The 72089-nt window shown below is 39.9% G+C and overlaps 1 protein-coding gene and 2 pseudogenes across 2 annotated transcripts; 2 read left to right on the forward strand and 1 right to left on the reverse strand.

The window, feature by feature from the left end:
- Positions 1-4434: 4434 nt before the first annotated feature.
- LOC145065006 (F-box protein At5g03100-like) lies at positions 4435-5911 on the forward strand. Its single transcript, XM_079012348.1, has 2 exons — positions 4435-5466; positions 5654-5911. The coding sequence occupies exons 1-2, from the start codon at positions 4462-4464 to the stop codon at positions 5786-5788; spliced, it is 1140 nt and encodes a 379-aa protein (XP_078868474.1). The 5' UTR covers positions 4435-4461; the 3' UTR covers positions 5789-5911.
- Positions 5912-27903: 21992 nt separating this feature from the next.
- Positions 27904-29064, forward strand: LOC145063859 (F-box protein At5g03100-like; annotated as a pseudogene).
- Positions 29065-33253: 4189 nt separating this feature from the next.
- Positions 33254-34777, reverse strand: LOC145064943 (F-box protein At5g03100-like; annotated as a pseudogene). The gene is made up of 2 exons (XR_013688155.1): positions 33786-34777; positions 33254-33608 (listed from the first exon to the last, which is right to left on the reverse strand). The product of XR_013688155.1 is annotated as an F-box protein At5g03100-like (transcript).
- Between the last annotated feature and the right edge of the window lie 37312 nt (positions 34778-72089).

Raw genomic sequence — 72089 nt, forward strand, 5'->3', positions numbered from 1 at the left:
GTACATGTTATTTTGGATCTTTCGAGTCAATAACCAAACCAAAACTCGTATTACCCGAACCAAACAGGTCCCGTATTCGTATAATTGGTCCGGATTTTAGTTCCAACTTTTCATCCGATTCAGGTGTTGGGTTATTTGTGTCTGGTTGGTTCCGGCCTGAAGCACATCCCAAGTGCGTTCCCAATTGTTTGCTTCTTGAAATCCTCTCTCGTTTACCCTCAACAAAGGACATTACTATAACATGTACACTCTCCAAGCAATGGGAACATCTTTAGACTTTGGTTCTTACTCTAATTTTCAAACACAACAATGATAAACATTCACAACCCGAGTTTGTGCATGGCATGAACTCGCCGAGTCCAAAGAGCAGACTCGGCGAGTAGGCTTAGGGTTTCCCGTAAATCACTCAGTGAACAGACTTGTCGAGTTAGAGAATTAACTCAGTGAGTCAAATGGGATTAGAGGACTGGAGTTCAAGGCGGAACTCGCCGAGTTGTTCTTGAGACTCGGCGAGTTGAGTTGGGGTGGCCCCGCGACTCATGCCAGGTGTGACTCGTCGAGTAAGGGGAGGAACCCGACGTGCCAAGCGGGACTAAAAGGTTAGTGGACATGTGTAGACTCGCCGAGTCGCCCAAGTGCACTCGACGAGTCGGGTCAAAGTTTGACCGTTGACTTTTGTTGACTTTTAGGGTTTGGTCAACAATGTGGCCTTTAAGCCAGAAGAGGGGTAAAATGGTCTTTTACCCTTCTGAGGGTGCTAAGAGAGGGTTGAGTATAGTTATGTTTATGAGAGCATTTACTTTATGTGATTAGGCGGAGGCTAGATCATATTTCTACCGAGTTAGAGATTTACCTAGACATCTGAGGTGAGTCTTCTCACTATATTTTACCTAGTGTGGTAACAGAATTATGTGACAGAGTATTTTAGAGTTATATTCCAGTGTATTTGCATGTTATTATGTGTTGTGATTTATTGAGATATGTGAGATGTATGATTCAGAGTATACAGAGTTAGGACCAATGCGTCCACAGAGTTATGGGACCAGAGGGTCCCACAGAGATATTTGACCAGAGGGTCAACAGAGTTACGGCCTTGAGTGGCTGATATGTGTTTATGTGGTATTTTGGGGAACTCACTAAGCATTTATGCTTACAGTGTTTTGTGTTATGTGTCTCAGGTACCAGCGATGATCGCGAGAAGGCGCCGACATGATCTGTACACACACCCACACCCGTGGAATTTATTATGATTTGATCTTAGGATTTGTAATGAGATAATGCTGATACGATGTTTTCTTGAAAATGATTTTGAATGACTTTGGTTTTAAAAAGTGAAAAATTGTCTTAATTTTTACGGTGTTACAAGTCTATCCAGATCACCCTGGGTATCTTGGCCTTTAGCATAAAGCATGATCACCTCAACCCAACCAACCATAACATGTCGACAGATACAATACCAATTGATAAGCAACAAGTACATGTAATCATACAAATCTACAAATCTACAAATCTACCAGTTTAACACATACTCAGTGAACACAGGTAATCATACAAATCGACCAATCTAACATATCACGAGCATACCATCAATCCAATATATCGGGATACATAATCTAATGGGCCTACATTGATGCCTTCGACCCACATGTACATTGAGGAAAACTCACCTCAACATAAGGAAGACAGCTAAAATGAATACTGCTCCAACTAACGGCTCTATAGGTCACCTATACAACAGATAGGGACCAAGCCTGAATCTACTATTCAAAATATCCCAAATGACCTAAAGTCAAAATTGGTCAAAGTCAACGGTCAATAGTTAAAGTCAAAGTCAACTCCAACTAGTTGTCACGTCGTGGGCATCTCTGGTTACGCCATGACAACACAATGAAAAAGCAGACGAGTTTAGCCTAGTCGCCACACCGTGGCAACCTAGGTCCAAAACGGGGGTGAAAACACATCATGGCTTAATCATTAAGCACTTAATCTTGAAGATCTCATGACACACGATTCCAAAAGGGTTTCTAGTACCAAAATTATCATAAAAATCCATGCTTTTCAGACATGCATCCCCAATGCCTGTCTTGAACTCTTATTGGATCAAAACTAAGGGTTTATGACCAAGATTCCATGCATGGCACTAAAGCTCACTTATAAATCGGATCCAAGGCACCAAATAAAGTTGCAAGCTTTATGAGATCTCACCACTTAAATCCATCAATACATAAAGAAAAGGAACAAAATCAAGAGATCTAACAACTTAGCAAGGAAAAGGTTGGATCTTGAACACTCACCAAGGTCTAAAGGATGTGCTAGCTGAAGTAGATGATGCTTGCCAAGTAAACTATCACACCAAAGGTTTCCTTCTTCTTCAAAGATCACCAAAAAGCACTAAGAATGACTTTGCAATTGCAATGGAGGCTAGGGTTAGAGTTTCTAGGTTTGAGAGGGTGATGGAGGATGAATGATCACGAAACCCTAGCCTTAATGTTCTTTATATAGCGTCTAAAGCCAAAAAATTGGGGTTTTTCACTAAAACCACCTGCCATGCCTTGGAACCTATGGCCACGCCATGGCGAGACATTTAATCCCACAATCGAAGACATCGCACCACGTCGTGTTGATGCACCACCATCCGCGGCCACCCAAATTAAAGTTAATATATAAAAATTCATTCATACCTTGAACGGATGTTACAATTCTTTCTCACTTGAATCAGACTTCATCATCGAAGTCCTCAACTACAAATAACTTAGGGTAGTGCTCTCACATCTCTGCCTCAAGCTCCTAAGTCCATTCGTCACCCTTCTGATGCTGCTACTGGACCTTGACTAATTATACGACCTTGTTGCATAAGGCCTTCGTCTTCTATCCAAAATCACCACTGGCCTCTCAACATAATTCAGGCGATTATCAAATTGAATATCATCCAAAGGAACCACTGCTGAATCATCAACGATACAGTTCTAAAGTTGAGAAACATAGAAGGTGTTGTGAATCCGACTGATCTCTTTAGACAGATCTAGTCGATAGGCCACCCTGCCTACTCTTTACGTAAGAAGTCCAAAACATAACCTTTCCCATTTTACCCCTCAGCTTCCATCGAACAATCCAAGGTTTAAATCATTTGTCCAACATCATACACCTCCAATAGAGTCTAAACTTCATTCCGTTGAAGCCCAAGGCCTCCATTTGATCCATTTATTGTCTACAACCCTGAAATAAGTACTTCTCGAAACAAGATGTTACAAGAGAACCGACACTTTGGAGCAAAGATACGTAGGTATGGAAGAATCTGAAAGGAAGAGAACTATAGAAATACCAAATGAATATATAGATAGAAAAGGAGAAAGCGGTCCACTAAAATTGAAAATAGGACCTTTTTTTCCACAAAGAACATCGACTTGTATAAGTTTTATAACCAAAGGACCGAAAATGAAAATAAGGAAAAGTTGAAAGGGTGAAAAATCGAAAGAATAGGCCACTAACATCACTATTTGGAACAGATTAGTATTTTACCCGCACGCGTTGCGGCAACAAAATGGATTTAAGAGGTAGTAGAAAGTTTGTTGTTATTTGTCGAAAGTAAATGAAAATGTTGTTTCTATTTTCATTTCGTTTGAGTATATGCCTTTCGATACTACAAACACCATATTATGTAGAAAAAGTTATGTACATTCATACATTCAAAAATGTTAAAAGTAGAAGAAAATGTTGTTTCTATTTTCATTTCGTTTGAGTATACGTGTCTTCCGATACTACAAGCACCATATTATGTACAAAAAGCTATGTACATTCATACACTCAAGAATTCAATTGCACTTCCGGTAGGTACCAACGTACAATGATTAGCTACAATTCTAGGATGTAGTTAAACACCAAAGTTTAAAAAAAATGAGGGGGTGAAAGTGACATTGTAGAATGGTAGATGGTGGAAAATAAAAGGGGTGAAAGTGGCATTTTAAAAACTTAAAAGTTAAAAACGTAAAAATGATATTTTAAAAAGTAAAGGATAAGAAAGCTTCATTTTTCAAAATAAGGGTGCAAAATGTAGGTAGGTAGAAGGTTGAGGGTTGAATCAAATGGAAATAAGAAAGTGGAAGTTTTTTCAAAATAAGGGTGAAAAATGTAGGTAGGCAGAAAGTTGAAGGGTAAAGAATGGTGAATCGAATGGAAAATAAGAAAATTGGAAGTTTTTCAAAATAAAGGTAGAAAATATAGGTAGTAAGAAAGTTGAGGGGGTAAAGTGTGGTGAATCGAATGGAAAGTAAGAAAAGTGCAAGGGAGGAACCGACTTTTCTATTTAGAATAATTCTCAGCTTTTATAGGGATTGAATTGTACCGATTCAAAGTTTAGGGGCTAAATCAAAACTTCATTTCACAGTTTGTATAGATTTACGCCTAATTCGAGTTTCGTTTCAAATTTTCGGGTGGGAAAGCAGCGAGAGCTTTGTTGCGACAATGGAAATGGTGGAAGAAGGACAAAATCAACCTAAAATTGCTACAAAGCGGATAAAGTTTGAAGAAATCATGGAGGTGGGTGGAGGAGATCGAATCACTGCGTTGCCGGATTGCTTGCTTGTTGAAATCCTGTCTCGTTTACCCTCCACAGAGGACGCTATTAGAACAAGTACTCTCTCCAAGCGATGGAAACATCTCTGGACTTCGGTTCCTTCCCTCATTTTCGATGATGAGAATCATCCGCGGTTGAATTTCGTTTCGTTAGTCACCAAAACCCTAAATCAATGCCGCCAACAGAAGCTGAAGAAATTCGTAGTGTCTACCGGATATGATACTCGATCTGAATCGCAAGTCCACAATTGGATTCGATATGCTGTAAGTTGTAACGTTGAAGAACTTAATTTAAAAGTATGGAATGTGGAAGTCATAGCTGATGAGTTTGTTTTAGATCAATTTTTCTTCATCAATTCATGTTTTACTGATCTAAGATTATCCGGCTGCATATTGAATCCAATTGGGGCGATTAGTTGGAAAAATCTGAGGAGTTTATGGATATCCGAAGGGAATTTAGATGAAGATTTGATTGAAAATATATTATCCGGGAGTCCTCAATTGGAAACGTTGGTGTTCAATGAATGCTATGGTTACAAGCGGCTTGATATTACTTCAAAGAGCGTTAAGAATTTGGTGTTCAATGGATACTACTGGGTTCCTCCTGATGATGAATGTGATGATTTGTCCCATATTATTGAAATCAACGCTCCTAATATTTTATCCCTAACAATCGAAGGTGATTTGTTGTTGTGGAAGCTTTTGTTGGTAAATGTGTCTTCTTTAATTGAAGCCAACTTAGATTATACAATGCTTGGGCATCATGAGACAACAGAGTATTCACTTTTTGGGTATCATGCAACAACACTTAAAGACGAAGAAGAGATGCTTGAAGAATTTATACTAAACCTTTCCCATGTCAATGAGCTTAAAATTCGAAGATCCTGTTCTAAGGTAATATGTCCTTTTTAACAGCACATAAACTCTAATAATTTGCAAAGATCATCAAACCATATACATATACTGATATACATTTCAGAGGTTGTGATTGCAAGTTATAGTTTTGTTTGTCTTATTGATAATAATAATGCATTTCATGGTTCTTTTTGTTGTCTTCTCACTTGTATTGTTGTGTTGGTAGGTTGTGTCTCGTTTGGAGTTTAAAGGATTTGTTTTTCCATCAAACATCAAGTTTCCTGATGCTATTTATGATTGGTCTGATAGTGATTCAATTGAAAGCGGAGATTGTTATTCAGTTGAGAGTGGAGATTGGTGATGCTTTGAATTCATGATTAGACATTTTAGTTATCTTGGAATATTTGTCTCTTTTTTTTTGTTCATTTTTGTAAGATTTACTTGGTTCTATTGGGTTATCTCCTTTGGGGTGTGTTGTGGATCATTTCTCTTATTTTAAAATACTAGATTATAGCCCGCGTTAAACGCGGGAAACGCATAAAAAAACATATAATCGTTTATAGATATTGTATAATGATTATAAAAAAATATATGGTTATTGGTATTATTGAAATGTGTAGAAAATACATTGAAAACGATAAATATATATAATCACTGAAAGATCTCTTTGTAGACATCATTTTTTGTTTTATTAGTTGAAGGACTTTCCTCGTTTCATATAGTTATGATATTTATATATTTATAAGCATTTTAATTAGTCGTTCATTGCATAATAATGTTACCTAATTTAAACATATATTGACAACCAATATACCGTTTTTTCTATTGCATTAAATATTGACAACTATTTCATTTATTCAAATAAAGTTATGTAATATAATTTATAAAATGTTATATAGATTTAATTTTAGTATATCATCAATGAAGATTCTTTTCTAAATCATGATTGGTTTATTTTAAATTAATTATAAATATAAATGCTAGCTTTTATGTTTGCTCTTATTTATTTGGTGTTCGCAAGAACTTTGCATTAGTTTTGGCGCAACTTTGAATAATTTTAGTATATCATCAATGTAATTTGATATATCTTTCAATTATATGAAATATCAAATAATGACATTTCATTACTATTGTGATAATTTAGTTTATATATTGTATTTTCATTAATCTTAACGGTCTTATTTTGTATAATAATCGTAACGCTTTACTAAATGTATTTTTTACAAATCTCCTAATATCTTATAATTTTTATCTTACTTTATAATTTTTCATAACTATGTTATTTTCAAGATTGACTGTTTTAATAATGTTTTTTTTTTCAGTCTATTCAATTTTATATTTCATTGTACAATATTATCGTTTGTATGTATTCTGAAATTTCACTTTAAAAATGTTTAATGTTTACACCTTCATATAAATTTTTTGAATAAACTCATGTAATAATTATGGAATATATATATCATTTTAATTAACATTCACTTCCTTTATTATATCAAATTCCTCATTAAACGGATATATTTTTGGAAAATAATAATTATAATAGGGCAGAATTATCTAAAACGTAAATGTTTGATATACTTTTGGAGAAAAAAAATTAGGATCATTAAAAAAAATTATATAAAGAAAATACAAATTTAAATTTGTTGAAATTATGCATGAAATTACTGGCGAAAATTTATTTTGGAGGGAGTTGTATTTTGTAAGTTATAATAATATTACAAAATTTGAAATATCTATATTTGTTGTGTAAATTAATAAATTTTATTGTTACTATACAAAGATAAAAAAAGTAGGTTGATATGATATACAAAAACATAATAATTTCAATGATATTTTAAAATCATGCCAAAATTAATTGGATTCTTATGACATAAAAATTAAAAAAAATCATAATCATCTCTAATATATAAAAGTAACATTTTCGTAATTAATGTCAATTCCCAAGATAGTTAATTTTTGTTTTGTTAAAGGTACCTAATATATTTTCAAGTTTATTTGAAAAGTTTCAGAAAAATTGTTAACTGATTTCATGTAATTTGTGACAAAGAAAATCGAAATATATGAATACATACATTTGATATAGGAACAAAATATAATCGAAAAAAATACAAAAAACGAAAGAAGGTACTTACCTTCTAGCGCACAAGAGCGAATGTTTATAGCAGAGAATGATGATGGAAGTTATAAGCAATATTAATGATGTTGTAGGAGAAGTTTTGAAGAAAAGAAACGATTGAAAATAAATGTGAGTCGCGGATTCAATGATGAATCGTATATGTATGTGATAATTTGAATATGATTTTTCGGTATTAATGATTTCCTAATAAAAAAAGATTTTATATTAATGGTTTACTAATATAAAAAAATTTATATTAATGGTTGATATTAAGGCCTTGATTGAAATGATTTGTTAGTGATATGTTTTTAAAATTGACCATATTAAAATCTTCATAACTGAAAATTCAATATATAAAATATGGAAAGCTTTTATTGGAATTAAATACATTCCATTTCAACGAATATATGTTATTGATTGATGATTGGAAATCATTTTTTGGAATTAAATACATTTCATATAGGGAAGATGATGTCAACAGTTTGATCTAAGGGTGGAAAAATAAGATTAAAATACAATCAATGGTCCAGATTATTTAAGATGATGTCATAAGGTTTCTCTTTTAGTAATATTTAAGATGGTTTACTAATATAAACAGATTTATATTAATGGTTGATATTAAGGCCTTGATTGAAATGATTTGTTAGTGATATGTTTTTAAAATTGACCATATTAAAATCTTCATAACTGAAAATTCAAGGTATAAAATATGGAAAGCTTTTATTGGAATTAAATACACTCCATTTCAACGAATGTATGTTATTGATTGATGATTGGAAAGCATTTATTGGAATTAAATACATTCCATATGGGGAAGATGATGTCAGCAATTTGATCTAAGGGTGGAAAAAATAAGATTAAAATACAATCAATGGCCCATATTATTTAAAATGATGTCATAAGGTTTCTCTTTTAGTAATATTGATTCATTGACTGTTTCATATGTTCTTTCTTTATTTAGCTAATACATTATTACTTGTTACTTTAATGCATTTATTGTAGTTTAGAAGCTCTGTTTTTGTCCTTTTCTTTTGTTTATCCGCTTTGAATCATGTTTTGGCTAGACATTTGTTAAAATATCCTAAAAGACATAGATTTGTTACACCCAAGGTTGTAAAAATCGCTTGATGTTAGCTAGTCGGTGGATTGGGGTTAAGGGATTAATCGGCTAGACGGAGATTAATCGAAGGATTAATCGGGGACCATTAATTGCTAATTTGTTAGATTTTAAATAATTAAATATGACTAATATCATATAAAAGTTCATAAATATCATAACAAAATAGGTTAATATGAAAAATACAACACTAATCATACCTCAAATAGTTTTTATTGAGATATAACTTCTTTAAAGTGTTAAAATTTCTTCGGGTTCTACTGTTTCAGTCATTTTGTATGCATGGATTAATCGCTAGGCGTTCTCTAATCGGTCGAGTAGCGCCTAGGGATTAACTGGGACCTAATCAGGATTTTCTACAACACTGGTTACACCACGGGATTTTGAATCGAGTAGTTTATGATTAATGCTTGATTGCTTGTTTTAATTGGCTCTTAAGCTTATTATATGTTGGTGTTAAACCTCTAGTCCATGGTTCTTTGGTTCAAGAATGATTTGAGGTAATTCTTAGTTTATGTAATCTATTTTGCGATAGTTTGATGATTTTGTATGTGCATTTAGGTGTTAAGATTTCAATGTTGTTTCGTTTATTTAATGGAATTAAGGAAATGACTTTTAGTGAGTTATATATAATATATGTATGTTTCGGCGAATGTCTTCTTCATGGGACTATGATGATTGACTTGCATTAAAAAGGATTTAGGTGAAATTTCTTAATACATGTACAAGTGGGAACATTATTAATTGGATCAATCTTCATTTTGTTCTTTACATATATCATTGGGCCCTCGTTGAACTCTTGAACTCTTAAGGATTTAATCGATTTTTGAACTCTTAAGGATTTAATAGATTGCCACGTCACATTACCCTAACTCTTTCATTACTGCATCCATTTCATGAATCGAGAGCTCGTATATGTCCAAAAAATTGATGAAAACACCATTGTTGAACCCTAATAGATTTCACTAACGTCTGACTAAAACTTGCCACATTGATTTAATGAAAACACCATTGTTAAATCCTAAATGATTATCTTATTGAAAACACCATTGTTAGACCCTAAATGATTATCTTATTATGTTGCTTTAACAAATATGTAAATCGAATCTCGATCTTTAATAGTGTCAAATGTTTGGGAGCTATTGGTAGTCAGCTCAAGTGGTGAGCTCAAGTGGTCTATCTAGTGAGCTTGAGACAACTCTAGTGAGTTTGAGTCAGTTCAATCTAATAACTTAAGTTTCTGGCCCGACTATTTTGGCCCAAAGTAAAAAAGTCCATCCTTATTTGTTATGTAATTCTCAGTGAAGAAAGGTAGGGTTAGTGTGTGTGAGAAGAACATCACATATTGTAGAGGGAAAGTGAGGTCAATTGCTTAACCTAATACAAAAGACTCTCTCTTCTGGTGTGGATGTAGGCAAATTTGCTGAACCAAATAAATCTCTTGTTTCTTTCTCTATTTACTTTCATTACTTGGTTGTTGTCATTATTTGATTTTGGGTCCAAAGGGAAAAAATTGGAATATAAGATACATAATGTTAGTTGTTGTTTTTCTTTTGATTTCTGCATTGTTTTTGCTACAACAACAATTGGTATCAGAGCTTAATATCAAATTCGGGTGGTAGAGCTTGGATTTGAGGTATTTATGTGGTATTTTGTATTACACACATAAGGTGTTTGATAAAAGTCCCGAGAGAGGAAAATTCTGAAACAAGCGGGTAAATGACATCTATGAGCGGAACGGTTAAAGTTGGGAAGTATGAATTAGAGAAGTTCAATGGAAAGAATGATTTTTCTTTTTGGAGGATGACAATGAAAAACTTACTAATCTCACACAAGTTACATAAGGTTTTGGTGGGTAAGAGAATGAAGCATAAAGTTATTTCCGATGAGGATTAGGAGGAGTTAAATCCTGAAGCACGGGCATCGATCATTACATGCCTTAAAAGAGATGATGCTTTCTTGGTAAGTAATGAGGAATCGACAGCCGCAATGTGGAAAAATTTGGAGGCAAATTTCATGACGAAAACTCTAACAAACATGATCTATTTGAAGTCCAAGTTGTTTACTTGCAAAATGGATGAAGGTTCTTCAATCCGAGAACACATCAGTAAATTTGATAGGTGTATTTCAGATTTAAAAGACATTGATGTGAAGGTAGAAGATGAGGATCAAGCACTTTTAATACATATTTTGTTGCCAAAGTCTTATGAGAATCTTGTACAAACATTAATGCTTGTGGGTAATAGTCGTACGATAGATGAGACTAGAATGTCAGTTCTAGCGGATGATATTCGAAAGATTGCAACTGGTGACATGACTGCTACTAGTGGAAACAAAGACCAGGCATATTGACTGTTTGCAAGAGGTAGAAGTAATGAGAGAGGAAAAGGAAAAGAGGAAAGTTTAGATCTAAATCTAGACGTCTTGCCGAAAGGCGGTGTTTCAAGTGTAGCGAACTTGGGTATTACGAAGCAAATTGTCCCAACAAGAGAGTAGGATGGAACAAAGACAACAACAACAACAACAATGGAAATACAGAAGAGAAGTAAGAAGCTACTTACGGCTCAGGAGAAGGAAGGAAGTAACGATGCTTGTTACTTTGTCACTTCTGATGAAGAAATATTTGGTAAATAGATTCTTGATTCAGGTTGCTCTTATCATATGTGCCCAAAAAGGAAGTGGTTTATAACTATAGAAGCATAAATGGTGGAACCGTGGTAATGGGGAATAATCATTCTTGCAAAACGGTTGGAATTGGTTCTATTAGAATCAAAATGCATGATGGAGCGGTCAGAACTTTTTTGGATGTAAGACATGTCCCTGAGTTACGAAAGAATCTCATTTACCGGTGGGTGTAAGATAATTACATGGGAAGGAGTAAACAAGGTTGTTTGAGGTTCTTTGGTTGTAATGAAAGGTATTCGTAAAGGAAACCTTTATGTTCTTTCGGGTACAACAATGACAAATGATGTGGCAGTTGGAAATAATGGTAGTGGTGGTGACCCATGTAAAAGCACTCGTTTATGGCATAGACGGCTTGGGCATATGTCTGAAAAGGGTCTTGATCTGCATGGTAAAGAAGGTTTGTTGAAGAATTTTAAGAAGCCTTGTATGGATTTTTATGAGCATTGTGTGTGTACGGTAAAGCACACCGGGTTTAGTTCAAGTCAAGCAAACACAAAAACAAAGGAATTTGAGATGTTCAAGTCTCAGGTAGTTGATATAGAACCTAAAAGCCAACAAGGTTCTAATCGTGTTCACAAGGAAGATCATGATGGTATTCACGAGGTTATTGAACATGAGATGGTTCAATAAGAAAATGTACACGAACCAGAGGAACAAGAGCTTGGGAAAAATTCGGTATCAACTAGGCCGAGAAGAGCATATAAGAAACTTCTAAAGTTGGGGTCTGATCAACCCTTGAATCACTATGGACATGCAAATTTGGTTGAGTATGTCTCCTTCAAGGAAGATGAGTAGGTCTCCTTCAAGGAAGCTATTCAGAATGGAAATATTGAGAGTTGGTTGGCTGTGATGGAAGAAGAGATGTAGCCTCTTCGGAAGAACCAAACTTGGGAGGTGGTCCCATTTCCCATAGGGAAGAAAGCTATTGGTTGTAAGTGGGTGTACAAGAGAAAAGAGGATCCTTCCGAACTCGGTGATACAAGGTACAAGGCAAGACTAGTAGCAAAGAGATTTTCACAAAAGGAGGGAGTAGACTACAATGAGATATTTTCTACGACAGTGAAACATACTTCCATCTGGGTGTTATTGAGTATTGTTGCTTATGGTGATTTGGAGCTGGAACAACACGATGTAAAAACTGATTTCTTGCATGGAGAATTGTGTGATGAAATTTATATGCATCAAACTAAGGGATTCAAGGTTGTTGATAAGGAAAGTCAAGTAGGTCGCTTGAAGAAATCACTATATAGATTGAAGCAATCTCCTCGATAGTGGTACAAGCAATCTGACTCTTTCATGCTGAAGCATGGGTTCTCCAGAAGTCTGTATGATTGTTGTGTTTACATGCGGAAGCTTCATGTAGGTGATTATATTTATCTTCGTTTATATGTGGATGACATGGAGGTTTGTTCGGGAAATGCTAAGGAATGTATGAGTTGATTATTGTTTTTATTCGGTTTGTATTTTGAAGTTAAAGGGTATTTTGGTAATATGGAAGCTCGGGTTTTTATGGAAATTGGAGATTTGTTCGGGAAATGGTAAGGAAGGTATGAGTTGATTAGAGTGTAGAGCTTCTCGTTACCTTTTCATGGATATATGGATCGTCGGAATCAGAATTATATCGAAGAAGTTATGGCCTTCATAGTGCTTAAGGGTTTAAGATGAAACCCTAGTACGCAGGGCGTACGTAGGGAACACGCGGGGTGTACTGGTGCGAAGGACATTACGTTGGGCATAATATGGTGTATGCTTAACGTACTGTGAGGTTTTGGTTGGGGTGTGAGACCTCGTATGCTGGGTGTACGAGGGAAAAGTGAAAACCCTAATTCTTGGAGTTGTACATTATATAATCTCATTAAGTCTTTTTGGTAGGCCCCTTTTACCAGCTTCCAAGTCCCCAAACCCTAGAAATCATCCCTTAGTCTCCATTGTGGTGTTTTCGAGCTCATTATGTGCATCTTGGTGTTTTTGGTCATTTCCAAGAAGATGGCGTTTGGTGCAAGGTTGTGGATCAAGGAAGAGTTTGTGGATCTTGTTTTTGTGCTTTATTTCCAACATGTTCTAGACGTTCTTTAAGAAGTAGATTTGTGGTCTGGACTCCTGGTCTTGAATATTAAGAGCTTAAGAAGGGTTGTTGGGTCAAAAATATGGTTTATACTTTACTTTTCTAGGCAAATATATTTTTCTGTAATATTTCTAGAGTTTACGGTCATGTTTACGATTGAGTTTACGGCCGTAAACACCTTACGACCGTAAACCCATTTACGGCCTATGTTATCCGGCCCATGTTCCCCTTGTATATATATAGGTGTTAGGGTGAGGAGTAGAGATTAATGAACATAAGAGAGTTTACGGCCAGAGAGAAGTTTTGTGTGTGTGAATCTTTTGTATCTGGAACTTTAATTCTAATCAATTCATACAGAGATTCATATTATTATTCTTCTTCTTCTCTTCTATTTTATCTGACATCATCCGTTTGATTGGGATTCCGCACTATCAAACGGATCTGATTGCTACACAGGCAAATTAGGGACTTACAATTTGTATCAGAGCCAAGTTGTTTCAGTCAATTTTGTCAGATTTGGAGCATTATTTGATCTTATTTTCGAAATATTCTCGCGTTTTTGGATAGATCTCTAAAAAATAAGGGGGGTTTGTTCTTCATGTTTTTCATAAAAAAGGGTTTTTGATCGAGTTTTGGAGCTTCAAAGTCGAAAAATCGTTGTTTTTTGTCGTAATCAGCGAGGAGTTTGCGGCCGGCGGCTAGGGTTCCGAAGAGTTTGCGGCCGGTGTTTGCACGAGGCCTCGCAGGTTTACGGTCCGAGCTTGCGGCCTCGGAGTTCACGGTCCGAGATTACGGGCCTCGCGGTTTCCGGTTCGCACCAGATCCTCGCATCGCGCGTCGCACCTCGTCCTCGCAAGCAGCAGGTGTCTTCGCAGCGTCTATTGAAAAAGGAAGATGCGGACGGAATTTTAGAGGTGCAGGGGATCGAACCCGGGTCTCCTAGGTACTAAGCTTCGCGCCTTTCCAACTCGGCTAGAAGACTCTTTGTGTCTCTCCTTCCAAATTTAATTCATAAAGCGTCTTTTTCGCTTCAAGTTTTGCATTTTTGACACTCTTAACCCAAAACTTAATTTCTTTTATTTTTAAATTCTTTTTTCCTCCATAATAAAAAAAAATTAATTTTTTTTAATAAATTAAATAAATAATAATAATAAAATAATTTTTAAAAAAATAATTTATTTTTAACTTTTATTTTTGATTTTTTATTTAAATTTTGAGTTTGACTTTCAAGTTTGACCTTTGACTTTAATCTTTGACTTTCTCGTTTGACTTTTAAAATTTCAAATTTAGCTTTCCGGTTTGACTTTTTAAATTTGACTTTTGAGGTTTGTAGTCAAAGGGTTTGACTTTTAAGTTTGATTTTGGTTTTTAGTTGTGCTTTTTAATTGATTTTAAGGTCTACGAGGGAGTTGAAAACATGAAAGAGAGTCATCAGGATATGTTAAGACAAAATTTCAACATTTTCGATTATATCCCTGGAGAAACCCTCGAAACTCAGTTGTAGCGATTTACTACACTTACTACTGAGATGAATATAGTTGGGATCTTCTTGTCTAAGTTTGAGATAAACAAAAAGCTGCTGAATTCAATTCCGAAATTGTGGGATATGAACGTGGCTATCATCAAGAAGACAAAAGATCTCAATCATCTTAGTCTTGCTGATGTAATTGTAGAACTTGATGCTTTGAAGTGTAGAAAAACAATGAGTTCTGAAAACATTCCGGTCACTGAAGTTACATGTTACATGTACTCCAGCTTGTGAAATTACGATTAAATTTCTTTGGGAACAAATTGATTTATTAAAAAGAGAAGTTGAGGACCTGAGATATGAAGGATATCAACTCAGGAAAGGACAAAAACCCTTAAAGGCTGAATTAGAAGCAAAAACCAAGGACTTTAGGAAACTTCAGGAAGAGTATAGCAACGAGTGTGAAAATTATGACTATATTAAGAGACAAGTTGCTGATGTAACTGAAGAACTTGACTCTTTGAAAATTAAGTGTGAAAAAACAGACGTTAGTTTCAAAAATTATACTGCATCAAGTCAGACAGTCGAGTCCTTATTTGAAACCCAATTAAAATTTAAAGATAATCAAAACAAGGGTCTACGGTATGATAGTGTTCCTCCACCTTTCAATCATAACTACACATCCATCACTATGACTCAGGAAGAAATTGACAGGGAGGCACATCTTCGATATGGCAAACCAGCTGGGTTTGTGTCAGGAGGTATTCAGGTAGAAAATACTAATGTTTCTACTTCATGTGCAGGTAAAGTAGCAGAAGATGAGAACAAGGAGAACACTACTGAACAAACCAATGACTCCTTGAACTCATAATCTGTTGCCTCGAATTCTGTTACTCCTAACAAACCTGCCGTTGAGAAATACAGGCCTCCTTTTCCAGTGAAACAGAGTGCCTGTTGTAATTGTGCTTGTGGGAACCATAAGAGACAAGGCATGGATATGCCACCAGGGGCAGGAAGAAACAACTCCACAATGAAGAAAAAGACATGTTTTCATTGTGGAACACCTGGACACATTGCCAGAAATTGTCCTAATCGTGCATACGTTCCCTACTGTGCACAAGGATGGCAGAACGCGCCAAGAGGGAGATACTTCAAAAGAAACCCCTCCAGGTCATGTTCAGACAATGGTGACTGGAACGCGTAGAAGGCCAAGAGTCAAACCTACAAGGCAAAGAATCCAAATCCCAATGGCAAGAAGGAAATGCCTGCCAAGAAGCCAAATCCAAGAGATGCTCCTGTGAAGCCAAGACCGGTCAGGTCAAAGTCATCTCGGCAGCCGGCTTCAAGTTCCAAATCAGTGCCGAGGCACCCATCGGATCGAACAAGAAATGGGTTAAACCCGAATGTAGATGGGTACCAAAGGTGAAAACTCCCAAATCTACTAATGACTCTAATATTTCATCGTCTTCTGTTTGTGATAAGCAGGATATGTCATGGGAGAGAGTATCGTGCAAGGATGACAAAGGTCGAACCAGTTTCAAAATGGACTGGGTTCCAAAGACCAATTGATCCCGCTCTGTGTCGGAGTAGCGATGGAGGCATATTATCAGACTTCAGTTTGTTGGTAGTGGCTGTTCCAGGCACATGATAGGGGACATCTCTTAACTGTATAACACTAAGAACATTATTTGAGAGTATGTATCTTTTGCGGGAAAGGAAGAAAGGAAGAGATCACAAACGGGGTTAGTGCTTAATGACATGAAGAATTTTTGGATCTGTTATGAGATTACGCGTGCTGTTCTCAGACCTTCTGAATGCAGATTCAATCGATGAATTATGGTTTGCGTTTTCTTCTCTATACTCTTGAGTTTTTCTTAAGCTGATTCGCTTTAAAGACTAATTTTTGTTTTACGGTCGTTTAAATTTGCACATTTATTTTCATTTCTCTCATATGCACAAATTTTGGGTTCAAACCCTACTATTTCTCGAAGAGGAGCGGTAGCAGGAAGATGGTGGTGTCAGTTGCATAAGTTGTTTGATCATTGGATGTGTTAGGAGAGTTGTATTTTCGCATGGATTGTAGTTGATTAGAGTTTAGTAATTCTTTGAGAATGGGTATTGGGGTTAATATTTGTCAGTGCATGGCAAGGGTTATGGTTTTTACTCACCAATATAAGAACTCAATAAATTGGTAAGGTATCATGGGAGGTGATTTGGGTTATTAGAGGGGTTAAGATTTCAAGAGTATTCTTCAGGATTTCAGGAATTGGGCGATCATTGAGTTTGACTAACAATGGAACGTTAGTATTGATTATCACAAATCATAGGCGGTTCATACTATATAAGGTTGATGTTTGTTGTCTTGGAATCCATTGGATTTATGGGATGAGAGAAAGCTTCGTCAAATCCAAGAGGGGGAGAATCGATCAGAATTCCAGGAGTTCAATCGGGTGTGAAACTATGGCGAGTTTCACAACCTGGTCAGGAGGGAGATGACCCAAGTGGCTGTTTAGATTGAGGATGTGTAAGTAGGAGTTTAGGAAACTTCCAACCGTTGGCCGGCGCCTTCTTTATTTTGTATAATAGGCTTGTGGTTGAGTCCAGGTTGAAGGCTTTGGAATTCGAGGTATGAACCGAACACCTAATTAGATGCAGTTGGATGTAGGTTTCGGCTCAAGATGCATGGGGTTGTGATGGGTAGGCTGTGGTTAGGCCATGGGTGGTAACCATGGTTGGGTTGTAGTGTTGTAAGGTTGCGATGGGATTGTAGCATTCGCCAGTTCAAGGTAGACTATCGTTGGAGGTGGTTATGAGCGTAAAGTGGGGAATTAGTTTGTTCCTTAGGCACGCCGACCAGGCGAGGAGTATTTCTCTATTTGAGTTGATGACCATTGGGGTCTGAGGCGGAGTCGGGCCTGTGTATCTCTAAATGGGTGGGACCCGTGGGCGAGGTTGCTTTGTGGTATAGTTGGGGGTGACCTGTGCGTGAGGCATGTATGATTATGGCAATACAGTTGGAACCTGGTGGAGACCATTGGGCAATGTTTTGGGATCTTGAGTTGCAGGAGTAAGCGGGTGGTTAGTGTGTGACGTAGATGGGTTTATAGGCTGGGTAGCCTCGTGATTTGGGAACCTGGTGGTGGGACCGGGTGCAAGATTGGTAGTCTCAGCAATGGTTGGGAACCTTTATATCTTGGTCTAGTGAGGGGTTGTCGTGAATTAGAAGGTTTTGGGTGAAATGCAAGCGCAGATCCATGGATCTCGGGTTATGAGTTAAGTATCAGGTTGGATTTTTGGGTGAGATCTCGAGTTGGGAATCGCGAGGGTTTATGTGTAGAATTTTCTTTTCATGGGATGAGAATTTAGGGTATCTATATGCCGAGGGCATCAATTGAAGGGTTCAAGGGTAAGGAATCGATTCAGTTTTGGTGATAGATCAAGCTCTTTTGATGGTGTCTTGGATTGGTTCTATCTGTGAAGGGCATCAAGATAAGTCAAGGTGGTGTTATTGATTTGGAACTCATGTTTAGATTAGCTTGTTATTCGGAGGAGGTGTAGGTCACTTGCAATTAGGATTGGATAATCTCAGAGTAAATGATTTGGTCCTGTTGCGTAACTCTCGTCTGAGTCTAATCATTACAGTGATAAGTCTCCTACCAAAGGATTCTTTGAGCCTTCTTTCAAGTATAAGTGTTCTGCATAGATAATTGGTATGTGATTATGTTTTCTAATAGGAACTTCAAGTTATCAGAAGTTGAATAGTCAGTTGGAAGATAAGTGGAAAGGAATAAGCAATGGTTCAGTATGGGCGGTCTGTCAGGGAGTCAGACCAGCTCGAGTCTTCAGGTTTTAGTTTGAGTAGATGTGGTTATTTTGCAAGGGATTATTTTTAGGTGGAGAAAGGATTTGTTCATCTTCGAGTTAGAGAGCCCTGCTAGGGTTGGTTTCGGTTGCCTTGGGAAGGCTGTGGTATGCCCAGGTTATGGCTGTGTTGCTCAGGTTGTTTGGTGTGTCGAGAATGATAAAGAATGATTTCGAGGACGAAATCTAATTTAAGTAGGGGACAGTTGTAACGCCTTGCTTTGAATCGTTTCCCATTGCGGGGTGGTTATCAAGGATTGTGTATTATTAGACTTAGGACCCTTGAAGAATTGAATTTTGGGCTTACTTGGAGGTGGATGATGTAATTTGGATGATCCAGGTATTCGGTTTGTGTTTTGGAGTCAAAGGGTATTTTGGTATTATGCAAGGTTGGGCTTTTATTGAAATTGGAGGTTTGTTCGGGAAATGGTAATGCAGGTACGAGTTGATTAGAGTGTAGAGCTTCTCATTACCTCTTCATGGATATATGGATCGTCGGAATCAGATTTACAGCGAAGAAGTTATGGCCTTCAGAGTGCTTAGAGGTTTAAAAGGAAACCCTAGTACGTGAGACGTACCTAGGGAGTTCGCAGGGCGTATTGATGCGAAGGGCATTACATTGGGCATAATGTGGTGTACGCTTAGCGTACTGTGAGGGTTTGGTTGGGGGTGCAAGACCTCGTATGTTGGGTGTACGAGGAGTACGCGGGGCGTACGAGGGAAAAGTGAAAACCCTAATTCTTGGAGTTGTACCATATATAATCTCATTAGTTCTTTTTGGTTGGTCCCTTTTACCAGCCTCCAACTCCCCAAACCCTAGAAATCGTCCCTTAGCCTCCATGGTGGTGTTTTGAGCTCATTATGTGCATCTTAGTGTTTTTGGGTCATTTCCAAGAAGATGGAGTTTGGTGCAAGGTTGTGGATCAAGGAAGAGCTTGTGGATCTTGTTTATGTGCTTCATTTGCACATTGTTTTAGGTAAAAAACTTTGATCTTGTTCATTGTTGTCTTAGATATAGTTTGTATGAGTTTTGGTTCATTTTGGGTCCTAGGAATGAGATCAAATGGTTTGGTACAACTCCAGTAGCAATGAGTTGCCACTCTGATGTTTCTGAGGTTCTAGATGCATAAAGTTTTCTCCTTTATGGCTTGGAATCCCCTATGCATGAGATGGTGTCCATTTGGTGAAAGTTTAGTGCTTTATCTTGAAAATTGGTTCTTTCAGGGCATGCAAAGTCATCAAGTCAATGACTTTATGGTTCTAGACGTTCTTTAAGGAGTAGATTTGTGGTTTGGGCTCCTGGTCTTGAACATGAAGAGCTTAATAAGGGTTTTGGCTTAATGGATGAGTACGTTGGATGTACAAGTCTCTACGCGCAGTGTACAAGCCAAATAGCGAGTACACTTAGCGTACAGCTGAGAGCAAGAAAATAGAGAGATACATTTGGGGACTATCGCCCCAAATTCGTTCAAGTGTGTTAGCTTCAAAACCTGACACTTTTGAAAGTGCCAAGGAACTGGCACAATCTCTTGTTGATTTCGGAGGTCATCAGAACTCAACGGTTTCCGCACCAGAACCACAGAAGGGAAACAACAATAATAACAGGAAGAGAGTATGGAATAAAGGGAAGGGTGGGTCTTCCCAAGAATCCGCGAAGAAACAACTGGTTTCAGTGAATGCTACTACTGTACCTACTACCATTCCTACAAATCCCTACCCAACAAAGACTTATGGGGGTAACCTTCCAAAGTGCACCAAATGCACTTATCACCATCATGGACCTTGTCGGGAAATGTAGTGTTCCAACTGCAACAGAAAGGGACACACTGTCCGTTTCTGCAAGGATCCCGCAAAGCCGATCACTCAAGTTCTCAGCACGGGTGTAGGCCAAACTTGCTACGGTTATGGTGAGGTGGGCCACTACAAGAGAAACTGCCCAAAGGCAGCAAATACCGGCGGGGTGGGACAAGTTTTGGCTATAGGCCACGATGAAGCCGTAGCTGATCCGACTGTAGTTGCTGGTACGTTCCTTCTCGATAATTCATATGCATGCATACTATTCGATAGTGGTGCGGAGAGAAGCTTCGTGAGTCAAAACTTTATTCACTTCGTGAGTCAAAACTTTATTCACTTACTTAAACGTAAACCTAGCAAGTTAGAAAAATCATTCACTATAGAAATGGCAAACGGATTAACAGAAAACACTAACTGCATATACATGGGCTGTACATTAACTTTAGACGGTCATTCTTTCCCAATCAACCTCATACCAGTCCAAATTAAAAGTTTTGACATCATAGTCGGCATGGATTGGTTAAGTCTTCTTCGCGCCGACATCATGTGCTTTGAGAAAGTAGTTCGTCTTAATCTCCCTAACAACGAAACATTAGTGATTTACGGCGACAAATCAAGTACAAAGCTTCGCATCATTTCATGCATCCAAGCTCGAAAGTGTTTACGGAAGGATTGTCGAGCATTCCTAGCACACATAGTCGATACGAGTCAGGAACTGAAGGACATCAAAACATTCCAGAAGTACGCGACTTTCCTGATATCTTTCTAGAAGAACTACCGGGATTACCACCACAACGCCAAGTCGAGTTCAGAATCGACTTAGTTCCAGGGGCTACCTCAGTAGCGAAATCGCCTTATCGTCTGGCACCAGCAGAGATGCAAGAACTTTCCAGTCAGCTTAACGAACTCCTTCAAAAAGGATTCATAAGACCAAGTTTCTCACCTTGGGGAGCACCGGTCTTGTTCGTAAAGAAGAAAGACGGATCGTTCCGTATGTGCATTGACTATAGAGAACTGAACAAACTTACTGTCAAAAATCGTTATCCTCTACCCCGTATTGACGACCTATTTGATCAACTTCAAGGAGAAAACTACTTCTCGAAGATAGATCTACGATCCGGATATCACCAATTACGAGTACTAGAGGGGGATATTCCCAAGACAGCCTTCCGAACTCGTTATGGACACTACAAATTTTTAGTGATGCCGTTCGGATTAACCAACGCACCAGCAGTATTTATGGACCTAATGAATAGGGTGTGTTGTCCTTACTTAGATCAGTTCTTCATTGTCTTCATCAATGATATACTTATCTACTCCCGAAGTAAGGAAGAGCATAGTCAGCACCAACGAAAAGTCTTAGAAACATTGCGATCGGAGAAGCTCTATGCGAAGTTCTCTAAATGCGAATTTTGGAATCGAAGAGTCGAATTTTTGGGCCACGTTGTTAGCGAGAAGGGGATACACGTGGACCCCTCCAAAATTAAGGCCATTGAGAACTGGTCGGCACCAAAGACACCTACAGAGATTCGTCAATTTCTAGGTCTCGCTAGCTACTATCGCAGATTCATAAAGAACTTCTCTAGCATTGCGAAACCTCTTACTACCTTAACCCAGAAAGGCGTGGCCTTTGACTGGGAAGTGAAACAAGAGAAGGCGTTCCAAACACTGAAACAGGCCTTGTGCACCGCACCGATACTATCCCTCCCCGAAGGGATAGAAGACTTTGTAGTGTATTGCGATGCATCAAACCAAGGACTTGGTTGTGTCCTTATGCAGAGAGGGAAGGTTATTGCTTATGCCTCCCGACAACTTAAGACACACGAAGTGAACTATACGACACACGATCTTGAGTTAGGAGCAGTGGTATTTGCTCTGAAGATCTGGAGACACTACTTGTACGGAACAAAGAGTACTATTTTCACCAATCACAAGAGCCTTCAACACATTTTTGACCAGAAGGAGCTCAACATGCGACAACGATGATGGGTCGAGTTACTCAATGACTACGAATGTGAAATTCGTTATCATCCTGGCAAGGCCAACGTGGTAGCTGACGCCCTCAGCCGAAAAGAATACACTGGGCGGAGAGTCAAATCTCTGTCTATGACTATCCATTCCCACTTATCCACACAAATTAAGGAAGCTCAACTAGAAGTGTTACAACCTGAAAATGTGGCGGGTGAATCCCTGAGAGGAATGGAAAAGAATCTAGAAATCAAGGGTGGCGGAGCGTATTATCTCATGGATCGAATCTGGACACCGAAACATGGTGGTTTCAGAGACGTAGTCATGACCGAAGCACACAACACGAGATATTCCATTCACCCGTGTTCAGATAAAATGTATCTGGATCTTAAGAAACTGTACTGGTGGCCTAACATGAAAGCAGAAATTGCTACCTTCGTAAGTAAATGCCTTACTTGTGCTAAGGTTAAGGTCGAGTATCAGAAACCGTCAGGATTACTGCAACAGCCGGAGATACCGGAATGGAAATGGGAACGGATTACTATGGACTTCATAACCAAGTTTCCCAAGACGACGGGTGGACTAGATACCATATGGGTCATCGTCGACAGATTGACCAAATCCGCGCATTTCCTACCAATAAAGGAGACTGACAAGATGGAAAAGCTTACAAGAACTTATTTAAGGGAAATAGTGCGACTGCATGGGGTTCCGATATCCATTATCTCCGATAGAGATAGTAGATTCACTTCAAGATTCTGGCAGTCACTACAAAGTTCCCTGGGGACTAGGCTAGACATGAGTACAGCCTACCACCCACAAACAGACGGGCAAAGTGAGAGAACAATACAAACTTTGGAAGATATGCTGAGAGCCTGTGTGATTGACTTTGGAAAGGCATGGGACATCCATTTACCCCTTGTCGAGTTTTCATACAACAATAGTTATCATACAAGCATAAAGGCTGCTCCGTTTGAAGCCCTCTATGGTCGAAAGTGCAGATGCCCTCTGTGCTGGACTGAAGTTGGCGACACCCAGTTAGCTAGGGGACGAGTTCCTGAAAGCACTCTCACCGGTTCGGAAATCATACGGGAAACGACAGAGAAGATCGTTCAAATTCGTGAACGGTTGAAAGCCTCTAGAGACCGACAGAAAAGCTACGCTGACCAAAGGAGAAAACCTTTGGAATTCCAGGTAGCAGACCACGTTTGTTGAAGGTCTCACCGTGGAAGGGCTTAATACGCTTTGGAAAGTACGGGAAACTAAATCCAAGATATGTAGGGCCTTTCGAGATTCTTGCTAGAATCGGCCCTGTGGCTTACAAGCTTAATCTACCACGTGAACTTAGTAACATACATCCAACCTTCCATGTCTCGAACTTGAAAAAGTGTCTGTCCGATGAGACTCTTGTTATTCCACTCGACGAGATAGAGATCAACGAGAGCCTCAATTTTGTGGAAGAACCGGTAGAAATCATGGACCGAGAGGTCAAACAAACAAAAAAAAGTCGCATATCCATCGTGAAGGTTCGCTGGAACGCCAAGCGGGGACCTGAATTCACATGGGAACGCGAAGATCAGATGAAACAAAAGTACCCTCATCTTTTTCTCTGATTCACTAGTATCCTTACTACTTTAAATTTCGGGACGAAATTCCCTCTAACGGGGGGATGATGTGACAACCCGATATTTCAACTCTATGTAATGACCTAAAAAGTCAAGTATTGTAACCACTTTGGTAATAATGAAATTAACTTCGAAAATAAAATGTACAAAAAGTTTCTATTTAATTACCTACTATGTTAGATGTCATTAAACCGTGATTGTACGTAAAAAGAACGCCCAAATCCAACTTCGTATATTGAAGTTATGATTTTTCCAAGTTCGGCTTAGCGACAGACAGCTAAAAACTCGAATCGGAGATCGAGCGACTTTTGGCCGGAATGACCTAAACAAGAATCGAAGGTCTCGACAATGGTATTTCAGCGGTAAAAAGTCTGGAAAAAACAGACGTCAGATAAAGAAGTTATGAATTTCTAAAGAAGTTTTCTTAAACACGACCTTTTAAAAATAAATAATAAAAATAATTTCAAAATTTGCCGACGGAATCTAAACGAAAGCTGTAGAGCGTAGTCTCACCTACGCGTGGATATAAAGAACGTCGAAAACGGAGTTTGTATGAAGAAGATATGAATTTTAGAAGTTTATTAAATAAATAAAATATAAATTTTATTATTTATCCTTGGTATTATCCGAAGGAAGAGTCAGCAAGTCTATCCGTGTTACGCCCAGCGTACAGGCGTACGCCCAGCGTACTCAAGGGCTAGGCTTCGGATCGTCCACGTCTCGCCCTATGCGAAGCTAGCAACCCGTCCCATCCGAAGTCCGAGGCAGTCGAGGATCCGGTCATGTGTGACGCACGCGTACGCCCAGCGTACCCGCATACGCCCAGCGTACCGAGGCGGTTCCCACCCCCTATAAAAGGGATGCGAGGGTTCCGAAGAAAATTGCCATTCTCTCTCAATTATCTTGCGTTGTTGCCTCGTTTTCCGTGCCCGTGCTAACCCGAAGCCCCAGTCACTTTGCTCAAGTCCCGAAGGTCGTTTGTACTCCCGAGATTCCCGAGAACCCCGAGAAAATTCGTTTTCCCAAGAAGAAATTCTGCCCGGTTTTCATCTCGCCTTTCTTCGATCTTTCAAGTGAGTTCATACCCCTTAATTAACCCTTTTTAAATATTCTAAATGATTTTATATGCTTTCAAGGGGGGGGGGGGGGGGGAATACAAGTAAAACACACGATTATTATCGTGTGTTATATAAAGATTTATTATACACTTTTATTCAACCGAATCATATGTGATTTATAAACTTTATAGAGAACTTTCGTATATAAAATATATTACGATAACATTCTATCTTTTGAAATGTAAAATGTTGTCATATATGTATAAATTAAACATTTTGCTTAGATTACATGTATACGTGTCCAACTTAGACACTATAAAAATCTATACTTTCATAACAAGTGGTTCATTTTCTAGGGATTTCTAAACAAACGAGGCACACTTTTAGAAAGCTATAATAGGTATAGTTTTACGAGAATATTGCTAACTTTTACATACTAGAAACACAATTTTTAAGAAGTCACTTTCATATACAAGAACAAACGAACATTTTAACACGTAAATCTGTTTTTATACTAAGATTTGTGAGACATTAACTTCACGTACGTTCGAGTACACATTTCAAGTCCTATATTATATACCAGAATCCCTTGGAGGGGGAGCATGGTGTTTGTGTATAGATCTATACAGGCTTGACAACCCGCGCCCTGACTGTTAGCTACAGTCCACCATTTGGGGTGACAAACGTCATAACATTCCAACGCCTGAAGAACGTTGTGTATAGGCAATCCGAGTCAATAGTATGGTTATAAAACTCACATGGGGTATTAAAAATACATTGATTTACGAGGTTTTTCAAACACATTGGATATTTTACACGTACATACATTTTCTAGAAACAAACATTTGTCTTGATAGAAGGCTACATTTATGCTAGTAGAAAATATGGGATTTTCTAGAAACAAACAAACAAAAACAAAACATTTCATTTCATACAAACATTGTCATTTAATACTTATGAAACTCACCAGCTTAAATGCTGATCTACTCTTTCAAAACTACTTGTATGTCCCAGGGATTCAGTAATTACAGGTATCAAAACAGCTTTTGAAGAAGGAATGCTGCGTCGTCAGTTTAAATTCATATTTTGGCATCATATTGTAATTGGTTTTGAACATGTACTTTTTAACAATGTAAACTCTCAATTATATATATGATGGTTGTATTGCTTTCTTTACTATGTATTCATTTGTTATGCTACCACATGAAGTCATCCGCCCCCGAACGTTTCCGCCGTTCTGGTTTGGTGGTGTGACAGTTTGGGCCTTAGTCTTGGACCAAGCTAGGTTAGGGGTAAAATGGTCTTTTTACCATGAGTATGGATTATGGTTCTGGAGTGGAACCTAATTATTAACTGGGTGTTGTTTTGTTATTGACAGTTCATGGATCTGTCAGCAAGCAGCCAGGGATCTTCTTTGTTTTTCGGTAGTGTGAGGTGAGTCTCCTCACTAGGTTTAGCGGGTCGAAGGCAACAATATCAGCCCATGGTTTATATGTTAGGATGCTAGATGTCCGTGCGACTCTTGCATGTATTGTATGATGGCATGTTTACCGGGCAAAACCCGATGCCAGGTGGGGCCTGATGAGTATATTGAATGCTAGTTATAAGTATCCATTTTTATGCTTACCAGGTGAGGCCCGATGTCGGGCGGGGCTCGATGACTTTAAGGTAGGCTATAGTCTTTGTGATTATTGCATGTGTTAGTAAGATTATATATTTATATGATTATATGGTTATATGATTATGTGTGTATCGTGGTGGGGCCTGGTGATTGACAGATCTATAATCCGAGCGGGGTTTGATGCCAGGCGGGGCCCGAGGCTGAGTGGGAATCGAGACCGGGTGAGGCCCGATGGAGGATGGGGGCTAGTATGTGATTTATGTATGTATGGTATGAGGTATCTTGGGGAACTTACTAAGCTTTGTGCTTATGGTTTTCAATTTTTCAATTTATATCTCAGGTACTTCGGATTTTCATATGGAAGAGCTCGGGATGATTGCAAAGCACACACCACATGTACCCGCATTCTGGAATTTACTCTTATTTGATGATGATTTGTTAAATCTTGATTAACTTGGTTTTATGGAAATGATATGTATTAACGATTTATTAATTTAAAAACGAAAATTTTATGTCATTATGAGTGGGAGGGTACATGATTTTGAAAGTTTAGTGTACAAATGTGTATGCAAAAGGCGACAATAGAGATATGTAAGAGAGTAACGGGAGGGGATGAGTTGACTTGAGAGATTTTCTCAAATGGTGTTTGAGGACAAAGGAGGGGCTAAATCAACAACAAAATGGAAAGACAGAGGACTACTATGATAAAATGAAAAGTTGGACTTGTACTTTTTTTTTTGTGTGTGTGTAAACCATAAGAGCCAAACTCATGCATTATTCCTATCTTTTTCTATTTAACGTATTATGTATAGATAGAGTAACGCCACAGACTTTTTATTTGCATCATTGTTTTAATCGCTAAATGTTATTTTCACTGTTGTTTTTAATGCTGTCTTGGCCAATAAACAAACACTGAAAATCGATTTGAATATTGAAAATATTTCTCATTTTCATAAAGAATGAATTGTAGTTTTTAACGTTTAGAGGTGAAAGCAAAGCTTTATCTCACCATTTGTATACATATTTACACCTAACTGTGTAGAAGGACTAATAAATCAAGCTAAATTTGCCCCAAAACAGATAAGGCTTCAAGAAATTATGGAGGAGGGAGAAGATGATCGAATCAGTGCTTTGCCGGATTGCTTGCTTCTTGAAATCCTCTCTCGTTTACCCTCCATAAAACCTGCCATTAGAGCAGGTACACTCTCCAAACGATGGAAACATCTTTGGAGTTCAGTTCCTACTCTCTGTTTCAATGATTATACACGTACACTTTCCGATTTCATTTCATCCGTTGACAAAACCCTAACTCAATGTCATCAACTGAAGCTCAAGAAATTCCTTGTGTGTACCACTTATGATACTCAATATGTATCGCAAGTGAACAGTTGGATTCGTTATGCTATACGTTGTAACGTTGAAGATTTTACTTTAACGTTATGGAATATGAAATTTGAAGCTGAGTTTCTGTTAGAACAATTTTTTTTTCATTAGTTCATCTTTTACCGATCTGACATTAAGAGGCTGCATATTCAATCCGATTGGGGCTATTAATTGGAAAAATCTTAGAAATTTGTGTATAACTTGGGGGAATTTACATGAAGATATGATTGAAAATATATTATCCGGGAGTCCTCTGTTGGAAACTTTGGTGTTGAGATATTGCTATGGTTATAGATGGCTCGATATTACTTCGAAGAGCGTTAAGAACTTGGTGTTATCTGGACATATTATTCGTGATGATGATGATGATGATGGTGATATCACATATATTATCGAAATCAATGCTCCTAATATTTTGTCACTAACAATTGAAGATGATGTTGTGTTGTGGAGGCTTTTGTTACTAAACGTATCTTCTTTAGTCGAAGCTAATTTAGATTTTGCAAATATGGGGCATAATGAGATAATACCTGAAGAGGCGGAAGAAGAGATGCTTAAAGGATTATTACTAAAGCTTCGCCATGTCAAGGAGCTTACAGTTGGAGATTTATGTTCTGAGGTAAAATTTCTTGTGTTTCACAATTTATTCATTTGTAATAATCGTATAAAGTTTTTAGTTGTAGTAGTACTTTACTGATTATACTTTGATAAACATGTTAGGTTTTGTCTCGTTTGGAAGCAAAAGGTTTCATTTTTCCATCGAATATGAAGTTTCCTGATGTCATTCCACCTTTATGCTCTGATAGTAATTCCAATGAGATTGAAAGGTGCTCTTGCTTGACCATGGTCCTAAAATTGATGCGCTTAATTGATTGATGACACTTGAGCTCATGTTCGGGTACTTGAATTATTTTTGATCGATGTCACCACTTCCATCAACATCTAAACGTCTCATTATGATATCTATTATCTCGTTTGTTGGTATCTTGCCCTCCATCGGAATCTCGTCCAAGTTCAATTCTCTGACATACTTTTTCAATTCAAGGCATGTAATAAGTTTATCGTCGCTCACGGATAGGTTAGTAGCACAAACTAGGTTCATTGAAGTACTTCAGGGAAACTGATGATGCTTACCAGATTGATTGTACTTCCTCCCCGACTGATCAAATACGGATCATCCATCAAATTTCTCGTTTCATCAAGCCACTTTTTGAACATATCATAAAGTTTTTCCCTGGTCAATGTTTTGTCGTCGTTAGGGTCAGGGTGTTTCAACAAGTTCTACTCTGCAAAAGATCGATATGCCCAGAAAGAGAAAGTCAGCAATTAAAATTGCAGATGTATCTCCTTGCAACTTCTGTTTATAGGGAATCGATATATACCTGAGCATGGAAGTTTGTAAAGAAGTACCTAATCCCAAGAAGAAGTGACAGAACAAGGTAACCGTTGTTTTTTTCACTAGAAAATGATAAACGAATATTCAGTGTTAGAATGGCAACAAAAGGTATAAGTGAAAGTAACATCTTCAAGGCATGATACTTAGTTTCATCTTCTGTAAGAACACCTGAACCTGTTAAAAACTTCAATATGTTAAGCTCGCCAACGAGTGATAACTTTTCAGATGATCATAAATAGTTCTTTGAGCATGTTAGTTATCAAAACTCTCAGGAGATCAGACGGCAAGAGCAAACCTGTTGATAGTTGTACCACTTTATTTTTCACTATTAGCACTAAGAACATAAGTTTGGCATGATAACTGGTTTCTTCCATATCTGTAAGAGCACCATAACTTGTAAAAATATCAATTTGTTTCCACGGAACAGAGTTAAAGAAAATGACTATTAAACTTATACGTTTTTTAAGCATATTCAAGCAAATAGCAAACTCTATGCAATCAAACCTGTTAAATATAGTTGAGTCCCTTGATTTCTTTGTGTAGGACTAGGTTCTACATCGAATTCTGTTTTAGCACAGATGAAAAATATTCCCCATACAAGTGTGAGAAGCAGTATTGATGATCCAGCTAGCAATCCAACACCCGTCACAACATATTCTTGACTTTATCTTTACTACTCGTTATTCCAGTTGCTGCAATCAGACGATCAATAACAGAAATTTAAGAAACAAGTTCATCGATGCTGAAGTCAAGCAAATTAACCCATTCAATACCCAAAACTCTTTAGATAAATGTCCTCACGCCACGGTTGAGGTGCAAAATTCCATACAGGAGGATCAAGGTTCAAACCTTGCACGCTTATAATATCGCTAGTGCTCTAGGATTTACCCCCACATGATGGGTTCAGCATGGTTCGTCCAGAGCCATTTACCCCTTTTTAGTATTGGATAAATTGATGTGTGAAACTTTGCATCACTACTATACTTGGAATTTCATAAATATAGAAAATCATACGATCATCTTTTTCAGAAAGACGCATAGAAACAAAAATGTGCTTGATATGGAGAACATAAAAAAGAGAAGCAACCAAGAAGTATTAAAAATTCAGGGAGGGAATCGATAAGCCAAGAATTAAATTCAGTCCAGAAGCTCTTGCTAAAGGCACAATAAATTCATCAATCACCACTAGCATAATATTCCCCCTGATATAATAGGTACCCGTATGTAACAATCAGGAAGAATTGACTCAGGACATTGGTTGCACATGGGAAAAACCCATACATTATCTGGCAATGCTCTTTAGCAGAATACATTTCTTTAAGATCCAGAAACGATTCTTGCTCTCGAGCAACAGCATCATCAGTAACACCATCATTGGACACCAACTCAGCAGACAAATGATCAAAATGACGACTATACTGCCTTCCCAGATAACAGGAAAAGTATAAAAACAAAAGAAGAAGATGCAATACTTACAAATAGTTTTCCCATTTTGAAATTGGTGATCGGGTTGAGTAACATCACCTATGGGTATCCTGCAATATATGGAGCCATGGGGGCAACCTTGTAGTATACAGGGGGAGCAAAGTCAACCTTTACTAGTTTTTTTGGTCTTCTAATATAATAAGGTTAGGTAGAATGAATCCTTTCTCTAATCTTAATCTTAATATCTTAATATAACATTAAACTCATCCTCGTACATTAATTGCTCAAAGTGTATTTAGTTTTGTACGGCCACATTGACGTCTAACATATAACAGTTTAATTCCTGGAATTTTTCAGGTAAAATTAATCTGTGGCATGTAATTAAGATTTGCAGAAATGGATAGTGGTGCATATGTGCTTTACAAAATCACAAGTTTACTCTAAGATTTGCATTGCTTTACATAGGGTATATATGTCCTTATCCTTTTGATTTATTTTGGTTTCGGTCTCTTATCAATGTGAATTGACTTTCTTTCCATGATCTTCACCTATTGTTCAAACCCCACTTTCAGTTTCCATCCAAGGACTTTCATGGTAGGAAAAGATCCTAAAAGAGTCCAGTCCACTGACTAGACACAAGGAAACAGAGCATAACTTGTAAGTTTTTTTGTCTCACCCAAAAAGGTGAGACATAGATTTGCTCTCAGTTTAGGATATATAATTAGGTTGTGTTTGGCGTGCCACAACTAGCTGATAAGTTAGCTTATTTTTCGAGCTTTTTTAAGTTGTTATGTTTGACAAGCCTAAAAATAGTTTATAAGCTAGCTTTTTAAAAAGATACTTAGGCTATGTTTGGTGTACTAGCTAAAAAGCTAGCGGATAGCTGAAAAGTAGCTGTTAAATAAAAAGCTAGCTGATAGCTGAAAAACTAACCGATAAAAAAATGATGTTTGATAAAGCTAGCTGAAATATATAAAATGACATAAAAGAACATTTTAAATGAATGTGTTTCTCTAATTAATTAGGGGGTATTTTTGGAAAATTTTAAAAAAGCTCTCAAAAAGCTAGTCTAAGTAGCTTTTTAGAAAGTTAGCTTATAAGCTACTTTATGGCTTACCAAACACGACAACATGAAAAAGCTCGAAAAATAAGTTAGCTTATCAGCTAGCTGTGGTACATCAAACATAGCCTTAGACTAGCTTTTTATGAGCTTTTTTAAAAAGTTTCCAAATATACTCTTAATTAGTTATAGAAACACATTTTTTTTAAATGTCCTTTTAAGTCATTTTATATTTTTCAGCTACATTTTCAGTTAGTTTTACGAAACGACATTTTTTATCAACTAGATTTTTAACTATCAACTATTTTTTATTTAACAACTAGTTTTTTAGCTATCAGCTAGTTTTTCAACTACTAACTAGCTTTTTAGCTAGTATGTCAAACATAGCCTTAGTCACAGTGTGACAATCATTACAAACCCGTATCCTGGTTTCCTATTCAACAATCCAAACGTAATTTCAATCCTTTCAATATGCCCACAAAGAATCTCCCTTTTCTCATCCTCTCCAACATCATGGAAAACAGATGTCAAATTACTAATATACCCTTCTTTGACTATTAACTCACTAAGAACTTCAAACAACTTCTTAACCTTTTCATATTGTTTAAAACACTTGTCCCCCATTACCAAAAGCATACAATTTTTTAATCAATATCCAACCAACTACGCCCCGCATCTTTCTTAAATCCCTTAACTTTAATTTCCTCACCTCTCTAGCTTGATCCGATTTCCCTAAAGATGCATATAGATTATATACCAAAACATAATATCTCGAATTATCTCAGTTTAAACTAATTATACGTTTTGAAGCACATTCTGCAATCTTAGTCATTTTTTTTCAGGAACCACTAAGTAAAGAACCATATATGCTTGCATTGGGGGCAATTGGCATGGAAAGAATGAACTTGTCTGCTTCGGGTAGCTGCCTGGACCGTGAAAGAAGGCCAACTAAACAAACGTAGTTTTTCGATCATTGGTTCCATTAGGTGATCTTTTGTCATCTGGTCAAACTCGTTCGCATTCTGAACGATGAATTAGGGATTAACTTTGCATAGTTCACAATTCTCACCAAAAAGAACCCACAGTACATAAGAATTAAATTGCTAAAACTCTTGTTAAAGCAATCTTAAACGCTTCATTAGTGAATTAACAATGTCATAAATCATAGAAGAACAGAGATTACGAACAAAAAACGAAGCCATTAAACTACAATAAATGCATTGGGGTAATAACAATGCATTTACTGAATAAAGAAAGCATACACCAAAAGGTCAAATGATCACTATTTTGAAGGGTATCCAAGTGAACTTTACAAAATGAAACAGGAAAATAAAATGAAAACAGTTCACGATAACTAAACTGCATAAACATGAACTCAAAGCATCATGAATCACTTAACCTCATCACCTTTAGGACCATGATCATGCAAGAGCACCTCCATCTAACAGAATAACCTTAATATTGACAGTTATGAGTAACAGCTGGAAGCTTCATATTTGGTGGGAAAATGAAACCTTTAGTTTGCAAACGAGAAAGAACCTGCAAGTGAGAAGACAACGAAAATGACATTATATTATAATCATTGATCGACTGAGAAGACAATAGAAGGATACTTGAAACAAGTTCAACAAAGTATAATCAATAAACTACTATACAACTAATGATCATATGATTTTTTTAGTTACATATAAATTGCCAATGGAAACGAAATTTTACCTCTGAACAGAAACTTCCAATTTTAAGCTCCTTGACATGGCGAAATTTTAGTATAAATCCTTTAAGCATCTCTTCTTCCGTTTCTTGATGTACTAGCCCCCCCATTCCCGGCCTTGTTATAATCTAAGTTAACTTCGACTAAAGAAGACACATTTACCAACAAAAGCTTCCACAAAAACAGGTTACCTCGGATTGTCAGTGATAAAATATTAGGAGCATTAATTTCGATAATATGGGCACCCAATGGATTATCAAAAACAATGTATCCAGAGAACACGAACTTCTTAATGCTCTTTGAAGTAATATCGATTCGCCTAAAACCACAGCAAAGCTGCAATACCAAAGTTTCCAATAGAGGACTACCGGATAATATGTTTTCAATCACATCTTCATCTAATATCCCACTGGATATACACAAACTCCTAAGATTTTTCCAGCTAATTGCCCCAATCGGATTGACTATGCAGCCTTGTAATTTCAGATCAGTAAAACATGTGTTGATGAAAAAAATTTGATCTAACAAAAACTTCGCTTCCAAACCAGGTAACCTTATATTAAGATCTTCAACGTTACATCTCAGAGCAAAACGAATCCAATTGTTGATTTGCTGTTCAAATCCAACAACTCTACTGTAATAACTGGTGTAAACCTGGAAGTTTTTAAGCTTCAATTGGCGACATTGAGTTAGGGCTTTGTCGACGCACAAAACGAAATCGAACCACAGGTGACTAAAATCATGTTTGAAAATTAGAGTAGGTACCAAAGTCCAAAGAGGTTTCCATCGCTTGGAGATTGCACCTGTTCTAATGGCCTCTTTTGTGGAAGGTAAACGAGAGAGGATTTCAAGAAGCAAACAATCCGACAACGCACTGATTCGATCGTCTTGCACCTTCTCCGCGACTTTTCGAGATTTTCTCCGTTTTGGGGCAATTTGAGGTTGATATTGTCCTTCTTCCTGCGTCTCCATGGCGGAAACAGACCTGTCGTCGCTTTACCACATAGACCACTTCAATAGAACTCTATTTAAAAACAGATGATGAAATCAAAATCAAGTTTTGATTTCGCCCCCGAAGTTTGAAATTTTCAATTTCAGTCTCTAAATAAATGAGATATTTTGTTATCATATTTGAATAATTTTTAGAGTAAATTACACGTATCATCCCACGGTTAGGTACAAAAAAACACGTTTAGTCTCTACTTTTAAAAATTAACTCGAACCGTCCTTGTGTTTCCATTTCCTTGCACGGTTAGTCCCTATCGCCGTTAGCCGTTAGTGGTTTCCGTTTAAGTGCCCAAAAACATGTTTAGTCCATCGTTTCTTTAAAATTTATCATTGTAGTCCCTCGTTTCTTTTTAAAAAACTATTTTGCAATTTTTTTTTTTAATTTTTTGCTCTTATTTATAACTTATCAATTAAATTAGATTAGTTATAAATTTTAAAAACCTGTATCATTTTCATCTCTCTCATTTTCTCTTTATTCATTGTCGTCTTTCTCAATTCGGGCAACTATCTCATATCATCATCGACAACCATCTCTTTTCAACGTAGGCATATTCACCAACCACCACCCTTCAACACCAAATTTGATATTATAACAAAAATCTAAAACCCAAACCCAAATTTGATACTAGAACCATAATCTAGTACCTATAATCAACACCATATCCTAATCTAAAACCTTTAATCAACACTAATTTTCGAGATCAAGTCCCAAAACCTAAAATCAGTCATGAAATCCCTACATCATTCAAAATCCAGAGGGATTAGGATGTAGAATCGAAACCCTAGATTCGTGTCCTACCTTCTTTCTTAGATTTTGCAACCACCTCTTATCACCACCGGAGAAGACAGAAGAGTTGTCGAAATTTAGATATTGTAACACCCCGTTTATTTATTAGATAAACAAATAAATTAATGAGCGAATAGTAGCCCTAAAATAAATAATTATATATAAAAGGATGGTCTCGAAGATCTAATTGTCACAATTTTAAAAGTCGGGGGTTAAAAGTGTAAGTTCCAGACTCAGTTTATAAATATTTATGAAGACAGGGGCTCTGTGGTAATTATTTGGACTTAATTTAAAAAGGAAAAGAGGTATGGGTCGAATTTGAAAGGGATTTTTGAGGATAGGGTAAAAAGGTAACTTATGGTCTTGTTTTGAAAGAAAATGGAATAGGGAGGGGCTAATATTGTCAATATGTATATAAATTTGGAAAGGGACGGGACTCATAAACCCGTCACCTTGCAACCCTAACCCTAGCCACTTATACTTCAGCCGTCACCTCTCCTTCCTCCATCATCGGCCGCCACAACCCTTCCCTCTATTTTCCGATCAGCAAGGTCGCCAACGACGTTTTCTACGACCGGAGACATCGAAGACAGTCGGGTTTGGTTGCTGCTACCTTGCGTTGTTGTTGTCGTGGTTGGCCGGAAACCCCACCGAGACCAAAGCGTGGGTCGTTAACGAAGAAGAAGAACAGGCCGTGAATGACCATGATGCCACCGCTTTAACTCCTGTCGCCGGAGAAGCCGAGAACCCCAAACACCGACATGTGGGCCGTGAACGGCTAGGTCCTTCCAATGTTGCATTAAAGCCGTCATAGCACCGCGACTGTTGCATCCGCTGCCGGCAAAGAGTGTGAAGCGACGGAAGGAACGTTGAGTACGTCGGGAGAAGCTAGAAGAGCTGGAACGTGGCTGTAACGTCGCGAAAATCTTCCTCTTCTCCGGTTTGTTGCTGCAATTCTGCGATTACCACTTAAGCCACCGTTGTGGGTGTTGCTCCCGTCACCGCGCACCAACAGGTGGGTGGTTGCATCCATTTTTTCCGAGCATGGGTGTATGAGTGTGTTTCTACTTCATATGCTCATGTATATCGTATGTGTGATTTGTTGGCCGGAAATGTAAAGGGACCACCATGGCTGCCAGCCATGGTGGCTGCCGCCATGAACCACCACCGGCCACCACAAGGGGGTTTGTGTGTGTGTGTGTTATTTTATGAGTGTGTGTGTTATTTAGACATTATGGCAAAATGTATTGTAATCCGTATCAGAATAATGAAAAAAGAAAGTCTAAACCACCACCGGCCGCCGTGTCGGGTGGCGGTGTGCCTTGCCTTGTTGTGTTTGATTCGGTTGGGATGCTTGAAACCCTAATGGGCCCAGTGAAGCCCTAATTGACCTAAAATCCCAAACATGTGACTAATGGGCCTAGTGAAACCCTAATGGGCCTAATGAACCTTAATTGATCAAATGACAGCTATTGGGCCTATTGGGCTGAGATGGGGTTGGAACCCCTAATTAGGGTTTAGAAAACCCTAATGTTGGAATTATTGGTTTGAACTTATCGGGAGCCGCACTGGAATTAATTAATAAAATTAACATATTAATTATCATTCACGGCTAATTAACCTAAGGCAATATTGGACTTAATGGATTAACTCCTTAATGGGTTAAGTAGGAACACTTAACCCTAATCGTCATTTTATGTGAAAAACCCTAATTGGGTTTGTGTTTTTGTTGGGCCATTTATTGGACTAAGCTGATGTGGGCCTTTGTTAGCTAATGGGGAACACAACTATGGACTGAGGAGATTATTGGGCTTTAGGATAAGACCCATTAGAGGGGCTTGGGTCTAATTTGGAAAATTAGGCCATAATTGGGCATTGAGTATTATTAGCTATTGGACCATTAAAATACCAAGTGGTTGGGCTAGAATAATTGGATAGGCCTTAAAATAAGTCCATGTAGAGGTTTGGGCCCAATTTGGAAAATTAGGCCATATGTTGGGCCTTGGTTGACTATTGGGCTTTTGGGCCTTCAGGGTGTGAGTTTGGGCCTTGGTATGTACCAAGCTAGGTTAGGGGTAAAATGGTCCATTTACCCCAAGTGTAGATTATAGTGCGTATTGGAACCCAATTATTAATTGGGTGTCGTTTTGATGATTGACAGTTCTGGAACCTATCATCCAGCAGCTAGAGTTTATCCACGGGACTTCAGCAGTACAAGGTGAGTCTTCTCACCATACCAATGGGTCTAAGGCACCAAGGCTGGCCCATGTTATGTTATGTGGTACACTAGCTGTAGTAGAGATATGTGGTATGATAGTTAGCTTTATGCTAAGTGGTATGCTAGTGATTATATGATATGTGATATGTTAGTTGTCTGTGTGTTTTGCATGGAAGACCTCGGGGAAGCCCGTGGCATTGGATGTAAGACCATGTGGGGTAGCCCATAGCAGTCCTAGGTAAAGACCATGTGGGGTAGCCCATGACATTCTTACAGGTTTTTGTATGCATGGCTTATATGTTATATGTAGCTTCTATAGCTAGTAGGAAATGTGATACATGTAGCTTTTATAGCTAACAAGAAATATGATATGTGGATTGTGTTTATGGTATGCTCTGGGAAACTCACTAAGCTTCGTGCTTATAGGTTTTGTTTATGGTTTTAGGTATCATCGTTTTGGAAAGGAAGGGCTTGGATTGATCGCAGTGCACACACCTATGATTTCCGCAATGAAATATTTTGGGATAAACTCCGATAAAGGATTTACTTGACTATGAGTTGAAATGTTTGAATTAAATGGTATCAATGTTTTATTTATATTAAAAATGAAATTTTTACCCTTGATTTTTTAGTCGTTACAAGTGGGTATCATAGCCTTGGTTTGAGGGGTTAGGACGTACTTTCGGGTGTGCCTGAACTCAAACTGAGGATCTTTAAATTTTTCAAAAGAAAAATGTTTTAAGTAAAGAATTTATAAGATAAGAAAGGGTGTGGTGCATGCAATCAGCCGAGTTCAAGTAAGTTTCTTAGAATACCCACATATGTTGTTTGTTATGATTTGATTATGAATTTGTGAATCGCATGCTAGTTAGGGCTAGGGGAGATGCATGTGTATGTTGTATGAGCTGATAGACTTACATGCTAGTGTTGAGTAGCCAACAATAGGTTGGCCTGATATGTGATGTTGTAAACGTGAGAATATTGGATGCCATGCTGAATTGAGAATGATAATTGGTACTTGTAACTGCTATGTATATGCTTTTAAAATTGTATACGATTAGGATCTTATAGCCTTAGAATAATTGATTTGTCCTTATTTCATGTTCCTCATTTGGTTGTGGTCCCAGGGTAGAGTTTTTTATTTGATATTCTATTAGATCCTGTTCTGTGTATAATTTGCATGCATAAGGCAGCCGTCAGTGAGGGTGGATGGATGTGGGTAGCGCGGGTTGTGATATGTAGGTGGAATGTTCTATGGAAGTTCTTTGGATTGGAGAGCTTCTACATGAATGTTGCTTGCTTCATGCTTTGTGGAACTCTTGAGTGATGGGAGTCAGCCACTAAGTGGATATGACGATATCTAGGAGGTGGATGGCTGGTATCATGGGGAGTTCTTCAGAAGCTGATGGCAGGGTGAGGTTGGGAACCTAGGAAAGCCTAGGGTATGCTCCAGTGAGTTAGTGGGGCGATCAGGTGAAGTTGGGAACCTAGGGGGAGCCTAGGAGTTGCTTTGGTGGGATTATGATGTTGTTTAGCGGGTATTTGGTGCACCCGTGGGGTAGGTGACTTAGAGGATTCGAGAGGATAGCTGAGGAAAGTATGGATAGGTGTGGAAGGTAGTATGGGCCCGTACTAATGAAAGCACTGGATCCATACTCGAATCAGCGATAGTCTTGGAGAATCTAAGAAGCTGATGGGAAGGGGAATTCTTGGTTATGTTCTGATAGTAGGGATAAATGCTTTTCCAGATGAGGATGAGCACACATATCGAAGGACCAGGGTTTGGTCCCGTTTCCGGTGGTGAGCCAGGTAGCGGAAGGATTGTCAGGATTTTGAGTTCACCTTGAATCTCTTGTATTAGGAGGCAAGGGTTGACTGTGCGATCTATTGCACTTTCGAGATTAGAGATTATGTCTTGGTAGTATTTTGTAGCCCAGTTTAGGGCAGAGGTTGCTTCAACTACTGCAGCCGAGTCGTGGACGTTTGAGTTGGTGAGTGTGCCAGGGTGCGAGACCCTGATTGATATGATTTCTAGAGCTCGAGAGCAGGGATTGATCTGGGACACATTGGGAAGAGGGGACCATATTAGGTACATACATTGGAGTGTCCCAGGAAGGGACCCAAGAGTCCGAGTCAGTTTTGAGAGGCCAGCAGGGCCGAATTTAGTGCGGTTCTTGCGGGAAACTACACAAGGGAGTTTTTGTTTCGAGGGTTTAGTAAGTGTATTTCTGGGTTTGTTGCCTTGTTTGTTCTTGTACTATTCAAGCATTCTTCATACGTTATTTGCATACCATGAGTTATGGGGTAGTTAATGAAAAGTTGTTTCCCTCTTTGCTGGTTTGGAGCATTCGATGCTATCTGGGTTTAGGGTTGAGATAGTTCAGAGGCATGATGCAGAAAGTCTACGGTCAGGATTGGTAACTCAGCCGGTGTGCTCAAGTTGGCTTTTGGAGGTGCCAGTGGAAGTGGTCTATTGTAGAGGTTTTGGTCTGGGCATCGATTATTTGGACTTCAAGATATAGGTGTTGCATCATTTCAAGGCGTCTGAGATTTTAGTCTCGTTGGGATTCGGGAAGTGTTATTCTGATCTTTAGGAGTTGCGTGGCCGTTTGGGGCTTGGGCCAGTAATAGAACACTCACACGGACAAGAAATAGGTTGTCATCAGTTGGTTATTAAAGAGTAAGAAGGATTGGGAATCGTTTAAATCTCATGTATTGTGAAGACTTAGTTGAATCTAAGTGGGGGAGATTCGTGCAGGTATTCAGGACAGGGACATGTATGAGACCGGGATAGGCTTCTCATCCTCATCGAGGGAAAATGGCGGCCCAAGTGGCTACTTGGTTTGAGGATTGTGCGAGTTGGAGTTCAATAAAACTCCTCAGCGTGTGATTCGCATCTTCTTGGGGTCTTGATAGCAAAATTTGAAAAAAAAACAGGTTGGAACTCCAGCCGTGAATCGAGTTCATTTCGGGTGATCGGTCGAGTGTGTGATGAATCCACATGCGTTTTGAATCGATAGATTAGGGGTAAGGTATTGGGCTACAATTGTGTTAGGATGAAAGTGTTGTAAGACTATGGGGGAGGCATAGAATTCACTAATGCTTAGTCAGGATGAAAGAGTTGTAAGACTGCTGGGGAGCCGTAGCATTCACTAATGGTCAGTTGGTATGAAAGTGTTGTAAGACTACGGGGGGAACCGTAGCATTCACCAATAGTTAGATAGTGCGGGAAGTGTAGAAAGACTGCAGGGTAAATGCGACATTCACAGATTTGTTCGGATAACGTAGGGCATTGTGGGTCATTTGTCAAGGTTGTGAGTAGGTTGCAACATAACTGGAATAAGGAAGCGGCAGGTTGAAGGGGACCGGGTATGATGTAAGGCTACAGTCATTCTGGTATCATTCACTTCTTTGCGGTGAATTCAATGGCGATGGGTAGCCAGCCTATCATGACCAGATGGATCAGAAGGATTAGATGAGCCAAGAGTGGCAGTATAGTTAGGGAAATTATTGTTGGACGAGGTATCCTTCAGATGCCGCGTGGGACTATTGAGTGTGTTCTGGTTCAGCAATCGGTCATATGTCCGTTGCTTCGAGGGATTATCTAGGCTACGGCCAGATATAAGTGTACGACAGGGAAATTTGGTCTGTGACTCTACATTCTAGTGGGAACCTTAGGTTATCATAAGTTGCGTAGCCAGTTGGAAGATACGTATAATGAATTCGACAATGATTCAGTGCGGGCGGTCTATCGGGGAGACAGACCTTCTCGAGACTGTGGAATTCGGACGGAGTAGATGTGATTTTGTTGCAGGATATTCGTTCATCTTCGGGTTCTAGAACCATGCGAAGGTTGGTCATGGCTAGGCTAGGGTGTGCCCAGGATGGTGACCATGTTACTAGAGTGGTAGGGCGTGTAAGGAAGGGTAAGGAATGATTTCAGGGACGAAATCCAATTTAAGTGGGAGAGAGTTGTAACACCCAGTTTATTTATTAGATAAATAAATAAATTAATGAGTGAATAGTAGCCTTAAAATAAATAATTATATATAAAAGGATGGTCTCGAAGAGCTAATTGTCACAATTTTAAAAGTCGGGGGTTAAAAGTGTATGTTCCAGACTCAGTTTATAAATATTTATGAAGACAGGGGCTCCGTGGTAATTATTTGGACTTAATTTAAAAAGGAAAAGAGGTGGAAGGGCTGATTATGTCGTAATTAAGATATTGGGGGGCTGTTTGGTAATTTATGGGTCGAATTTGAAAGGGATTTTTTAGGATAGTGTAAAAAGGTAAATTATGGTCTTGTTTTGAAAGAAAATGGAATAGGGAGGGGCTAATATTGTCAATATGGATAGAATTTTGGAATGGGACGGGACTTATAAATTCGTCACCTTACAACCCTAACCCTAGCCACTCATACTTCAGTCGTCACCTCTCCTTCCTCCATCATCGGCCGCCACACCTTTCCCTCTGTTTTCCGATCAGCAAGGTTGCCAACGATGTTTTCTACGACCGAAGACATCGAAGACCGCCGGGTTTGGTTGTTGCTGCCTTGCGCCATTGTTGTCGTGGTTGGACGGAAACCCCACCGAGACCAAAGCGTAGGTCATGAACGAAGAAGAAGAACTGGCCGTGAACAACCATGATGCCTGTTGGATTAGTGTCTAAGCCCGTAACCATATTTGGTAAGTACTTGACTCGGTTGTGCATGGTCCTTTTGGGTTGCCTTCACCAAAGCAACTTAAGTGGAGAAATAATAGAGAAAGAGGTTATTATGATTTATTAATATTAAATAAGAATAATATATTAAAATAGAAATCATATTTTTTTAATTAACATTGGTCAAGAATTAATTAAGAATTAATTTTGTGATTAAAAGAAGTTAATTAAACTAGGGGGACTGAACTCTAATTATATGATAGTTGCAAAGTAGGGCAAAGGATGCCCTATATGACAGGATGGACGAATTCAAGGGGATAAGGCCTTAGAATTCGTGCATGATAAGGTTTCTAGGGTTATCCTTTGGAGTGCTTGGTGGGCAAGTAATTAGATAAGGATAAGGACTGAAACCTTAATTCCTACAACTATATAAAGACCCCTTGGCATAAGAAATTCGGCCACTTGATCCTAGGTTTCCTAGAGCCGAATTTTTACCTCTCCCCTCTCTCTCTCTCTCTTTTGCTTCTTCATTTGCTCTTGGTGTTTGTGAGCCATTAAAGGTACTACACTTGTGGTACTTGCTTTCAAAGACAAGATGTAGCACCTGATTCCTGGTATGTATTCGTGATTATTAAATCTCTTTATTTTGCATAATTAGCCTTGGACTCGGCGAGTTGAGGGACTGACTCGCCGAGTAGAAGCGGGACTAGACGCGGGATCTACTCGGTCTACTCGGCGAGTAGGTCCGATGGACTCGGCGAGTAGACCCTGTTTGGACTTAAACCCTAACCCGGGTGTTTGCACCCTATTTAATCGATCTAACCCAGCCTCCACTTCCCTTAGCTCTCCCAGAGACCTGTAGAACGAAACCCTAGCCTCCTTTGTGTCCTTGTGGGTGATTGTTAACATTTTTAAGGTGATTTGGGGCTTGGGAGAAGAAGGAGAAGATTGAAGAGTGCAAGAAGGGAAGAAGATCCGGAATCTACTTTGTGAAAGGCTTCTATTCAGGTAGAAAAGACCCTAACTTGATCTTTAGCTCGTTAGTCCCCTTTTGTCCCTAAGAAAAGAGGTTTTAAGCCCTAAAAACCTAAATCTCTATGTGTTTATGGCTAATGTTCTGCAAGAACTTCGGATGTGGACCTTTTGGACTTCATAGTAGCATAAAGTCTCTGTGGTTGAGGTAGTGGAAGTCCCCAATGAGCATAGGACCTCTTGTATAGCTTGGAAGTGCATGTTTGAGCTCATAGGGCCATGCATGCACGTAAAGTTTACAACTTTACGTGGTAAATGAACCCTAGGACCATGGATCTGTGGTTTGGAAGTGTTGCATGTCCTAGATCTGGCCTACTCAGGAAGTGGGTCGAAGGACTCGGCGAGTCCCAAGGTGGAACTCGGCGAGTTCTATGAAGATGGTCGTCGACTCGGCGAGTTGGATGAACAAACTCGGCGAGTCCTATGAAGATTGCCTGGAACTCTCCGAGTAGTTCTTCAAACTCGGCGAGTAATATGAACATCCACAGAACACGAGGGGTTTAAGCGTCGAAGGCTCAACCCTTCGTACCTGTGCACGGAATTAACTGTATAACGTAGTCCCGAAACCCCCCAAATCCTCGAATGGGGTGTTTTGGTGTGGATTGGAAGAAAGAAGAGGACCTGCTCGAGGAACTCGGCGAGTTGGTACTCAAGTCGGCCCCAAAGTCCCGGATAGCGAGTCAGGGGTGACTCAGTGAGTGAAAGAGGGACCTGGTGAATGGGACCGGATCGGTGAGAGATGGACTCGGCGAGTTGCTCTCTGGACTCGGCGAGTCTAGTCAACTGGAAGTTGACTTTGACCTGGTCTTTGACTTGGTGAGGGGTAAAAGGGTCATTTTACCCTAAGAACATCTAGCGTGTTTGACTGATCGTTTTGTGGGAATTACAGTCGAGGGACGTTAGCAGCAACAGCAGCAGTAGTAGACAGCCAATTCCCACACAGACCAGCAGCTACTTCAAGGTGAGTTACCTTCCAGTAGCGGTGGGTCTAAGGCCACGACGCCGACCCACCAGTAGGAGACGTATGATAGATGATTGTCTTGGTGATATCATCTAGGTTTACTACTACCTGATGTGTTATATGCTAGCATGATATGTTGAATGTGATAGAAGTCGAGTTCGGTTGTTAGGACCGAAGGGTAGTCAGACACCCTAGATACGTCTGACAGTATATGATGATATGTTTGCATGATGGCTTGTTATGTTTTATGCGATAGAGGTAGTATGAGGGGACCAGTCCCTGTAGTCGGTTGTTAGGACCGACGGGTAGTCAGCACCCCATAATGGCTTGACACGGGTAGTCAGCACCCCAGAATGGCTTGACATGGGTAGTCAGCACCCCAGAATGGCTTGACATAGGTAGTCAGCACCCCAGAATGGCTTGACACGGGTAGGACAGCACCCCAGAACGGCCGTACCGGGTAGTCAGGCACCCCAGAATAGCCTGGCAGTATGTATGTTACGTGTTTGTATGGTATGTGGTACGATGGGGGGGGGGGGGGGGGAACTCACTAAGCTTTGTGCTTACAGTTTTCAGTTTTGGTTTCAGGTACCTCCTCAACTAAGGGAAAGGAGCCGGCGCGGTAGCAACATGTCACACACGCACACACACTCTACGGTTTCCGCATTTACGAGCTTCACTGGGATTTGTACTCTGATAATTTGATTGAATGTATGAATTGGCTTTTAGACATGGTTCATTTTGGGTTACGATTTGATCAGACAATGTTTTTAGTTATTAATATTTGCTAAAGTAATGTTTTTAAAACAAAATTTTTGGTCATGAAAATTGGGTCGTTACACAAGAAGATTCAAGATACAAGTTGTTATTACAATATAACAATAAGAGGTATGTAATTCATTCTCCTTCATGATTTTCAAAATTACCTAGGAGCATGTTAGGTTTCTTTTGTCTTCATAATGTTGTATAACTAATAGTGAAAACATAGATCCGTATCTAGGGTTGCATGCACACATAGAATTGTTTGTATATATCCCATCAATGGTATCAGAGCTGTTTGGTTTTGTTTTTCAATTAGTCTTATATAAAAGTATGAATTTGACATATTAGGGTTTATAGCCAATAAAAACTTAAGGCATGATTTTCGAAATTAGGGTTCATAAACCCTAGATTTCGAAAATTGATAGTGTTTCCCAAACCTTTTCCTTAGCCTCCAAGATTTCGATTTTAGGGTTATCCAACCCTAGGGTTTCGAAATTTTCCTCCTCCCCAAGATAAGATCCCTAAATTTTAGGGATTTGGATATTGCCATATCTTTTGATTATCTCTTTAATATTTTAATTTGGTAATTAAAGATTTTGTATTATCCCATCTCATATTTTTGAATCTTAGGGGATTTAAGGGATTAGGTTAAATTAATTGTTTAATTTAACAAGATAACCCTTCAAGATTTAATAATTCAAATTAATAGTTTAATTTTGGGATAATTATTAAATCAAAGTTTTAAACCAAAGTTTTAATATTTAATATTTTAAAACTAAGAGGTTTTAAATTTTAGAAATTTTAAATTTGATTAAAACCCTAGTATTTTAAAATGTTTAAAATACACCCTATACTATTATCATATTACAAGATTAATATGTATATATGTATAACTTAAAATGCTAGTCTTACCGTTAGTAGGCCTCATTCACAAAGCCGATCTCTATGGGGGTATATGGTTATGGCCTATAAAATGGTCATTTAATGGGTGTCCACTCTCACTCACCGCTTCCTTGATTGTTGGAGGTTCGTTAGCCGAACGAGTAGGACAAGGCAACGCTCTCTCATTAGTAAGTATAATGAACTATAAAAGTAGTTAATGTTTTTTACAAAAAATTTCCAATCTTATTTACTTTAGGCAAAAGGGAATTGATGCAATTCCATGAAATTACACTTTGCACCCTTGCTAAGATGTTAGTGGAGCGTGTGTGGTTAACCGCCACACTAATTGGGTTCTAAGAAAAGGTAGCAAAGGGTGACTCATTGTTTGTCATAGTTCGATGGAGCGTGTGTGGCTAACCGCCACATCGAATGGGTGACTGTAACAATGAGGGCACCATGTACATTTGTATGGTTATTCACACCCGCTTTGTGATCCCTGGCATCCCAGTCACAAACTAGAGGGGCATATCGAGATTTAAACATGCAATTAAAGAGTTCAATGCATCTCAATACATTTAAAACTTAATCTCTTTTTCGTTTTTCATGGTGGAGAATTAGCAAATCGTCATTCACTTACCTTCAAATTATTTGCATGTTAGATTACGACATTCCTTTTTCTAATATGTAAATAATGTTGTTGGATCCTAGCCCTAATTTCTCATCTGGGTGTTTAATTGGGATCCAACTCTAATCAAACTTTGTTCTTTTCCTTTTCAGATGTCGAACATGAACAAAAACAACGCTTCCGGCTCGAATTCCTCTGGCTCATTCTCACTCATGAACTTGTGTGGGAGGGTGATATTTGACGGAAACAATTTCAATGATTGGATCTGTAACATAAGAATGGTCACCCGTTACAAGGACAAAGAGTATGTCCTTGACAAGGAACTGAAGGAGATCGACATGAACATTGCCACTCCCGAAGGGATCGCTCCCTGTGAGGCCCACGAGCGTGATCCCACGAAAGTCCATTGCATCATGCTAGTGACGATGACTTCCGGACTCCAAAAGTCCTATGAGGACATATTGTTGGATGAATGTCTAAGTCCATAACTATATTTGGTATGTACTTGACCCGACCCGACATGGTCCATTTGGGTTGTACTTCACTGACACAATTTATATGGATAGTCTTTTGAGAATAGCATATTTATGGTTTATATTAATATATTATAAGTTCTAATATATTAATATAGAACCATATTATTTAATTAGTATTGATCAAGACTTAATTTAGAATTAATTAAGTGATCAAAATGAACTAATTAAATATGGACTCTTATATATATGGAATGGGCCAAGTTCATTTAGGTTGGGCTAAGCTTTCATGGATAGTCCATGGAGTGTTTAACCCATGGATCTTATGAAATGAAAGGTCATGGGTTTAACCCTAGTCTCCACACTATATAAAGATGTCGTTGGTCGGTGAAATTGGCACTAGTGTGGGTACACTAAGAGGGCTAGCCGATTTCACTAGCGAGAACCAAAGTATTCTTATTCTCAAAGTCTTCCAAGGTGTTTTGGTGATTTGTGATTCCACTTGAGGCTTCCACACTATTGGGGCTAAGCTCTTAAAGCTTGAAGACATCAAGCTACACCAAAAAGGTATGTTATCTAACTAGTCTTTGTAGTATAGTTGCTTCATAATATGCTAGTTAGGATTTAAGCCTTGGAAAGTTCCTATTTGCATGTATGATAGAGAAAACATAGATCCAAGGTTTATAGGGCTGCATGTACACCATAGGAGTGTTAGAATGCTCAAAACCCAACGGTGGTATCAAAGCCAAGGCTTGTTTTCATGTTATACGTGCAAAATTGGCTGAAAAATCGAGTTTTTATGCTATCTGCTCAGCGGACTCGTCGAGTCCAAGACAAAATGCATCCAACTCGCCGAGTTGGTTCGTGTATTCGACGAGTTAGACCCGCAGACAATATATATTCGATTTTTTTGGCTAGAAATGGACTAGGAACATTACCCTAAGCTGTTTTTGAACTTATAAACCTATTTTTGATGTGGTAATGTTCATGCTAATCCAATTTCAAAGATAATTGTCAATAGATTCATGTTTTGTATTAGTTTAAGTGTTATGCTAATTACATGAAAATTTTTGATCCCAATTATCTTGTTCATATGATTTTCTTAGATTAATAGAAAATGTTGATTGATTATGTGTCTTTGATCCATTTTAATCTAAGAGTTGATTCTAAAATGTGTTTATGTAACTTGTCCTCAAGTTACATGAAAAGTCACATTAAAGTTTCTTAAAACTCATAAAAGTTGGCAATGGTTACAAAAATGAAGAGTCTTGTCCTAATTAAATGGTTTTATGACTCCATAACTTGTCCTCAAGTTATGGAGGTTCAAGAGTCTCTTCATTAAATAAAATATGTGTAACCTTAGTTAAACTCATAAAGTTTCCATAAGTTATGAATTATGAAGAGTTACTTTCTTAATTAGTTTAAAGTCTTCCATAACTTGTCCTCAAGTTATGGAACTTGAAGAGTTTTTAATTAAAACTACTTTAAACACATAAGTTATGGAATAGAAAAGTTTTGAAAGTTACAAAACTTACCCTCGTGTTTTGTAATTTGAAAAATTTTCTCTTATGAATACTTTAATTCCAAGTTTAGCCCTTAGAATTTTAAAAGTTAAAATTCAACCCTTATACTTTATAATATTATAAGTTAATATATATATATATATATATATATATATATATATATATATATGTATAAGAGCAAGTCAGTCTTATTGTTAGTAGGCCTCATTCACGAAGCCAGTCTATAAGGGGGGTATAAGGTTACTGCCTATAAAATGGCAGTTTAATGGGTGTCCACTCTCACCCACCGCTTCTTTGACTGGTGGAGGGTCGTTAGTCGAACGGGTAGGACAAAGACTAAAAATTCTCCCTTCATTAAAAGTATTAATGATAAATACTAAGTAACTAAACCTTTTATAAATACCCAATCTTAGTTACTTAGGAAAATGTGAATAAGGTGCTAATCCATGAAATTACACTTTGCACTTTGTTTAAGTCGGTTAGTGGAGCGTGTGTGGTTAACCGGAACAGTAACTCGTATTTAACAAGGTAGTGAAAGGGTAACTTAATGTTTATCATAGTATCGATGGAGCGTGTGTGGTTAACCGGCATATCGATTGAGGGGTATACACATAAGGGTACCAAGTAATTTGCATGGTTACTTCACACCTTGTTTTGTGATCCTCGGCATCCCAGTCACAAAAACTGAAGGGCACACTCGAGATTGAAACATGTCTTTGAAAAGTTCAATGAATCTCAAAAGAATATAGGAGTTTCAAAACCAATTAAAACATAATAATACATTTCGTTTTCATGGTGGAAATTGGTGAATTGTCATTCACCTACCTTCAAATATTCTATAGCTTGGATTACGACATCCCTCTTCCAAGTTATAAAATATTGTGTTGGGTCCTAGCCTTAATATTTCGTATTGGGTGTTATATTAAGGACTTTAAATCAACTATCTTGAATATCTCCCAAAAGATGTCTAGTTCAGAAATCTATGATCTTACCAAATCTCTTGGAACTTCACTTCCTCCATCTCCTCTAATTATTCTCCCTAACCCACAAGTTCAAGGTCACTCAAGCCGTATTGGCAAGGCGAGGTCTATGTGTGATCACATCTTGGAGATGAAGTCACATACTGACAAGCCGGGAGAGTTGGGTGTCAAAGTCTTGAGAAAGTTAGTGGTTCAATCACTTTCTAAGTCATATAGTGAGTTCCTTTGGGACTCTTATGAAACAGACTATGACAAGATCCTTAATGATCTTATCTATTTGCTTGGTGCTGCTGAATCAACAATGATTTGGAAGGCTAGTAAAGCAACTTTGATTAGAAGATCTACTTCCGAAAACTTTATGGACATTGAAAATGGTGACACTGGAAATCCAAAAAAAGCATTCTCTTCCCAATGGAAAGGGATCGGCAATAGTCAACTCGGTTGACCAAATGGTAAAGAGAAAGGCTAAGTCTAATATTATCCCATGTACCATTCCCAAAGGATCCATATGGTTCTATTGCCAAAAAAGAAAGGGCATTGGTTGCGAAGCTGCCAAATTTACCTGAAAGATCATAAGGCTGTTAAAGTCAATAAGTTTGACTCTACTTCAGGTAAAGTCCACTATCAAACTCTATTAAGTTTCTATTCTGAGATTCTTATTACATGATGTGACTGGGTCACATGTTGATGTTTTAAGAATCAAAGGAAAAATGAAGGAAACTTAAAGAAAGAGTATGTTGAATCTGACCGCGAAGATGGATTTCTATCACTTGATTGAAGATCAGATTCTTGAGCTACTTCTTAGGAGTTATGATAGATTTCTAGGAAGCATGTAATAACATAGTTTTCATTTCAAGTTACATTGTAAGGAAAAAGTTTTTTCCGCATTTTAAAATAAATAAAAGTTTGTTTTACTTTACTTTTATATCCTTATAATGACATTCATGAAAACTTGATGTTTGTATGTTTATAGAAATATTGGAAATATGAATTTGATTCTTTCGTTTGTGGTAGTGTCTAAATTTACCAAATAAGGAAAGATTCTCATCACCCAAGTTTCAATTGGACCAAAACTTGGAATCATACAATTTGTATAGTATGATGTATGAGAAGTTTCATTTAGGAAAACTAAGACTAGTTCCTTGTTCACATGTATATGTGACTCAAGAGAAGGACTAAGGGATCAAGTACACATTTTTGTGCACTAGCCAAAGTTCACCACAAAAGATGGATAAGACTATTCGTCATGATTTACTAAGGTTTAGTAAATATGATTATACTTACAAGCTTAAGTTTAATTCTGAGACATTGGAAAAGTTCCAAATGTATGGCAGAGCGAATAAGAAGAATCAAATTAGGCAAAAGGATAAATGTTTCTCAAATCTGAAAAGATGGGAGAGTAATTTAGTATCATGTATATATGATCATCTTAATGATTAAGAGACCTTATCACACTTCATCCTCTAAGTGCATTCTGATAGCTAAGAAGAGGAGTCGTGAATTGTTGAAGTGGTTAAACTAAGAAGATGAGTCATACTTCGTTCCAAAACAAATCTTAGAGTCATACTCGAAGATTGTAAGTTGAGTGACATATCTTAAAGAAGTTTTAAAACACTTGTCAAATGTAAGAGTAAAAGTTTTTTACTCTTGTACATTTGAAATTGGTAAGTTGTGATGTTTTGGATAAAACAAAGACCAACTAAGGCTAATTGTGTTAAGTGTCTGTCTTGATTAGAATCCACACTATCTCTTGAATATTTAGCAAGAAATTCTTATAGGTCAAGGAGACAGTGGGAGTCTAAAAGATCCTGAAAGGGTTTCAAGAAGTAATCAAGAATAAAAACATGTATTTCATCACTAGCACACAACTAGAGGTTTATAAGCGATCGTGTTGACATTTATGTGCCCATTCCAGTTAAGTTGGCTATACATTTGAGTTCTACATGTTCTCAATTGTTTTCATAGCTACTTAGAAGCAATGGCAGGCCCTTGAGCTGCCAGGTGGCAAGAAGTTAAGATTGCACAAGTTCAATCCATATGAGTTAGGATTTGTCACTCACCTAGTCTTGTGATTATGGTTTTGACAAATTCACATGGATAGAAACACTTACACCATAAAATCTAAGTGTCATAAGGTTTCTCTTTGATTCATGAAAATGATGGTAAGGAAACTCTTTCACTAAGTAGGTTTTCAGTAGATAGCAATTGTGGGAATGACAAAAGGTCTAAACATTATGATTACGGCATCCCTCTTCATAATTGTTTAGACACACCCGTGAGCTATCTAAGAGAGGTGTATGATTTTGATAAAGTCTTATCAAGGCAATCTAGTATCAGAAATCTAAACTTTGGTAAGAAAGTCAATAAAGTATTGATTTCTAGAAGTCCAGTTGATTTTTGGGTACATGTCAAAGCTAGTGGGAGCATAAGTGTTATGCTAATAATCATCATGTTAGTGGGAGCATGATAATTATGGTAAGTATTGCAAGTTACCAATGTTAATTATAGAAAACAAAAAGTTTCAATTCGTGAGGTTGCAGGGGTTGAAAAAGTTGTTTTGCTATAATTAAGGGAAAGGAAATTATACTTCATTTCGACTCTAAAAAGCTTAGATTGAGTTTATAATCATTCTAAAGAGCTTATATTGAGATTTTAATCACCTTTAGTCAAGAATATATATATGAATTTCATGTTGGATTGGTTCAACCGAAGGAAATTCTATATATTGCATTCTCAAAATTCGATTATGATTACGACATCCCTTTTCATAGTCAAATTTTGAGAATATGGCAAAACAAAAATTATTATGGCAAAAGACTGGTCTAGAACCATGTATTTATGTGAAACATCATGAATCATGTCCCATTTACTTTGGTTACAAGATTAATTACATGTACTATAATATTTATCCTTTCTGAATTTTCCAAATGCCTTGGGGCATTAACGAGGAAAATGTCTAGAATTGGATATGACTAAAGTGATTAAGCAATTGTCGAGGCCAATCTAAGGTTTACCAAAGATTGGTTGCTCAAGGACAGTTGGATGTATACTGTTAATATTGGAAGGACCATATTGACATAGTCTGAAAAGAGGCAACTCTTGTTCAGAAGTGATAGTCAAAATATGAATATAGAGTAGTCTTCATAGGTGGAAGCAATATGTGTAAGGTTAAAGAAACTTAATGCAAGAAGCATGTTCAAAGCAATGCGCTTTGAATATGAGACATCGTTTCCATGGAATTATTCTCCATTGGAATATTCTGTAATGATTGTTGCCAAGCCTTTGTGGCTTTGTGCATAATCATTACAAGAGGAACAATGCATATAAGTTTAAAATCTAAACAAATTTCGATAAATGATAGGAATTTGGAATTCTTACATTTAAGACAAGGAATTGGGAGTGTGAAAAGAGAATCATTGAAATTATGTTCAATTAATCTAATTCACAAAGAAAATGATCATAGACAAACATAGAGTTCATACTTGGTGTATGGCAAAGCTATTGTTTAGAAAACTTAGTGTACATGCTTGGAGCATGGGACACCTAGTGTTTTAATTCAAGTATAAAGTTGATAAAACCGAAACAATGAATAATGAGTAATCAGTATGGTGATAAATAGAAAGTGTTTTATTTTTATTCATAGGGTTTGATACCATATTTGATTCATTTATTCTTGTGTTTCACTTTGCATGTTTTGACTTCCATAATAACTAGGTTATTCTTCCGGAATGACTAAGTTATTCAAACCATCTACTGTCGGTCATATGTTGGAAGTAGATATGAATCAAGACTGTCATGGGTTGGCTTGTAGAGGTCCAAGTTGGTGGACAAAGTTATGCTACAACACTCATGAGTGCTCATAAGTCCTGAGTATTGGATTCAAACCGCGCTCATTTGAATCACTTCATGGATTTTATCACGAGTGATCATGAGACGAAAATATCTTATATTCTTCAAACCTAGAGATATGAGTTGTTACTATGAGTTGATAGTACATTGATTGCACGAAAATACATTGCTAACTCGATGTTATAAAACGTGCCTTTGTGTATGATTCAACAAGTAGTAGAACAAGCCATATGAGTCGAAGTTTATCCATTCCTTTTACCTTCGGGATAAAAGCGATATCTGTGGGCCCCTTGATGATTTAATGATGACACATGTGAGTGCTTGGCCAAGCCAGGACTGATTTGATTTGTTCAATCAGTCAGTTGTCATGAATCGGAAATCGGAAAACAACAAATGGACAAAGAGAATGATTATAATCCATGTCTCAGTCCATATGATATCTAGAATGGAGGAATATATGATCCCTTGTCTAATGGACAAGTCATTTACAAGATCAGAGTTCGACAATGGCTTTAAGAGCTACGATTGCCAGTTAGGTTTTGAAGTCATAATAATAGTTTTAGACTTATCCAAGTGGGAGACTGTTTGAGTAATATCTAAGTCCATAACTATATTTGGTATGTACTTGACCCGACCTGGCATGGTCCATTTGGGTTGCACTTCACCGACACAATTTATATGGATAGTCTTTTGAGAATAGCATATTTATGATTTATATTAATATATTATAAGTTCTAATATATTAATATGGAACCATATTATTTAATTATTATTGATCAAGACTTAATTTAGAATTAATTAAGTGATCAAAATGAACTATTTAAATATGGACTCTTATATATATATATATATATATATATATATATATATATATATATATATATATATATATATATGGAATGGGCCAAGTTCATTTAGGTTGGGCTAAGCTTTCATGGATAGTCCATGGAGTGTTTAACCCATGGATCATATGAAATGAAAGGTCATGGGTTTAACCCTAGTCTCCACACTATATAAAGATTTCCTTGGTTGGTGAAATTGGCACTAGTGTGGGTACACTAAGACGGCTAGCCGATTTCACTAGAGAGAACCAAAGTATTCTTATTCTCAAAGTCTTCCAAGGTGTTTTAGTGATTTGTGATTCCACTTGAGGCTTCCACACTATTGGGGCTAAGCTCTTAAAGCTTGAAGACATCAAGCTACACCAAAAAGGTATGTTATCTAACTAGTTTTTGTAGTATAGTTGCTTCATAATATGCTAGTTAGGATTTAAGCCTTGGAAAGTTCCTATTTGCATGTATGATAGAGAAAACATAGATCCAAGGTTTATAGGGTTGCATGTACACCATAGGAGTGTTAGAATTCTCAAAACCCAGCACATATATCCCTATGAGATGCACCAAGATTTGTTTGACCGGTACCACCAAAGTGCGAGGCAAGAAAGGTATGAGATCATCACTTCGATGATCACTACACGAATGGGTAATGGAGAGTCCCTTACAGCCTATCTGCAAAAGATGTAGAGAAATGTTGATCATCTGCTAAAGTTGAATGTTAACTTTGATTAAGAGCTGGCGATTGGCATCATCCTTCACTCCTTGCCTCCCTGCTACAACCAGTTCCGCATGACCTACCACATGAATAAGGAAGAGGTCACCTTGAGCAAACTTCAAGGCTTGCTAAGGACTGCTGAGAGCAATCTCAAGGATAAGTCTGTTCCATCAACTCCCGCTCCAACTTCTGCCCCTGTTTTGGCTATTGGGTAAAGGAAGGGTAAGAAGAGGAAGGTTGTAACAACGAAAATTTTCAAAAAAAAAATCATTTTTAAAACATAATTTCATTCATAACAAAATCCATTGTATCACATATTATCTCAATAAACAACCCCATAATCTCATGTACATAAATTTTCATCAGTGTATACAGATCATGTCGGCGCCTTCCCGCGATCCTCGCTAGTACCTGAAACATATATCACATAACACGGTAAGCATAAATGCTCAGTGAGTTCCCCAAAATACCACATACAACACATACGTCACTCAAGGCCATAGCTCTATGGGACCTTTCGATCCATGTGTCTCAGGGGACTTCCGTCCTAACCCTGGTAGACCTTCCGGTGCTACCCATAATGACCTTCCGGTCCATTCCATCATACTCATAACATTACACATACATATCACATATCAACATATATCACATACTCTGCATAGCATATAATACCTTCCGGTCATACATAATTACCACCCTCGGTAAAGTATAGTGAGAAGACTCGCCTCGTATGAAGTCGGATAAACTCTCGTGCTCGAATATCCCGACCTAGCCTCCTCCTATCAACAGGATAACATCTCTTATCAAAATCCTCTCATGTTCTCATCTCTAAAAATATGGGTAGAAGACCATTCTACCCCTCTCTGACCTCTCTTGAATCAGCTTGACTAAAACCCCAAGGTCAACTGAAGTCAACTCTAGTCAACGGTCAAACTTTGACCAGACTCGTCGAATGCACATGGGTGACTCGGCGAGTCCAAGCGTGTCCTCTGGATCTTTCTAAAGCCTAAATTGACTTGTCGTGTGAACCTTCCACTCGACGGGTTACCACTGGTCATGAATCGCGGGGCAACCTGATTCGACTCATCGAGTTCCCTTATGGACTCGGCAAGTTTCTTCCATGGCAACACTCATTCAACCTTTTGAGGTCAGATCTGTTTCTCTAATTTATAGATCTGGCCTTCTAGCACCCAAAATTCACATAAAGGTCTGAACTTGAGGCTCATGCATGGTGTATTTTGCTCTATACATCATTATGACTCCATTGAAGCTTCATAACTTTAAAGCTCCAAGGTTACTCCTTCATGGTCATCTACTTTCAGGTTCCCTGGACCTCACAAGATCCAGATCTACAAAATAACTCGAAAAAGGGTTTGGATGCACCCAAAACCCCATCAATAAGGTGATACAAGCCCTAACTTAACCACCAAGGGAAATCTACTCAAACACATGGGAGACAAGAGCTTGTACCAGATCTGAAGCTTGAAATGAAGATCAAACTGATCCACCAACTCTCCTCTGAGATCCTTGCAACACCCTTGACCTTCTTCTCAAAGAAATGAACTCCAATTAGCCTCTATCTCCTCTTTAGCTAAAAAAATAACTCTAGGGTTTCTCTCAAGGGATGAAGACACTGATGGGAAGGGGCCAAGGAGGCTATAAGTGCCTTTAAATAGGCCCAGGCCCGAGAGAATTAGGGTTTCTGTTAACAGCACTGACTCGGTGAGTCCGCTTGCCGACTCATCGAGTCCATTCATTTTCCATGTCACCAAGCCGCGATCGTACTCGACGAGTTAATGCGCCAACTCGTCGAGTTACTCCTCATAACTTCGAAATTAAATACTCATTTTATCATACTTGGAAATCCGGATGTTACAATTCTCCCCCACTTAAATTAGATTTCGCCCTCAAAATCGTTCCTCCACATACCGATCGAATCCAACAACCAAATGACACCATCGGTAGGATCTCATGCCACACAACTTCCATCCTCTCTGGACACTAGGATCCCAACAGGGATTCCCAATCCTAGAGGAAAACCAACCCTTCAGATTCTCTCTAGAGATAATCCAACAATCGGATACCGATCCCTCATACCAAACATAGCAACCATCCGAATCACGACCCAAGAAACAGAAGGGTTCACGTCCCACCAGGGCTCATCTACTGAACTACTATCGGAACCCAACCGAACAAAGAATTCTCAACTCTTTTCCCTCAAACGCAAAAGAATAACCGTGCTCGCTCTGAAGTGTCATCGGACATCTAAAAAAATCATACGCCTCAGCTCCATTCCTCATATCCCTTTCTAACACTGAGTACCAGGACTGATCTCGACCCAACAGTTGAACCTTCAGGGTCATCCGTTGCATTGTCCCAACCGCCTCCATGGTTTCCTTCTTACTATAACCACATCGGCCCAATGTGACACACAAGTAACGAAGTTCGCTTAACCCTAAGCGAATGCTACCTTCCCAACTGAAGATCGACTCAACGCCGACCTCTGTCATTTGTTACTCATAGTTCCATGAAACTTGCGGTACCTCCCATACCCGAGTACTGACCCACACAGGTCTAAGACAACAAATGACAAACAATAACCCTCAACATGGAACCCACCTCAGAATCCAGAATCTCATCTTGCCTATCCACCGCACCACCAGAGCCATACTCAAACTCGAGAGTTTGGTCCGACCCAAAGTTGGAACCACTCGTACCAACGAAGCACTCAGCTCAGAACTCATTTCCCGCAACCCATGCGTGCCTCACTTATCCCATTCTTTCGGATTGTGATGACCACACCTTACTCATAACATAATGATTCCCTATCATTGAGGAGACCCCGGTCTGACCACCAGGTTCCCAAAAACTCATAAATTACGGCCACCCCATGCCTAAAACTCTTATGCGCCATTCTCTAATCAAAGAGTACTTTATCATAACAACTTCTCGCTGACTAGCGTGTACTACGTCTTCCCGTAGCATCACATCATCCTCTCACTGGCTGGTGAGTACTACGGCTTCCCGCAGTATCACCACAACCTCTCAATGACTGGTGAGTACTACCGCTTCCCGCAATATTACCACAACCTCTCACTGACTGGTGAGTAATACGGCTTCCCGCAGTATCACCACAACCTCTCACTGACTGGTGAGTACTACGGCTTCCCACAGTATCACCACACCTCTGACTAGTGAGTACTACGGCTTCTCGTAGCATCACAACAATCCTCTGACTAGTGAGTATTATGGCTTCCCGTAGCATTACAACAACCTCTGACTAGTGAGTACTACGGCTTCCCATAGCATCACAACAACCTCTGACTAGTAAGTACTACGACTTCTCGTAGCATCACAACAACCTCTGACTAGTGAGTACTACGACTTCCCATATCATCACAACAAACTCTGACTGACTCACACATTTCGCGGATCAATCATAGATAGGTGCATGCACTTACCCAAATTATGCATCACTGTATATGGTGGCAATCGTGATAACGAAACACCCTTCCCTGCTGCAATCCATATCCTTGGACAATCTCACTTGTTGTCATTAAATGAAAGGGCCCCCACTAGAATCATCGATGTTTGACCCACCACTTTCTGTCTCCACTCAATACTCAAAATTATCCGAAATCCAATGCATTAAATTCGGATACCTCGATACACCACATAGAACCTCATGACGTCTCGTATCATCCACTAATCTTCCTGTTCCACAACCTGAAATTGGTTGTCTAATCAACTTCTGCCCTTCCCAAGCTGAATAACAGCCCTATCATTGAACCAGAATATCTCAACCGCCGTACTCACCCTACGAGCCAACCATCTCGAATTCACCATTATGATCTCGAAGAATTTTCGTTAACCCCAAGGTCGCCGACCAACGACCACTTTCCGTGGCGGCACTCGTCCTTTTCAAACATAACAAAATCATTATCTCGCTCTGCACCTCGTTTCAATCACCAATAACCATGGGCTCATGAATTCGCACCGCCGGTCTCTATATGCAGATCTCTAACCATTCTCAATCGAATCTCTGATCCCCTCAATAAATACCCAGTTCTCCCCCACTTAGGGTTCGAACCATCCCCAGTCGGCGCACCAACAATCTAGCCCACAGACTATTTCCATCGATAACATCACACCTACTCTTGGAAGGTGCTACGCAACGCTCGATTATCTCCCGACAGAGATCGAGCAACTCCAAATGCCCGAAAACTCAGATGAAATCCTTAGAACTTCCCACCATGACTGCCTCTAGTCATTCAGAATCTCACACCATTCCATCACCAGACCTCCCAACTGTCAAGTACTAACCCTGACTCTTAGTCTGGAAGTAAGGATCTACTGTACTCCTCATCATTGAATCCTCAACCAACATTCCATCACGTCACTTATCATAAGAGCAGAAACCATATTTCTACTCTTAATACCCATCAAAGACAATAAGGGCCACCCACTGATATACACCTCTTGATCGTCCGACGCTGCAGCTAACACATGCCCTACTATACTCAATTAGGGTGTATCCTGGTCCTTGACCATCTCAGTCCCCTTTGATGACCTGCTCAAGCTATATCTTTACCTCGTGGCAGACCTACTGCCATCTACTCTGGTTGAAGATCACCATCCGTGCAATCCCACATGGCTCACCCCCAAACTCAAAAACCGAAATCTCAACACCTCTTATGCCTCCCACAGGAAACGGAAATAGCACCACTCGGGTCACAAAAAGTGACCTCTCCACTATCGGATGGTTGCCCAGCCCAGACCGTACTCTCCCATCACGCACCATCCCTACTCATCCCTGAGTCTTGCGACTCCAACTGGCATATCACCCACAATCCCTCAGAGCTCACTCGATTTCCCCTTTCAAGGGATGCTCCACTAAAACTTGTTCATCATGGCCTTCTGGACCCATACTCATTCACCTTTGATCTCAGTGTAGACAATCCCCACAGAATAAAAGGTAAAAACCAGAAACACTAACCGCCACATGTCATGATACTCAAACCGTGTGGCCACCTCTCGATCTGCTATGAATCATGGTACATATACCATGTTATCTCCTCTTAATCTTCTACGAATCATGGTACTCACACCATGTTCCCTCTTCTCAATCCACCTCAAATCATGGCACTCGAACCATAACATCACCTCTCGACCTGCTACAACTCATGGTACTCGAACCAGGACATCACTTCTCAATCTGCTACTTATCATGGTACTCGAACCATGAGATCACTTCTCAATCTGCTACTTATCATGGTACTTGAACCATGACATCACTTCTCAATCTGATACTTATCATGGTACTCGAACCATAACATCACTTTTCAATCCGCTAATTATCATGGTACTCGAACCATGTCATCACTTCTCAATCTGCTACTTATCATGGTACTCGAACCATGTCATCACTTCTCAATCCGCTACTTTAGAATCCTCCGGATTAGCCTTTCGGATCGCCGTGGTCATCTCTTCATGAATCATACAATGAATCTCATCAGTGCTAACACCGCTGCTCTCCGGTGTGTGTGGTGAACTAACCATGATGTCTCCCAACATAAAAGAAATTAGAGACTTGCTTGAGTATACTTGCACTCGATCACTCAGCCCTACTTGTTCCTTAGCATCCCAAGGATTCTTACTTGAACTACCCACTGATCCAATGCTTCCAGTAGTACGAGCCCTATACTACCTTCCGCACTGCATCAACATTCACTCCAAATCCTCCTCCTAGGATCCCAGATCACAAGTACTCTACATCTCGCTAAGCATAGGCTACCCTTCGGTAGACATCTCATAAGCTCTTTACTGCTACCCACTCACTCTCGAAGCATCTCATAGCAGCAAAAATCTCCTAGGCTAAGGCATCATAAATTAGGCCACTCTAGTCCTAATATGAATACCTAGCCTGCTCTAGCATGCATAACATATCATATCATATCTCATAACACACAATGTAAGGGTATTTTGGGAAATCACCGTTCGGGAGCTGGCTGATCGTACACACTGCTCCTTTCTTCTTTTCTCAAAGTCCTATACTCTTTTAGACAAATTGTTCCTTTTTTATGAAAAACTTTCTCAAATCCTCAGTTTGAGATCAGATACGCCCAAAGGTGCATCCGAATCCCTCAAACCAAGGCTCTGATACCAACTTGTAACAACGTAAATTTTCAAACAATTTTTCATTTTTAAAACATAATTTCATTCATAACAAAATCCATTATATCACATATTATCTTAATAAACAATCCTAGAATGTCATGTACAAAAATCTTCATTAGTGTGTACAGATCATGTCGGCACCTTCCCGCGATCCTCACTAGTACCTGAAACACATATCACATAACACGCTAAGCGTAAATGCTTAGTGAGTTCCCTAAAATACCACATACAAGACATACGCCACTCAAGGCCATAGCTCTATGGGACCTTCCAATCCATGTGTCTCAGGGGATTCCCGTCCCAACCATAGTAGACCTTCCGGTCCTACCCATAATGACCTTCCGGTCCTCCTCATCGACCTTTCGGTCCGTCTCATCTTGACCTTCCGGTCCATACTCTATTGACCTTCCGATTCATTCCATGGTACTCATAACATTACACATACATATCACATATCAACATATATCACATACTCTGCATAGCATATAAGACCTTCCGGTCACACATAATTACCACCCTCGGTAAAGTATAGTGAGAAGACTCGCCTCGTATGAAGTCGGATAAACTCTCGTGCTCGAATATCCCAAGCTAGCCTCCTCCTATCAACAGGATAACATCTCTAATCAAAATCCTCTCATATTTTCATCTCTAAAAATATGGGTAGAAAACCATTCTACCCCTCTCTGACCTCTCTTGAATCGGCTTGACCAAAACCCCAAGGTCAACTAAAGTCAACTCTAGTCAACGGTCAAACTTTGACCAGACTCATCGAGTGCACATGGGTGACTCGGTGAGTCGAAGCGTGTCTGCTGGATCCTTCTAAAGCCTCACTCGACTCGTTGTGTGAACTGTAACATCCCGGAATAGCAAGAGTAAAATGGGAAAGTTAGACTCGGCCAGTCCATGGGTGGACTCGGCGAGTAGAGTCGCGACTTGGTCGCGTGTTAAGTGGCCGACTCGGCGAGTCAGTGTATTGGACTCGGCGAGTAGGCGCTGAATGGAGAAAACCCTAAATCCAGAAGTTGAGCCCTATATAAGGAACATTATGTTTCCTCCCCAGCTTCCTTATCACCCCTTGAGTCCCAGAAACCCTAGTTTCGTGGAGAAACCCCATTGTTGAGTGATTTGGAGCTTGGAGAGGTGGTTGTTGAAGAGATCTTGAAGAAGAAGAGGCTTGGAGCAAGGGGCTTTGCTTGGATTCGAGTTCCATTGCAGTTGGGGTGTTCTTTTGAGGTAATATCTCGTCCTTGGGCTGTTAGTTTTATGGATTCTTCATTATGGGGTTTGTGGAGAGCATATCTTTTGGTGTTTTGAAGTTTAGAGGTTAGATCTGAGGTTGCTACCTCAGATCTGGAGTGGGGAAGGGTTGGAATACCAGAAAGTCCCTGTGTTCAAGTGTGTAGTGAATCTATCATGTACCAAACCCTAGCCCTAAGTGTTAAAGGCCTAGATCTCTTTGGATTCACGTAAAGTTTGCCACTTTACGTGATGGATGGGTTGTAGGAGGCTAGATCTATGTTTTGGATCAATTGCATGGCCTGGAGTGCTTCTGTATGGATTCAGACCGGTGGTACTCGGCGAGTCACATGGGTGGACTCGACGAGTTGCTTGAAGATGAGCTGGAACTCGACGAGTTGGAAGAACAACTCGGCGAGTTGGATGAAGATGGACTGGAACTCGGCGAGTTGTATAAACAACTCGGCGAGTAGGTTGAAGATAGCCTTAGACTCGGCGAGTCTTGTCGAAGAGTCCCAATATTTCCTGGTTGAGTCGAGAATCGGTGAGTCAAGGGATGACTCGGTGAATTGTGTGCGAGTGGAATCAGAGTTGTTGGACTCGACGAGTCTCGGGGTGACTCGGCGAGTTAGGTCGCGGATTGAGGGAAGTTCTGAGCATGGGGGCTCGGCGAGTCATCGGGTTGACTCGGCGAGTAGAGTCAGTCAGGGGTTGACTTTGACCTTGTCCAAAGGTTGACCAGTTGTCTTGGTATTTTGGTAATTAAGGGTATTTATTGAGTTGAGTGTGTTGGTGTTCAGTGGAGGAGTTCGTGTCGGAGCTTGGAGCAGCGGGATCTTATCCTTTCAGCCGACAGTTTCGAGGTGAGTTATCCTCACTATATCAACAGGGTCTAAGGCACCAAGGCCGGCCCTTATCGGATTGAGATCCGGGTAGTTGTTGTTATGTTGTTGCTGTGATATGTTTGCATCCTGAGAGCTAGGATGGTATATGTTAGAGACCTGATTGAGATCGGTATCCTGAGAGATAGGGAGATGCTATGCTAGTGACCTGTTAGGTCGGTATCCTGGTTAGGAGGATGATATGTTATGTGATCTGTTTGAGCTACTTGTTGATTGTGAATTGCTATATGATTGTATGTATATGTGCACATGGTTGATTGGACTGGAGTTGGGTTGAGGCGGGTCCTGCTTTGTGCTGTAGGCCAAGATACCCAGGGCGGACCGGTTGTTCCGAAGGCCCAACGAGCAGTCCGGATAGGCTGTAGGCCCCAAGAGGGTGGACCAGATGTGCCGAGGCTCGGAGAGTAGACCAGGCAGACTGAAGGCCTGGTGTGGGCGGACCAGTCATACTGTAGACTCAGAGAGTGGACCAGGTGGATTGAAGGCCCGGTGTGGGCGGTCCAATCACACTGTAGAGTCGATGTATGTGGCTAGACTCAGAGGGTGGACCAGGTGGACTGTAGGCCGGTGCGGAGGACCAGTCACACAGTAGACCCGAAGTGCATGGTTGTTCTGTGATCTGATATGTTGTGGCATGTTATGCGTGTATGGTGTATGTGGTTGGTATTTTGGGGATATCTCACTAAGCTTTCGGGCTGACAGTTGTGGTTTTATGTTTTTCAGGTTCTTCAGGAGACCATGGCAAGGCGAAGGCGTGATCGTACTGCTCCTCATGTTTTTGTAGTAATGTGATTCTGGGAATACGTTAAATGTTTTTTATATTGAAAACCTTTTTGTAAAGATTTAATGGAATCGAGCTGTTTTTGAAAAATTTAAAATTTGTTGTATTTTCCGGTCGTTACAAGTTGGTATCAGAGCCTTGGTTTGAGTGAATTGGAGGAACATTCGTGTGACTCCAGTCTCAAATCGAGGAGAGTTTTCAAAAGAGTATTTAAAATGGTTTTCAAAATGAGTAAGGGAGGACGCGGAGGTACGATCAGCCGGAGCCAGTAAGTAACCCCAAAATACCATGCATGTTATTTGTTTTTGAGCTTTGATAGAACAGCATGCTAGTGATAGGCTAGGGATCTTCAGGATTTCATGATAATGTTGCCTGATTTGTGATGCCTGTAGCCTAGGGTTCCTTATGGGAGATTTTCAGTGTTCCTCTAGAGGTGAGGATTGAGCGTTGTTATGCATGTTTCTCTAGGGTGTTGTGGTAGTACTTCATACAAATATGGGTAGGTGTGGAAGGTAGTATGGGCCCGTACTACTGAAAGCACATGACCCATACGCGTATCAGGGAAACCATGATCTCTAGGGTTGGGTTGAGAGAGTTGGATCCCAGGTTAGTGGGAAGAGTCTAAGATTTTGTGTGGTGTTTTTCAGTATGGAGATTCCGAGGCATGATGAGAGTGGTTCCGGATCAGGATCGGGAACAGGAGAGAGAGTTCCGGGCGGATCGGTACCCCCTGAGGTTATCGGTCAGATGAGCACGTGTGAGTTGGATGCGAGGATTCGTGAGATCATGCGTGATGAGATTGCTGAGTTGTTCCGGGCTGAGTTGCCGGAGCTGTTTGGGTCGATCAAGACCGCCATGGTTGAGTATTTTGATGAGCGCTATGCGGCTCTCGCAGAGACGGCTGCCGCAGCGGCTACAGCGGCTGTAGCGGCGGCAGGGGGAGGAGCTGGTCGGGGCTTTCAGTATCGGGACTTCGATAATACGAAGCCTCCCACCTTCGATGGAGTTCAGGACCCGATTGTTGCTATGAGGTGGTTATCAGACGTGGAGGGGTGTTTCTTCACGTGTTCATGCCCTGCTGATCAGAGGGTGAGGTGTTCTCTGAACCTGTTGAGGCTCGGAGCGAAGGATTGGTGGAGATTGACCTCGGGGTCATATTCGGATGCGCAGAGGGCTGCGGTTTCATGGGATCGGTTTAGGGAGATGTTCAGTACTCGTTATGTTCTGCAAGTTGAGAGGGAGAGATTGGCTCAGGAGTTCCTTGAGCTGAAGCAGGGTTCGGAGTCGGTGACTGAGATCACCAGGATGTTCACTGAGAGGGCGATGTTTTGCCCAGAGTTTGCTTCGGAGTAGGCTCAGATGTCTCGATATCTGAGCATGCACAAGAGGGACATCAGACAGTTTGTGTCTGCCCAAAGGTGCGAGACCTTGTTGGAGTTGCAGGAGGCCGCTAAGCGGTGTGCGTTAGAGATTGAGTTGCAGTTGCGTGAGCTGAGGCAGGCTCCGGTGCAGTCGCAGCCGGCGCCGAAACGGTCCAAGGCCGTTGATGTTAGAGTGGGGGATCTGAGCAGCCACACTTGTGGGAAGTGTGGGAGGGGTCACACCAGAGTTTGTAGGTCCGGTGGTGCATGCCGCAAGTGCGGAAAGGAGGGGCACTACGCGAGGGATTGTCGACAGTCAGCGCCGGTTCGGGATTTGAGGATCTGTTATCATTGTCATCAGATTGGACATTTGAGGGTCAACTGTCCACAGCTTGCTGCAGGACCGGTGCAGGCTCCAGCACCGGCCACTTTCAGGATCACAGGTGGAGGTCAGGGTGGAGCGGAGCCCCCAAGGGCTCAGGGTCGTGCTTATCAGCTTGCAGCAGAGGAGGTCAGAGCAGTGCCGAATGCAGTTGCGGGTATGTTTCTTTCTTGATGTCTTGTTATCTCACGATTATTGTGGTGTATTGTTTATGTGCTGGTATTTTGTTTGGTTTTCGTTGTGGTATTCGTCGCTTTGAGGGTTGCGGTTTGGTTATGGGTTATTATTTTTGGGAATTTCGTTGGTTATCATCCATGAGAGTTAGTAGTGGGAACCTGGCATTGGTTTGAAGGTCGGGTAGCATCTGCCTTCTGAGGAGTGGTTTGATGCAGATTGAAATTCTTTCGAGCGGGGTAATCAGTGTTGATGTGGGATCTTGTTAAGGTTGTTTATGCTTGTGGGAAGCAGTCAGCGTGTAAGTGTTTTCTTTGTGAAGAGTTGTTCTGGGAGGTCGGTGATGGCGACCGATGGTTGTTAATCAGTGCTGCAAGTGGGGGAGAATTGGAGAATTCTCCGGGAGATCGATGAGTATTTGAGGGTGCTTAGCTGTTGGGATTCAGCAGTGCTCTGTCAGCCCAAAGTATAGGCTGATAGGAGCAAGTGTCGGGCATGCAGGGCGGGATACAAACCTAGGGCATTTGATTGTGGAAGGCCTGGGAGCAGGTCGGGATCGAGCATGTGCGATTGAGACAAAGTTCAGAACCCTAGAAGGGCTAGAACAGTGCGCATAGGAGGATTTCCGGGAGTGATAGCTCGGAATGAGGAATGCTAGTTGAGCGGTCCGGATAGACTGAAGGCCGGTAGGCATACCAGTCAGGCCGAAGGCTTGGAGAACGGTCCAGCCAAACTGAAGGCACTGGGAGCGGTCCAGATTGGCTGAAGGTTCTGAGAGTAGTCCAGATCGGCTGAAGGCCTGGTGAGGCGGTCCAGTCATGCTGAAGACTCTGCAGGTATTGTTGGATCGGTTCGAGGATATGGATTGAGTATGTTGCGATGTGTTAGCATCAGGAGGTCTGGCCCCAGGTATTGATATTGATTAGTTGAGATAGTGCATGGGCTTGAGAGTCCCTGCGATGAGAGTCAGAGTATATGTGTTGGATGGATAGCGGATACGCTATAAAAGGGTGGTGTAGCGTTGGGCGAGCACCGTGACACTTGTCGGAGTGACAATGTGGCCAAGTGGATTCCTTGGTAAAGGAAAATAGGGAGGTGTGTAACTCTAAGAGAGAGTGCAAGTTCACGGAAGTGAAAGCGGCAGAGTAGAGTTATGATTAGAGTAATTCGAGTATGGTTATCGAGCAGCGTGTTTGCGGCAGTGGAATAGAAGCTCATCCGGTTTGGGATGTCTGCTGAGGTCGCGGAGGGAATTCCGCAGGTGTAGAGCCAAGAGGCTCGAAAGGGATGCAGGGAGAGAGTCTTGGGCTCTCAGTGTGATTCTGATCAGGGTATTGGGTATGTATTAGTGGTTCATCCTGGGGGATGTTTGAGGATATCATCAGTGTATCGGGTTTTCCCAACCTGAGGGTGCTAGAGCTAGTTCAGCATGTGTATGTGATTGCATGAGGAGAACTCGTGGGAGTTGCTCTGAGATTGAAGAATGGGCCTTTCCATCAGCATGGAATGGATAGAGTGGGATTCAGATTGGGGATCCGACGGTTCATGGTTTTCTAGCCCTTATGGGTCGAGTGATTGTTGAGATTTGGAGCAGTGATGCACCATGGCTAATTTTCGGTTGATTGAGTGTGATTATCAGAGGGTACAGCCGGTGCCCGACTCGAGACGGTGGTCAGGACACCGTAAGGAAGGAGAAAACGAGTTTCTGGTTCTATGGTTGTGTTTTGAGAAACCTGGTTGGATTAATGCCAGGTGGTGCATGGCAGGAGTATTTCTAGGAGTTGAGTTGTTGCAGGCTTCGAGGACGAAGCCTAATGTAAGTGGGGGAGAATTGTAACATCCCGGAATAGCAAGAGTAAAATGGGAAAGTTAGACTCGGCCAGTCCATGGGTGGACTCGGCGAGTAGAGTCGCGACTTGGTCGCGTGTTAAGTGGCCGACTCGGCGAGTCAGTGTATTGGACTCGGCGAGTAGGCACTGAATGGAGAAAACCCTAAATCCAGAAGTTGAGCCCTATATAAGGAACATTATGTTTCCTCCCCAGCCTCCTTATCACCCCTTGAGTCCCAGAAACCCTAGTTTCGTGGAGAAACCCCATTGTTGAGTGATTTGGAGCTTGGAGAGGTGGTTGTTGAAGAGATCTTGAAGAAGAAGAGGCTTGGAGCAAGGGGCTTTGCTTGGATTCGAGTTCCATTGCAGTTGGGGTGTTCTTTTGAGGTAATATCTCGTCCTTGGGCTGTTAGTTTTATGGATTCTTCATTATGGGGTTTGTGGAGAGCATATCTTTTGGTGTTTTGAAGTTTAGAGGTTAGATCTGAGGTTGCTACCTCATATCTGGAGTGGGGAAGGGTTGGAATGCCTGAAAGTCCCTGTGTTCAAGTGTGTAGTGAAGATATCATGTCCCAAACCCTAGCCCTAAGTGTTAAAGGCCTAGATCTCTTTGGATTCACGTAAATTTTGCCACTTTACGTGATGGATGGGTTGTAGGAGGCTAGATCTATGTTTTGGATCAATTGGATGGCCTGGAGTGCTTCTGTATGGATTTAGACCGGTGGTACTCGGCGAGTCACATGGGTGGACTCGACGAGTTGCTTGAAGATGAGCTGGAACTCGACGAGTTGGAAGAACAACTCGGCGAGTTGGATGAAGATGGCCTGGAACTCGGCGAGTTGTATAAACAACTCGGCGAGTAGGTTGAAGATAGCCTTAGACTCGGCGAGTCTGTTCTTGGACTCGGCGAGTCTTGTCGAAGAGTCCCAATATTTCCTAGTTGAGTCGAGAATCGGTGAGTCAAGGGATGACTTGGTGAATTGTGTGCGAGTGGAATCAGAGTTGTTGGACTCGACGAGTCTCGGGGTGACTCGGCGAGTTAGGTCGCGGATTGAGGGAAGTTCTGAGCATGGGGACTCGGCGAGTCATCGGGTTGACTCGGCGAGTAGAGTCAGTCAGGGGTTGACTTTGACCTTGTCCAAAGGTTGACTAGTTGTCTTTCAGGGGTATTTTGGTAATTAAGGGTATTTATTGAGTTGAGTGTGTTGGTGTTCAGTGGAGGAGTTTGTGTCCAAGCTTGGAGCAGCGGGATCTTATCCTTTCAGCCGGCAGTTTCGAGGTGAGTTATCCTCACTATATCAACAGGGTCTAAGGCACCAAGGCCGGCCCTTATCGGACTGAGATCCGGGTAGTTGTTGTTATGTTGTTGTTGTGATATGTTTGCATCCTGAGAGCTAGGATGGTATATGTTAGAGACCTGATTGAGATCGGTATCCTGAGAGATAGGGAGATGTTATGCTAGTGACCTGTTAGGTCGGTATCCTGGTTAGGAGGATGATATGTTATGTGATCTGTTTGAGCTGCTTGTTGATTGTGAATTTCTATATGATTGTATGTATATGTGCACATGGTTGATTGGACTGGAGTTGGGTTGAGGCGGGTCCTGCTTTGTGCTGTAGGCCAAGATACCCAGGGCGGACCGGTTGTTCCGAAGGCCCAACGAGCAGTCCGGATAGGCTGTAGGCCCCAAGAGGGTGGACCAGATGTGCCGAGGCTCGGAGAGTAGACCAGGCAGACTGAAGGCCTGGTGTGGGCGGACCAGTCATACTGTAGACTCAGAGAGTGGACCAGGTGGATTGAAGGCCCGGTGTGGGCGGTCCAATCACACTGCAGAGTCGATGTATGTGGCTAGACTCAGAGGGTGGACCAGGTGGACTGTAGGCCGGTGCGGCGGACCAGTCACACAGTAGACCCGAAGTGCATGGCTATTCTGTGATCTGATATGTTGTGGCATGTTATGCGTGTATGGTGTATGTGGTTGGTATTTTGGGGATATCTCACTAAGATTTCGGGCTTACAGTTGTGGTTTTATGTTTTTCAGGTTCTTCAGGAGACCGTGGCAAGGCGAAGGCGTGATCGTACCGCTCCTCATGATTTTGTAGTAATGTGATTCTGGGAATACGTTAAATGTTTTTTTTATATTGAAAACCTTTTTGTAAAGATTTAATGGAATCGAGCAGTTTTTGAAAAATTTAAAATTTGTTGTATTTTCCGGTCGTTACATGAACCTTCCACTCGATGGGTTACCACTGGTCATGAATCGCGGGGCAACTCGATCCGACTCGTCGAGTTCCCTTATGGACTCGGCGAGTTTCTTCCATGGCAACACTCATTCGACCTTCTGAGGTCAGATCTGTTTCTCTAATTTATAGATATGGCCTTCTAGCACCCAAAATTTTGATAGCAGGGGGAAGGGATCTTTTTTCTGCAACGGATAAAAAACGGAGCATATTTGACTCGACACAACCTAATGATACATCCAATACCAATGATCTGTGCTTAATATGCGTTTCTAGATCTCTACTCTAGAAAGCTATACAAGCAACAACGAGCGCGGGTTGACCCGGGGCTTACCTTTAGTTACTTCTTTCACGACGAGAGAACCGCGTCCGCATCAGTCGAAGTGGTCGAAGGCCCCCTGAGTCAAAAGGAGAACTTCTGCAAAAATTCACGTAAAGGTCTGAACTTGAGGCTCATGCATGGTGTATTTTGCTCTACACATCATTATGACTCCATTGAAGCTTCATAACTTCAAAGCTCCAAGGTTACTCCTTCATGGTCGTCTACTTTCAGGTTCCTTGGACCTCACAAGGTCCAGATCTACAAAATAACTCGAAAAAGGGTTTGGATGCACCCAAAACCTCATCAATAAGGTGATACAATCCCTAACCTAACCACCAAGGGAAATCTACTCAAACAAAAGGGAGACAAGAGATTGTACCAGATCTGAAGCTTGAAATGAAGATGAAACTGATCCACCAACTCTCCTCTGAGATTCTTGCAACACCCTTGACCTTCTTCTCAAAGAAATGACCTCCAATTAGCCTCTCTCTCTCTCTCTCTCTGTCTCTCTCTCTCTCCTCTTTAGCTCACAAATAACTCTAGGGTTTCTCTCAAGGGATGAAGACACTGATGGGAAGGGGCCAAGGAGGCTATAAGTGCCTTTTAATAGGCACAGGCCCGAGAGAATTAGGGTTTCTGTTAACAGCGCTGACTCGACGAGTCCGCTTGCCGACTCTTCGAGTCCATTCATTTTCCACGTCATCAAGCCACGATCCTACTCGACGAGTTAAGGCGCCAACTCGTTGAGTTACTCCTCATAACTTCTAAATTAAATACTCATTTTATCACACCTGGAAATCTGGATATTACAAAGGCTCCCTCAAAGAGCCACCACAAGGGAAGGTCCCAAGATGGTACCTCTTCTAGTGGAACCAAAGTTGGTCCTACTAAACCCAACTCTAACCCTAAGGAGGCAGAGTGCCACCACTGCCACAAGATAAGGCATTGGAAGAGAAGTTGCCCATAATATATGCAAGCCATCAAGGATGGGAAGATTAAGCCATCTTTCGCAGGTATTTACATAATTAAATCTAATGATTCATCGCATGCTATTTCGTGGGTTCTTGATACAGGATGTGGTTTTCACATATGTTCTGATTTGTAAGGACTAAGAAGAAATAGGGATGTGGAGCAAGGAAGGATAAATATAATCATGGGAAACAAAATATCGTCGCCTGTCACCAAGATTGGAGTTTATTCCTTAGTGCTTAGTAATGGATTAGATTTAGATTTAAACAATTGTTGCTATTCACCAGATATGGCAAGAAACATCATTTCATTTCAAGGTTTATATAGACAAGGTTTTAGATATTAATTTGATAATGAAAAGGGTTCTATTAATTCTTATCTTAATGGTGTCTTTTATTTTGAAGCATTGCCTTGTAATGGAATATATGAAACCGTGATGGTTGTAGATAACTTAGGAAATGATGTGTTGTGTGTTGATTCTTCCAATAGTATGGACAAAGCATGCTTGTGGCATTGTCGTCTTAGACATGTCAACAAGAAACGCATAGCCCAACTCCAAAAGGATGGAGTGTTGGAATCATTCGACCGTAGGGACGATGACGTGTGCGAGTCTTGTGTATATGGA

Source organism: Lactuca serriola, chromosome 7 (assembly GCF_051521515.1).
Source record: "Lactuca serriola cultivar US96UC23 chromosome 7, Lser_US96UC23_V15, whole genome shotgun sequence".
In the NCBI taxonomy this organism is placed as follows: domain Eukaryota; kingdom Viridiplantae; phylum Streptophyta; class Magnoliopsida; order Asterales; family Asteraceae; genus Lactuca; species Lactuca serriola.

Excerpts from the sequence above, each read along its gene's own strand:
- LOC145065006 (XM_079012348.1), top strand. The coding sequence starts at position 4,462 with ATGGAAATGGTGGAAGAAGGACAAAATCAACCTAAAATTGCTACAAAG. Across the intron at positions 5,467-5,653 it reads TTCGAAGATCCTGTTCTAAG|GTTGTGTCTCGTTTGGAGTT; the intron begins GTAATATGTCCT and ends TTGTGTTGGTAG.